This window comes from Mustela nigripes, chromosome 7 (genome assembly GCF_022355385.1).
Source record: "Mustela nigripes isolate SB6536 chromosome 7, MUSNIG.SB6536, whole genome shotgun sequence".
Lineage (NCBI taxonomy): Eukaryota > Metazoa > Chordata > Mammalia > Carnivora > Mustelidae > Mustela > Mustela nigripes.
In genome coordinates, this window is record NC_081563.1 from 119,350,124 (window position 1) to 119,407,267 (window position 57,144).

The following is a 57,144-nucleotide window of genomic DNA, read 5'->3' on the forward strand; positions in this document are numbered from 1 at the left end:
CATCCATCCATCCACCCATCCAGCCATCCACCCATTCATCCATCCAGCCATCCACCCATCCACCCATCCACCCATCCACCCATCCACCCATCCATCCATCCATCCACCCATCCAGCCATCCACCCCATTCATCCATCCATCCATCCATCCACCCATCCATCCATCCAGCCAGCCAGCCAGTCATCCACCCATTCATCCATCCATCCATTTGCCCCTCCCTCATCCCTCCCATCCATCTATTCCATCCTTACTTTTTCTTCTTTCTTTCCTTCCTTCCTTTCAATTTCCTATCCATTCATCCAGCCATCCAGCCATCTATCCATTCACCAAGCACTATTTGAACATCTGTGACATGTAAGGCACTGGGTTGGGTTATAAAGGGGTATGGATTGGTTTCAGTTTTCACATTCTCTGAGCTTCTAGTCCAGCAGGCCCGATAAGATACAAACACGAGCCAGCCAACACAAGATTGGCCATATTCAGCAGGAGGGATCAAAAGAACCTATACAAAGTAGCAGAAAGAGAACTCTCCTTTCTGCGGGGGCATCAGGAGTAACTTCCTCAAGGAGGTGGTATATGAGCTGGGTGTGGAAGGTCCCTGTCTTGATGACATCACAGGTGGGCTTCGTGTTTCAAGGGTCTGGGGAGAGCAGAACTCTCAGAGGCCTTAAACACCATTTAGTCCAAATGGATGACTGGTGCTAAGAGCTCCCCCCTTCAAATACTACTTGAAGTGTTGCTGCAAACCCCACTTGCATACCTCTAGGCCAGAAAGGCTCACTACCAGGCAATGAAGAAGGCTTCTAGAACTCCACTGTACTCCAGGAGCTAAATGGCACTTCTAGACTTGATTCTAGACTTTTTCTCATGAAGTATCTTGTAAGACATCATCTTGAGGAACATACTCTGTGAAATGATGTTTTGCACTTTGCATTCTTTAAGGATACACCCAATCTTCTTTAATTTGTCCCCCCAGATCTTAGTACATGGAGATGGGCAGGAAAGAGTGAGGGAGAAGCTGTTTTTGTCTACTCTCAACTTTTCTGAGCAGCTTCAGAAGCCGCAGGGCCTCCGTGGGTCCAAGCCCTGCAAAGAGAGCCCCTCCTTCCGTGTTTTCAGCTCCCTTCAGGTGGGCCCAGCCCAAAGAGAGGCTGCCTATCTGGGACCATCTGGGAAGTCTTCCAGGAGAAGGTGGCACTGAATCTGAAGTTGAATAGAGTAAAATGTAGAGTGGGATATGAAAAGGTGAATAGAAATTACCAAAAAAGGGGGCCCTTATAGGCATGGCCCTTATAGGCATGGCCCCAAAAACCAGCCTGGCCTGGGCCTTGACTCCTTGGGATAAGAGTCCACCTTAAGTTCAGGAAGAGGGCAGGATTAAACTGAAATGCTCTGGTCCCTACTTTTGTTAGGGAGTTGGCGTCTGCGGGTGGCACTCTGGGCTGGGAGTCAGATAATCCTGGAAGAAAGCAGGTAACCTTGAGTAACTCACAAGGTCACAAGCAGGTGACCTTGAGTAACTCACTTCCCCTCTCTGAACCTCAGTTCCCTCAGTGGTAAACTGGGGGTAACACAGCTTGCTTCATTGGACTGATGGGAAGAGCAAGGGAGGCGGATGGATGAAGAAGTGCTTTATAAACTGTTAAGTGCTTATAAACTGTAGAGTGCTGTGCATACTTTAAAGCTATAAATACATGCAGCGTGTTAGTTACACACCTTAGCTCAGGACGCAGCTCACGATAGAATCGCAGAACCAAATTATTCTGCCACCTTTTGAGCTCTGCTCCCCTGGCTCTTTAAATAGTTTGGGTCTTCCCGGGGCCTCTCATTAATATGCCATCACCCGGAGAGCTGTTAATCCTTATTGGCTAATACCTTAGTTGGTGCTAGCACTTTAATTAGCACTTAACACCTTTAGTTAGCATCTAACTCCTTAATGGGAATCGCCTGGTTTTCAGCGGAGAGAAGAACCTTCAGGAAGGGAGCCAGCAGGGACTTCTCATGGTCTTGAGGCATGAAGGGGAAAAAAGGAGGCTCTGAGAGGAGAAAGATTGTCCAGGAGAGAACTCCCTGGCCATCCGTTGCTGTCCATTGCCAGTTGGTAACTCCGTCACCTCTCCCTTGGCCCGACCCCTCCCCCGCCAAGTTAGCCATCCCTGAATCACCTCTGCCATTTTCCCTAGCAAGAAGCCTTGGGCAAACTCCTTAACCCCTGCAAGCCTTGGTCTCCTCCTCTGCTAAATGGGTTATTCTACTGGTTTTGGGGGGCACTGTGATGAATACCATGTTTTTCAAATGTGCTATGTATTTGTAGATGATACACAGACATTTTCCGTGTTGATACGGGTGCATTTGTATCAGTCAGCTTCAAGTAATGCTGCGCTAACGAATGACCCTCTCCCAAATCTCAGTGACTTTCAACAGTAAGGTTTTAGTTTCTGCTCACACTGCATATGTCACGGGTCTGCTTTGATTCTACTCCATGTCCTCATTCTGAGAACCGATCTCAAAGGCCAGTCCCAGCCTAGGATGCAGAGGGAAAAGAACCAAGGCAAAACTACCAGATGGCATTTCTCTCTCCCTTCCTTTTTTCCTTCCTTCCTTCCTTCCTTCATTCCTTCCTTCCTTCCTTCCTTTCTCTCTTTCTTTTTTTAAGATTTTGTTTAAAAAAAAAAAGATCTTATTTTTAAGTAATTTCTACAGCCCACGTGGGGCTAAAACTCATGACCCCGAGATCAAGAGTCCCACGTGCCACCAACTGAGCCATCATGGTGCCCCATGGCGATGGCTCTTAAAGCTTCCATTCAGAGAAGGCATACCACTGTTCTACCCACATTTCATTGGCCAAAACAAGTCATGTGGCCTAACCCAAAGTACAGTCCTTTGTGGGGAGGCACCTGATAAGGAGGGCAATGAGGATTTTTTTTTAAATTTTATTTATTTATTTGACAGAAAGAGAGAGCTCAAGCAGGTGGAATAGCAGGCAAAGGAAGAGGGAGAAGCAGGCTCCCCGCTGAACAAGAAGCCTGACATAAGGCTCCATCCCAGGATCCCGGGACCATGACCCTAGCCAAAGGTATTTGCTTAACCAACTGAGCCACCCAGGTGCCCTGCAATAAGTATTTTTAAGATTTCTTTAAAAATTTGACACAAAGAGAGAGCACAAGCCAGGAGAGGGGCAGGCAGAGGGAGTAGCAGGCTCCCCGCTGAGCAAGGAACCCGATGCGGGCTCCATCCCAGGACCCCAGGATCATGACCCAAGCTGAAGGCAGACGCTTAACTGACTGAGCCACCCAAGGGAACAGCAACGAATATTTTTAAATGTAATACAGTCTACTACAGTATTTACTTGAAGATTAATTGAAAAATACACAGCTGTGCATACCTAAGTTTTAATATATATTAAATATATATATATTTTTATATATATAAATATATATTTATATAAATATATATTAAATATATATATTTTTATATATATAATATATATTTATATAAATATATATATTTTATAGAGAGAGAGAGAGAGAAAGATGGAACAAATGGATCAAATTGTAAATAACTGGTAAATCTGGTAAAGGGGGTGTATGGATGTTCTTTGCAACTTTTCTGAAAACTTTGAGATCATATTAAAATCAATGGTTCAGTATACACGGCATATCTATAGTCATAAAGGCATGTATATGATAGATCAGATCTGATACATATGTATCAGATCGAATCATGATGTGATGCCTTGGTTGCTTAAGGTGAGACAAACACAGAGAGAATAAAGACTAATGGAGTCAATATAAAGAATATCAAATAGTAGTTCCCAGTGTGACCTTTGTACACGCAGGACGTGAAGGGTAGATGTTTGAGAAACCCTTGGTTAAGGTGTATGATGTTCCTCACACCTTGTCAGGGGGTCCTCTGGCCAGCGGCTCCCCTTCTCCTCCACCCATTGTGGGTACCTTTGAACACCTGCTGTGTGCCAAGCCCTTGCAGGGCACAGAGGACACAGGGGAGGGTAACATGTGATAGTCATGGACTCTCCTTGGAGCATCTCACAGCCTCACAGAGGTGTCAGATAGAAAGACACCTGGCAGCGAGTGGCCCAGGGAGCCCAGCTGCCGGCTAGAGCTGTTGTCTGAGGGACTGGCTGTTTAGTGGCTCACTGAAGGCAGTCGCCTTTGGGGGAACCACCTTGCGTCCTCTGGTTCTGGGTGTCCTTGGTTCTACATGACAGTGTGCTTGTCATTGTGGGGATGGGGAGCAGATAGGCAGAGTGACAGTGTAAATGCTGCACGCTTTCCTTTACTGCTTCTTTGATGCCAAGATCTATTGTCGTGGGGGTCGGAAAATCTATTATTTTTATATCAAAAACAACAGAAGGACTTGAAAGGGGCACAAAAGAACTTTTTTTTTTTTTAAGATTTTATTTATTTATTTGACAGAGAGAAATCACAAGTAGTTAGAGAGGCAGGCAGAGAGAGAGAGGAGGAAGCAGGCTCCCTGCCAAGCAGAGAGCCCCATGCGGGACTCGATCCCAGGACCCTGAGATCATGACCTGAGCCGAAGGCAGCGGCTTAACCCACTGAGCCACCCAGGCGCCCCACAAAAGAACTTTTTTAAAAAAGATTTTGTTTATTTTTTGACAGAGAAAGAGAGACAGAGAGAGAGGGAACACAAGCAGGGAGAGTGGGAGAGGGAGAAGCAGGAACCTGATGTGGGGCTCGATCCTAGGTCCCTGGGGATTATGACCTGAGCTGAAGGCAGACGCTTATTCTACAGAGCCACCCAGGTGCCCAAGAGAACTTTCTAAGATATAAAAAAATGTTCTTTTTCTTAATCATGGTGATGGTTACGTGGGTATATACGTTTGTCAAAACTCATCAAAATGTATGTAGAAAATGGGTACATTTTATCATTCGTAAGTTACACCTCAATAAAGTTGATTTATAAAACAAAATAAAAGGAAGCACTAGAAGCAGAGCAGTGTGAAAATTACACATTTATTTTGGAAATGTTCAGAGAAGTTAAGTAACTTGCCGAAGATCATACAGCTACAGAGGGAAAGAGCAGGAAAGAGACCCGGGCATGCGTGATTCCAGAACTGGCTCTGTGAACTACGATTAATACCTGCCCTTGAGTTACTCACACAAACCAGACTATCTTCCATTTTGAAAGGCAGCATTCACAAATAGCACAAGTTATCCCTGAAATAAAGATTTCAGGATTAGGAAGAAATTAAATGGTCCCAGAGTTCTCCTTCCTTCCTCCTCTGCCATCTGACACACACAGATGCCCTTGTCCTTGACCCAGGTTGATCTCCGGGCCCTGGAGGGTATCCTGGAAATCCTCCATCTACTCCTGGGCCAGCCAAGCCTCCCTTATCGTGAGCCTCTCTCCTGCTTTCTGCCCTTGTCATACCCCAGCTACATGTCCTCATAGTGTCCTTGTTTTTACTCTTCCACAGTCTGGGAGGCTGGGAGGGGGTCTCTTGATTTGGGTGGGAGGCAGGGACCAAATTAGAGAGTTTACCATTGACCCTTTTTATGGACGAACTGAGAAGGCTCTGAGAGGTACGGAAGCTGCCTAGGGTCACACACTTGGCATGGGTTAGAGTCTGAACCCACCAATTTCTGACTGATTCCAGATCCTGGACCCCTGCCTCGGAAGGCAGGAGGAGGCTAACTCCCATGGGGGTGGGTGTGGAGAGGAGAACGGAGGCGATGGGAGATGCCCTCCTGACCACACCCCTCCCACCTCTAGAACCAGCTCTGCTCTGTCAATGGCTGAGAAACCTCCCAGTCCCTGAAGGGACGGGGATGCTGGGGCCTTTTGCTGAGTGACTGCAGACCACATTTTTCTTAATCTAAATTGAAAACTGCTCAAGTAGAAAAATCATTTCACTGCTCCATCTCAGAAAGGAAAAGAAGAAGGGAGAAGGGAAGGGCGGGGTGGGGGAGGAAAGGCTGATGGTTGTAGAGGCTGAGTCCGCACCTGCCCTGAGCCTTGCCACTGGCTTGACCCCAGGCCTGCCCTATCTGGCCGCCCACAGCCCTAGGGCTCTGTCAACAGACACCAAGAGCCCTGCTATGCACAGGACACTTGGGCTGGGCTCCTTGGACAACAAGACATTGTCAGGGATAGCTCCTATTCTTAGGGGGGCTTCTGGTTCCTCCTCTCCCTGCCTTCTTCCTTTCATTTATTCCTTCCTTCAACGCATATGTATTGAAGACCTACCATGTGTCTGGCAAGGTTCCACATACTCGGGATATAAAAATGGTCCTTACCTTCCTGAAATATCCTGTCTAGGGGAGAAGACGAATGATCAGATAACTAGAGAGCGACGGACTGAATTCAACGTTGAAGGAACGTGAAGAGAGGAATGAGTGGGTACTCCTCAGACAGGGTTGGGAATTGTGATTTAGGCTGGGCAATCACGGAGGGTCTCCTGGAAGAAGTTGTATTTCAGCAGAGACATGAAGGGTGAGTGGAAGTTATCCAGGCAAAGGCAGGGGACTAGTCAGCGGTGGGAGTGGGGAAACACCTTCAGGATAGAGGAAGTACTATGTAGAGTAGATTTTTAAGTCAGGCTGTTTGGGTTTGAATCCCAGCTCGGCCACCTGTTTGTACCTCAGCTTTTCCTCTTGTAAACATAGAGTTATTGTGAGAATTAAGTAAAGGGACATATGTACTATTCTTAGAATGATGCCTGGCATGTGATTTTTAGCTAAAAAGCAATCCAAAAGCCTCAGTATGTGCAAAGGCCCTGAGGCAGGGAACTTCAAAGTGAGAAGTGGGAGAAAGGTCTTGAAACAAACTTTATTCCAGGACAAACACAAACTACATACATGCCATGGAAATCCACAGACTGCCCCAGAAAGGGCATAACGTCAACTCCTTCATCCTCCAGGTAATCGCAGCAAGTGTGTGCCAGCACTTGATACTCTCTTCCCTCGAAATCATTTCCACAACTTGCGGGAGTAGCCACAGTCACTCTACTCAATAGATGAGCAAACTATTGCTCAAACTATTGGTCACTCTACTCAATAGATGAGGCCCAGAGAGGCCAAGTGACTAATCCAAAGTCACACAGCACTGGGTTTGAGCCCAGTTCGACTAACTCCAGAGCTGAAGTTTCTCAGCCCTGGGCTCTACTTCCTCTTTTCTGAGACGTGGCACAATAGAGTTTGTGTCTAGGTTTGACTGTCGTGTGTGGGATCTTGGACTAGTCATGTCCCCCAGGGACCACCTGATAAGAAGCAACCAAGGTAAGGAAACTATACAACACTTTGTCTCAGTGGGGTCTCAGGGGACAGCAGAAGGGGTGCTATTCATAGCTGTACCAGGATAGCATGTATAAACTGGGACCCAGGGTCACCCCAAGCATGGAGAAGGGTGATCAAAAGCATGGGGCAGCTAGATCTGGCCGGATCAGTGTCCTTGGGCAAGTCATTTAACTTCTCTGAACCTCAAAGTTTCCCCATATGGGGGGTAGTGTTGCCTCCCTCGTGGAGCTGTGAGGATTGAACGAGATGCTAACATGAGCTCCTTTCAGTCTGTCTCTTTGCTCATCTCCCTGTTTCTCAGATTTCCCCCTCCATTCACCCTGCTTCTTTTAGGACTCAGGTCTTGTTGGATGCACTGTGTGTCCTAAGGCAAATCCTTTCCAGTCTCTGAGTCCGCTCTCCGTCTCAGACCAGAATGTGTTGACAAGGCTGCTGGGGTCCCACGCCTCTTCCCGTCCTCCCTCAGCTGGTCTTCCTGCCCTGCCATCCATCCCCAGACTCATTTTACAGGTCAGTTCCCTTTAATTAGCCAGGCTCCGAGCCTTTTCCCTGGCAAAATGGAAACTCTGCAGGTTCATCAAAATCTCATTAACCTCCATCCCCCAGCGGCCCTGAGGGGGTCAGGCCCGCCTCAGGCTGGGGGAAGCCACCTCCCAGCAAGTCAGGGGTCCCGGTCTGTCCGTCTGTCTGGGGCAGGGGGTAGTAACTGTGGTGGGCTGGTCCCCAGAAGTATTCTGGCCACAGCCCCCAGCCCTGTCAGCCCTCACTGCCTGGGGGTCAAGGGAGAGAGATGGATCCTCAGCTCTTTAATTTGAAAACTAGCCAGGGGACTGAGGGACATCAGGAGCAGAAGGAAATGACTGGCTTCAAATGAATTAATACCTGGCTTGTAGCTGGCAATTTTCTCCAATTTCATGTCACCTGGCTCTTCTTTCTTATTTTTTCACGTGGAGGGTAACGCAGCCCACTGCTGTCTTCTCTGCCACGGTCCTAATGCTTAGTTTAGGATGTGTCTCTGCCTGGCTCTGGGCAAAGAGCGCTCACTTGTGACCTTGCTCTTGGGAGTGGCCCTTCTGGGGCAGTTTGAGAGGGGGCGTGCACCTGTGGGAGCTCTGGGGACCCGCCACTGTCACCTACTCACTGTGGGGCCTCGGGCAAGTTGCTTAGCTTCTCTGAGCCTCCTTTTCCTCACCTACCTTGAAAATAAAATGAGATAATGTTACCTAGTCTCTGGAAACCTCTTTGAAAAACACCATGACGCTTTCTTACAATGTTAACCGTGTACCTTTATATCGCAGGAATCCTAATACTAAAAATATGTATTCAAGACAAATGAGAACTGATGTCCACCAAAGCTATGCATACAAATGTTTGTACCAGTTCTACTCATAATCACCCAGACCCAGAAACAACCCAAAAGTTCATCAATAGGCAAATGGTTACATAAATTGTGGAATACTACTGGAGGAAAAAAAAGGAAAGAAAGAATTATTGATATCCACAGCAGCATAGATGAATCTCGAAAGCTTTCTGTCCCATGAAAGAAGAACTATCTTCTTAATCTCAGAGATTAAACACTAAATGAGTCCTTTTAATGACAGTCGGGAAAAGATCAAGCTCTAAGCACAAAAATCAGACCAGGCGTGGCCAGAAGCCTAGTGTTGGAGAAGGGGATCCATTGCAAAGGGACCCAGGGCAAGTGTTTGGGGTGATGCAAATGTTCTCTGTCTGGATCATGGTGGCGGTTGTCCTTGTCTGTCAAAAGTCACCACCTGCACACTTTAAAAGGAGATTTAAAACAATAAAGTTTCCGGGCAATTACTGCATGGAAATGATACCTGAATAAACCTTTTAAAAATAACGTTAGCCGAAAAAAAATGCTAATTTAAATTTTTATTTTGCTTATTGAGAGGTGGCGCACAAATAATTAGCCTTAAAGTGAACCAGTCTTACCTGGGTATCTTGATGACCTTTGACATTTTTTGTACCATTCCATCCAGAGTAAGATACCGAACATCTCCAGCCCTTCAGCTCCAGGACTGCAACCCTCAAAGTTAATCACTATTTTGACTTCCATTATTCCAGGTTACTTTTGTAAGATTTTTGGACCTCATAGAAATAGAATCATCTAGATTGTCATCTTTTGTGTTTGGCTCCTAACTAGTTGCGGAAATCATCCCCCCCCTTTTTTTTTTTAAAGGATTTTACATTTTAAAGATTTTGTTTATTTATTTAACACACAGAGAGAAAGAGAGAGATCACAAGTAGGCAGAGAGGCAGGCAGAGAGAGAGAGAGAGAAGCAGGCTCCCCGCTGAGCAGAGAGCCCAAAGCAGGGCTTGATCCCAGGACCCTGAGATCATGACCTGAGCCGAAGGCAGAGGCTTAGCCCACTGAGGCACCCAGGTGCTCCAGAAAATCATCTCTTGAAAACGCAAATCACATCATGTCCTTCCTTGATTCTATGCTCTTATCGGAGTTTATAATCCAGTTATCTTTCCAATAAGCTTTAGATTAAACCCCAAACCCTTACCCCTGCCCACCAGGCTGTGCAGGCTTTGCCCCCACTGGACACCCCGCTCCCCACTTGCCCCCTCCAGCCCTGTAAGCCTCCTTTCAGTTCTGTGAGTCCACGTGGCTCTTTCCAGCTGTCTGGTCTCTGCCCTTGGGGACTCCTCTGTCAGGAATGTCTTTCTGCAGGACCGGCTCCTTCCTGTCCTTCAAGTCTCTGCTTCTATGTCATCTCCCCTGAGAGGCCATGCCACAATGCCAGCTATAGGTACCTCTTGGCGTCTCTATAACCCTCATCGTGCTTTGTAATGGTTTGTTTGGGGGTCGGTCCTTTATCCCTGCTTAGTCTGAGACTTCCAGCCAGGGAAGGTATTGGGTACTAATCTGTGTGCACACCGTAGGGGCTCAGTCCAGTGCTTGGCACCTATGGGGGTAATACATGTTGGTTGAGTCGGTTCCGGGACATCAGTTTCTAGCTTAGAAGCTGGGTTCTCACACACTCCCTCCTGTACACCTCACCGTAATGTGGCAAGGACAGTTGGCACCAGGTGCACCCCTCCAGCTGAAGAACTTGGAGAAGTGGATGGGGTTGCCTGGATCACATAGTCATTCTCAACAGAGATGAGACCTGTCACCACCCGTCTGTGCCCTTTCCCACCTCTCTGGGTCCACAGAGCCTGCTCCTGGCTCTCATCCATCTTCTTCTTGTCCTTGCTGTAATGCATAACTTACACACCATAACACCCAAGTGTTGGATGAACTCTTAGTTTTGTATGCATTCACAGAAGCCACCCCCAGACTTAGATCTAGGATACTCGCAGCATTTTAAAAGCCCCCCAGTCAACGCCCACCCCGCTCCCACCGCAAAGGTATCCTAACGGTTACCTTTTCATTCCCAGGACCATATTTGGCCTGTTTTTGAACTTCACGTACACGGACTCATCAGAATGTCCTCCCGTGTCTGACTTCTCTCACTGCAGACAATAGCAGGAGATTTCGTCCCTGTTGTTGCCCGTACCAGCAGCCTGTTCTTTTTATTGCCAGATAGCTTTTCATTGTATGAGTGTATCGTGATTCGTTTCTCCATTCTGTTGATGAGCATTTGTGCTGCTTCTAGCTTTTGGCGCTTGTGAATAACGCTCCTAGGAACATAGCTCTGATAGACATAAACACTTACTTCGTTGGGTATGTACCTGGACACGGAATAGCTAGGTTGCTGAGTAGGCATGGGAATGGTTTTCCTAGGTGTTAGCAAATAGTTTCTAGAATGGTGGTTTTTTGCACATTTTAAAAATGCAGCAGTTCCCAACCTTCCCGAGTTGGATACATCACAAAGGGACTCCTCTGCTGGGCACTGGGACCCTGAACCGCCCCACTCCATTAGCAGTCACAGCAGAGAGAGGGGGTCAAGCCAAGTGGCTGTGCAGAGCTGCGAGGCTGGCTGACTCGCTGAGCCCAGCAAAGGTTAGGCCGCCTTGCATTTTCCCCTCCAGTGATCTCAACTCTTAGGGGCAATTAGCCATCAGTGGAGCAGGGAGCTCAGAATACTAACCAGACTTGGCATATTCTGGGGAATGGTTTCTGCCACCCACCCAGGCCGAGGCCCCACGTTGCAGATGGGGTGCCTGAGTGGAGGTCCAGGGAAGGGAACCTTCATTCCTACGGACTCTGTGCTTTTTTTTTAGTGTTCTCTGTCACCAGACACCCTTTGCTGGGGAAATGGGAGCCACATCTGATACCATTCTGTTGTTGCATGCTTCCAGGGACAGAAGACTCATCACCACTCCTGGCTGCTACTTGCTTCTACAGGCAGCTCTGCCCACCACACAGTACTTCTTTGTTCATTGCAGTGCTTTTGTAACTAACAGCCTTAAGTGAATATAAGTCAAAAGTTCATTGGAAGGGACCCACTAAGTAAATTATGTTACATCCAATTAATTATATAATGGATACTCTGAGACCATTGTGTACAGGGGTAAGACAGACTGGCATCACGTACTGCGATAAGACACCCTGAGAAGGGGCACAACGCCACCTCTGCATTATTCTTGCCAAAAATTCATACCCTCGATCTAATCACGATGAGGTGTCAGACAAACCCAAATTGATGGACGCTCTACAAATTAACTGACCAGTAATTTTCAAGTGTCAAGGACATGAAAGACAAGGTAAGACTAAGAAATTATCACAGATTGAAGGAGACCAAGGAGACCTAACAAATCGATGCTATGTAGGATCCTAGAATAGGAAAAGGACATCACAGAGTGGGAAAACAGGCAAAATTTGAATCTGACCTGAAGATTATCATTGACCCTTGAACAAAATGTTTTTGAACTGTGTGGTCCACTTATATGGGCAGATTTTTTTTTCAGTAGATGCAGTACAATATTGTAAATGATTTTTATAAAAGATTTTATTTAGTTATTTGACAGAGATCACAAGTAGGCAGAGAGGCAGGCAGAGAGGGGAGGGCGGGATGCAGGCTCCCTGCTGAGCAGAGAGCCAGATGCAGGACTCATTCCAAGGACCCTGAGATCATGACCTGAGTTGAAGGCTGAGGCTTAACCCACTGAGCCACCCAGGTGCCATTGTATAAGGATTTTTGTCTGTGCTTGGGGCGGAGTTGGTGTCCTTAACCATCCCCACTGCTTACTCAAGGGCCAGCTGTACTTAATAACATTGTATCAGTGTTCATTTCTGACCTTCAATAATTATCCTATGATATTGTGACATGGTGACATTAGTGGAAACTGACTGAGGAATACATATATTATTTTTACAACTTTTCTATACCCTTATGGTTATTTCAGAATAAAAACTAGGAGAAAAAGATGATAGTGGAGATCCAAACTTTCTAACCTCTATGGTACTATGGACTTTTTGAGTGAGATTTACGGACCCTTTCTCTTGATAATGGTTTTATTTTTTAATTTCTTAAAAAGATTTTATTTATTTATTTATTTATTTGACAGACAGAGATCACAAGTGGACAGAGAGGCAGGCAGAGAGAGAGGGCGTGGGGGAAGCAGGTTCCCTGCTGAACAGAGAGCCCGATGCAGGACTCGATCCCAGGACCCTGAGATCATAACCTGAGCCGAAGGCAGAAGCTTTAACCTACTGAGCCACCCAGGTGCCCTGAATAATGGTTTTAACCATAAAATAAAATGTTTAAGCTTTCCAAGAAGATCATATTAAAATACAGTTATCAAAATATTTAAATAGTAAATATTTAATTTTTAGTAATTAAATAATTAAATATTAAATATTTCAGATACAGTCCTATACGTACCTCTTGATTAACATATTCAGTAACAAGATCTAGAGGCAGGTATGACAACCATTGTCATTGCAGAGTCATGATGAATGGAAACAGTGTTTCAAACTGTCTGCAACAATACTCATTTGATGTGAAAATATCTATCCGTGCTCACTGCTGGTGATGAAGTCAAAGATTCTGCTGGTACTACCATGACTTGTTGCTTATATTTACGTCAAAGAAAATTCAAAATTTCAGTTAGAGGTTAGGGTAAATAAGGAGAGAAGTTTTCCCTATTCAAATCCACGGACCCCCTGAATTCTATTTGCTGCCTGGCAAAATATCTATTACATCCCTAATGTAAATGTAGATTTATTGAACTGGAAAGAAGCTCATAACATATCGGTAATGAGGGAAAAGAAGGTTATAAAGCAATATGTACAGTACAATCCCATTTTTGTGAATTAAAGATATGTGCGTGCATTATGCATTCATTCAACAAGAATTCCATGGTCGGGACGCCTGGGTGGCTCAGTTGGTTAAGCAGCTGCCTTCGGCTCAGGTCATGATCCCAGCGTCCTGGGATCGAGTCCCACATCGGGCTCCTTCCAGCTGACCTGTCCCAAGTCCCCTGATGGGTCCTCACCCAAAATCTCAGACCTTTTCACCATCACAGAGAACCTTTCTTTGGACCCACTTTAGTTTTTCTACACTCCCTATATGGTGCATTGAGACCCAAGCCCCAGATTTAGGGTGCAAGGAGATTATCACCTCCCTCCTTCTAGACACCATATTTCTATTTACACAGCCTAAAACAATAACGATTTTTTAAAAATAGCTTTATTGAGCTCTAACTTGCACACCACATGTATTAGTTTTTTTATGACTGTTGCAACAAATTACCACAAATTTAGTGGCTTAAAAGAACACAAATATATCCTTATCTTACACTTCTGGAGATCAGAAGTCTGACATGGATCTCACTGGGCTAAGGTCAATATGTCAGGAGGGCTGGGTTCTTTTCTGAAGGCTCCAGGGGAGAATCTGTTTCCTCATGCTTTCCAGCTTCTGGAGCCTTCCTGCATTCCTTGGCTTATGGCTCCCTTCTTGCATTTTCAAAGTGAGCAACACTGGGACAAGTCCTTGCAATATCTTCTCCTCTGTTCTCTCCTCAGATTCTCTCTTCCAATTTTTCAGGTCCTTGGTGGTTATGTCGGGCCCAATGGGAAATCCAGGGTGACCTCCCTATTTTAAAGTCAGCTGATTGAGGGTCATAATTTTACCTGCCAACTTAACTCTTTGCAGTGTAACCTAACATATTCACAGGTTCTGGAATTAAGAAGCCACATCTTTGGGGAGCCATACACACCATACAATTCATTATTTAAAGCCTACAACTCAATGGTTTTGAATTGATTCACAGAGTTTATTCACAGAGTTGTAAAACCGCCACCACAATTTTATTTATTTTTAAAGATTTTATTTATTTATTTGAGAGAGACCACGAGAAAGACAGAGAGAGAGAGAGAGAGAGAGGATGAGCAGAGGGGAAAGGAGAGGGGGAGGGAGAAGCCGACTCCCTGATGAGCAGGGAGCCTGATGCAGAGCTGGATCCCAGGACCCCGGGATTATGACCTAAGCCAAAGACAGACGCTTGCATGACTGAGCCCCCCCCCCCGCACCCCACCACAATAAATTTTAGAACATTTTCATCACCCCCAATAAACACTGTCCCATTCCTCCCAACACCGTACAAGGCCTCTCCCTTCCCTCACCTAGGCAACTATGAGTCTACTTTCTGCAACGCTAGATTTACTGTTCTGAACACTTCATATAAACGGGATCATATACTATGCCATCCTTTGTGACTGGTTTCTTTCACTTAGCATAATACTGTAGCATATATACATATTTCTTCCTTTTTATTGCCAATTAATATTCCATTATCTACATATACCACATTTAACTTAGGCATTTACATGGGTTGTTTCCACTTTTTGACTATTAAAAATAATACTTGTATAAACATCCGTGAGCAAGTTTTTGTGTGAACATGTGTTTTCATTCCTCTTAGGTATCACACATAGGACTGGAATTGCTGCATCTTCTGGTAACTGTGCGTTTAACATTTTGAAGAACCACCAGATTGTTTTCCAAACAGCTGCACCATTTTATGTTCCCACCAGCAATGTTTGAGGTTTCCAATTTTGTCCCAACCTCCCTATCACTTGCTATTAAATTAGAGCTATCTTAGTAAGTACATAGGGGTATCTCCTGATTTTTATTTGCATGTCCCTAATGGTTAATGACGTAGATCACCTTCTCATGTGCTTTTAAGCCATTTATGTATCTTCTTTTGAGACATGTGTATTCAGATACTTTTCCCATTTTAAAAATTGAGTTATTTTGTTGTTGAATTGTAGAAGTTCTTACAGATTCTAGGTCCAACTGCTTTATCAGATAAGTGATTTGCAAGTATTTCCTCCCAGTCTATGGATTGTCTTTTTGCTTTCTTGGTGGTAACATTTACAGTAAAATGTTTTTAGTTTCGATAAAGTTAAATTTATCTATTTTTTTCTCTTGTTATTTGTGTTTTGGTATTTAGTTTATTAATATTTGGTATTTAAGGTTACGGTATTTAATTTAATTTGGTATTTAAGTTTATGGTATTTGAGTTTAAGAGACTAAACTCAAGGTGATGAAGATTTGTTCTCATAATTTGTTCTCATAATCTAGGAGTTTTATAGTTTACGATCTTATTCTTAGGGCTATGATCCATTTTGAGTCAATTTTTGTATGGTGTGAGGCAAGGGTCCAATGTCATTGCTTTGGGTGTGCATACCCAGTTGTTCTGGCACCATGTATTGAAAAGACAATCTTCTCCATTGGCATCTTTGTTGAACACCAATTTACTGTAAATGAAAGGGTTTATTCCTAGACTCTCAATTCTGCTCCATTGATCTCTGTCTATCCAGTACCACACTGTCTTGATAAATGCAACTTTCTAGCAATTTTTCTTGCTTGTTTGTTTGTCTGTTTAAAGTAGGCTCCATGCCCAGAACTCACAACTCTCAGATCAAGACTCAGATGCTTAACTGGTTGAGCCACCTGGTGCTCCTTTAGTAAGTCTTGAAATCAAGAATTGTGATTCTTCTGAATTTGTTCTTTTTCAAGATTGTTTTGGCTATCTGAGACACCTTTTTTTTTTTTTTTTTAATTTTAGAATCAGCTTGTCATTTTCTGGAAGAAAAAAAAAGTCCTAGGCAGAATTCTGATAGGAATTGCATTAAATTAGTATATCAGTTTGGGAGAATTGCTATCTTAACAAGATTAAGTCTATCTTTTTTTTAATTTTTTATTTTTCATAAACATATATTTTTATCCCCAGGGGTACAGGTCTGTGAATCGCCAGGTTTACACACTTCAAAGCACTCACCAAAGCACATACCCTCCCCAGTGTCCATAACCCCACCCCCTTCTCCCAACCCCCTCCCCCCAGCAACCCTCAGTTTGTTTTGTGAGATTAAGAGTCACTTATGGATTGTCTCCCTCCCAATCCCATCTTGTTTCATTTATTCTTCTCCTACCCACTTAAGCCCCCATGTTGCATCACCACTTCCTCATATCAGGGAGATCATATGATAGTTGTCTTTCTCCACTTGACTTATTTCGCTAAGCATGATATGCTCTAGTTCCATCCATGTTGTCGCAAATGGCAAGATTGCATTTCTTTTGATGGCTGCATAGTATTCCATTGTGTACATATACCACATCTTCTTGATCCATTCATCTGTTGATGGACATCTAGGTTCTTTCCATAGTTTGGCTATTGTGGACATTGCTGCTATAAACATTCGGGTGCACGTGCCCCTTCAGAACACTACGTTTGTATCTTTAGGGTAAATACCCAGTAGTGCAATTGCTGGGTCATAGGGCAGTTCTATTTTCAACATTTTGAGGAACCTCCATTCTGTTTTCCAGAGTGGTTGCACCAGCTTGCATTCCCACCAACAGTGTAGGAGGGTTCCCCTTTCTCCACATCCTCGCCAGCATCTGTCATTTCCTGACTTGTTGATTTTAGCCATTCTGACTGGTGTGAGGTGATATCTCATTGTGGTTTTGATTTGTATTTCCCTGATGCCGAGTGATATGGAGCACTTTTTCATGTGTCTGTTGGCCATCTGGATGTCTTCTTTGCAGAAATGTCTGTTCATGTCCTCTGCCCATTTCTTGATTGGATTATTTGTTCTTTGGGTGTTGAGTTTGCTAAGTTCTTTATAGATTTGGACACTAGTCCTTTATCTGATGCGTCGTTTGCAAATATCTTCTCCCATTCTGTCAGTTGTCTTTTGTTTTGTTAACTGTTTCCTTTGCTGTGCAAAAGCTTTTGATCTTGATGAAATCCCAATAGTTCATTTTTGCCCTTGCTTCCCTTGCCTTTGGCGATGTTCCTAGGAAGATGTTGTTGCGGCTGAGGTCAAAGAGGTTGCTGCCTGTGTTCTCCTCAAGGATTTTGATGGATTCCTTTCTCACATTGAGGTCCTTCATCCATTTTGAGTCTATTTTTGTGTGTGGTGTAAGGAAATGGTCCAATTTCATTTTTCTGCATGTGGCTGTCCAATTTTCCCAATACCATTTATTGAAGAGGCTGTCTTTTTTCCATTGGACATTCTTTCCTGCTTTGTCAAAGATGAGTTGACCATAGAGTTGAGGGTCTATTTCTGGGCTCTCTATTCTGTTCCATTGATCTATGTGTCTGGTTTTGTGCCAGTACCATGCTGTCTTGATGATGACAGCTTTGTAATAGAGCTTGAAGTCCGGAATTGTGATGCCACCAACTTTGGCTTTCTTTTTCAATATCCCTTTGGCTATTCGAGGTCTTTTCTGGTTCCATATAAATTTTAGAATTATTTGTTCCATTTCTTTGAAAAAGATGGATGGTACTTTGATAGGAATTGCATTAAATATGTAGATTGATTTAGGTAGCATAGACATTTTCACAATATTTATTCTTCCAATCCAGGAGCATGGAACATTTTTCCATTTCTTTGTGTCTTCCTCAATTTCTTTCATTAGAACTTTATAGTTTTCTGAGTATAGATTCTGTGCCTCTTTGGTTAGGTTTATTCCTAGGTATCTTATGGTTTGGGGTGCAATTGTAAATGGGATTGACTCCTTAATTTCTCTTTCTTCTGTCTTGTTGTTGGTGTAGAGAAATGCAACTGATTTCTGTGCATTGATTTTATATCCTGACACTTTGTTGAATTCCTGTACAAGTTCTAGCAGTTTTGGAGTGGAGTCTTTTGGGTTTTCCACATATAGTATCATATCAAGATTAAGTCTATCTTAACAAGACCCATAAACATGGAATGTCTTTCAATTTATGCAGATCTTTTTAAATTTTTTTTTAAGATTTTTTTATTTATTTATTTGACAGACAGAGATCACAAGTAGGCAGAGAGGCAGGCAGAGAGAGGGGAGGAAGCAGGCTCCCTGCTGAGCAGAGAGCCCGATGTGGGACTTGATCCCAGGACCCTGAGATCATGACCTGAGCCGAAGGCAGCGGCTTAACCCACTGAGCCACCCAGGCGCCCATTATGCAGATCTTTTTAAATGTCTTTCAACAATATCCTGTAGTTTTTAGACTATGAGCTTTACCTGTCTTTGTTAAAGTGATTCCTAGGATTTTATTCTTTTTGGTGCTATTGTAAATAGAATTATTTTCTTAGTGTTATTTTTGGATTGTTCATTGCTAGTATATAGAAATACAATGAGTTCTTTAAAAGATTTATTTACTTTTATTAAGATTTTATTTACTTATTTTAGAGAGACATAGAGCATGCAAGCTGGGGCAGAGGGAGAGACAGAGAGAAAATCTCAAGCAGACTCTCATGACCCTGAGTCCATGACATGAAATCAAGAGCTGTATGCTTAACTGATTGAGTTACTCAGGCACCCCAAAAATACAATGGATTTTTTTTAACTTGATCTTGGATCCTGTGACTTTGATAAATTTATTTATTAGTTCTAATAGTTTTTTTTAATATGAATTCTTTGGAATTTACTATATACAAGATCATGTCATTTTAAGTAGAGATAGTTTGACTTCTTCTTTTCCAGTCTCATTGTCTTTTGTTTCTTTTTCTTGCCTAATTTCCATGGCTAGGACCTCCAATATAATCTTAAATAGAAGTGGTAAGAAAAGGCATCCTTGTTTTGTTCCTGATCTCAGGGGGAAAATACATTTGGTTGTGTTAGTATGTTAGGTATCATTTTTCCCCCCATAGATGGCCTTTAGCAGAATTTGAGGAAATTGTTTTCTAGTCTGCGTTTGCTGAATGTTTTTATCATGAAAGGGTGTTGTATTGTATTTAATGTTTTTCTGCATAGAGCTACTGAGATGATCATGTGGTTTTGTCTTTTATTCTATTGATATGGTGTATATTGTTTTCACATATTAAATCAACCTTGTATTTCTAGGACAATCCCACTTGATCACAGTGTATAATCCTTTTTGTATGTAGCTCAACTTGTTTTTTTAAAGGTTATTTACTTATTTTTTAAGTAATCTCTATGTCCAATGTGGAGCTTGAACTCACGGCTCTGAGATCAAGAGTTCCACATTCTACAACTGAGCCAGCCAGGGTTCTCTCAATTTGCCCTGCTATTATTTTGTTGCGGACTTCTATATCTGTGTTCATAAAAGATATTGGTCTATAATTTTCTTTCCTTGTGATACTTTAACAATCCCTTTTTAAAAAGCCACATCACAGTGTTGACTGCAATTCTATTGTCAGAAATTCCCTTCTGCGCCAGCCGAGGTGTTGGAAGAACTGGACTGCTCCCCATGTTGTCACAATCACACTGCAGCCTTGAACTTAACCCTCTCTGGACTTCAATCTCCTGCTGTGTAGTTACAAGGTCGTAAACTCTTTCAGAGTCATAGTCTCATGGCTGGAATGTACTCCCAGTCCAGTGCTCTTCCCCTGGGAGCACATCTGAAAAGTTCTTCACTCTTTCCTCCTCTGATAAATAAGATAGGTCAGTGCCTTAAAAACAAAACATTTACAAACATGTATATGAATCACCAGGGAATCTCATTAAAATGCAGATGCCGATGCTTTAGGTCTCTGGAGGATCTTCTTACAAGCTCTCTGAAGACGCTGATCTATGGACTCCACTTTGAGTAATAAGAAACTAGAATATTGTTTCCCAAACTTCAGTCACATAAGTACCAGTTTCATACTTTTTTGCCATATCCTTCTTCCATCTATACAATTAAAATTTTTCTTTTAATTGACTAGCAATTAAATAGCTTCTCTGGACAAAATTTAGACTCATTCTAGGTAATAATACACATCAAATCACGGATTTTATGGACTAGTTATATTTTTTTCTAACACCCATTGAACATACCTATTCAACTAAAAAAAAGTCCATCTGTATATATCCAGAAATTATCTTATGTACCACTGATCCACACACCCCCACAAGGGGGGCCACATTAGAAATTCCAAGGGACTGAGAATGTGGTTCTTGCCCTTTAAACATCATCACACTTTAATTGGACACTTTTGACTTGCGTTTCATGATTTCACCCCATTTTTCTCTGCTGCAATTTGGCCAGTGATTCCTGTCTTTCCTTCTATTATCCACTCTGATTAACTCGGCTGCACCTGCCAGCCTTTATTCCTGCAAGCGCGTGGAGCGAGGTGTTCTGAAGATGTTGTTAAAATGCATGAGTTTGATCATATTCACTCTTTCCTATCCTAAGCATAGGGGGCTGAGTCCTCGGGCTCATCTGAGCTGCGTTTCTCAGGCCTGGGTTTCACGGTCCTGGACAAAGACACCTACGGGAACCAGCCAGACCAACCTGCAGGGTTCTCTTGGTGGACATTTTTGGGGACATGGTTTGGCTGGGTCTCTGAGAGTCTGTGAGTTTCCCCTGAAATGTCTACAGGAAGTAGGGACCAGGGTGTGTGGGACATTTGCTTGGATTCTCCAGGAGCGGCTAGACCTGGAGAGTCTATATACTAGCGGCTAGACCTAGCTTTATGAGGCTAGACCAAGGCTGGCTTAGGGAATTTTGATTCGTCTTACTTCTGCTTCTTTGTTTCTTTCCATACTTGTAGGATAAATCACTTAGCCTCATTGAGCCGCCTTGTCTTCATCTGTAGAATGGGGATAATGACTTCCGCATGACATGGGAGGTACGGTAGTTTGATGGGAGGTCCGGGTTTGATGTCTAGTAGGCTGGTTCTCTCATTTGTGATGTGTGTGATGTCTGTTTCCACCTCTGTGAAATGGCGATAACAATGTGCCCTCACAGGGACAACAGGAGGACGAAGTGGTGTTCAGCCAGAGGCTGGTATAGAGTGACACTCTAAACAGACAGCAGCAATGACTACAATCATTGTCATCATCATCATTATTGTATAACATTTTTTAGTAAATCTTGAGTATTCTGATATGTAATATTAGGTTCATCTTTCTCACTCTCTTCTCCCCTTCTTTCCTGTGCTCTTGCCTTCCTTTCTTCTCTGCTTCTCACCGTTATAGATGCGTCTGACTGCAGCTGCAAGGGGCAGTGGGAGCTGAAATTGGAAAAATGGATTGTGGTCAGATACTGGAGGGACTCAAATGTCAGGAGAAGGAGCTTGATCGGCAGTCTAAGGGCAATAGGGAGCCATTGAAGGTTGTGGAGCAGAAACAGGGGATAGTGAAAGTGGGGGAGATGAAGCTGGCAGCACAGATTGGGAAAGAAGCTGGAGCCACAGAGATGAGGCAGCCAGAGGCTGCCTCACTGCCTAAAACCTGTCTGGGAGACGCAGCCCTTTTCCCCACTCTCATCTTGCCTACAGAACCCAGGTGGAGTGCCTTACTTTGCTGTGTGACCTCACACAGTGCCTAACCTCTCTGAACCAGCAGTAAGGATGATCCTAGGCCTTGATGACACCTCCAGGCCTCCGCCATCTTCCAGGCTGCTCCCTGTGCAGAGATTAATTTGTTTACTCCCTTGCCTGGAGATGAACTGAGAGAACTAATCGTCCATCAGCCCCGGCTCCCCCAACCCTGCGCTGCCCCGCCCCAAATGTCCATTTCCTGGCAAATTATGTCCTTGCTGCCGCCAAGGCTGCTTGGAAAATGCTAATTTTATCCTCAAATTAAAATTTGTTCCCTTACCCTCGTTTTCATCAAAATGAAGCATCCAGAAACATTGCCACGGCGTGGAAGAGAAGGATCTGACATAATTTTTTAAATGCTTTCAATCACTCCGCCTTCTGAACACTGCGTCCTCTCACCCTGACCCCCTCCCCGTCTCCCCACCCCCTGAGGCAGCATTTACATTTCTTAATAACCCCTCATTAATATTCATGAGAAGGGGCGGGTAATAATGGCTGAGCACACCGCACTAATTCAATTTCCACCGCCTCGGCGTGTTTACTTAATCACCAAGGGACCTGGGTTACTCAGTACAATTATTTATTCGGAATTAGATCTGGAGGCATCTGGACTAGAAACAGGGAACCAGGAGCAAAATGGAAATCGAATTCTCTTTGTCTTTCCCTCCCAGCCACCTCCTCCTGACTGTCTGCCAAGGCTCCAGGCGGCCAGCAGGGCTTGGAGGACAAGCCAGAGCGCAAGTCAGTCTGTTCCTAAAGGCCTCGGCTTGTGCCGGGTTGGGGAGGGGGGCGGTGTTGAATGCGTTTTAGGTGCTCATCAACGGTGGTCTAGGTGGTATTGCCAGGCCCAGCGGTGGGAGGTGGCTAGCCAGAAGTGGGGTCTTCCTGGGGGTGGGGGTGGGTCTTGGGGGTTGGCCCCAGGACCCGGTAGAGGTGAAGGTCTGTGACACTAAACCATGTATGCTCTCATCTTTCGCCCTCAGCTTAACCATCACCTCGGCTAGGATGCTTTTCCTAGCCCCCAAGACTAGGTCACATCCTATTACACCCGGGATATAATTGTTCCAACAATGGTTTCCTTATTTACAGAGTGCAGATAAGAATATCCACCTTGTGAGGTTGCTGGGAGGATTCAGTGACTTCGGTGTACAGAGATTCAGAGGATTTCTGTGTAACGAATGCACAGTGTTGAGCCCAGTATGGGACACATGACAAATGCTCAGTTAGCATGCAATGCTGTTATTCATATTATTGTCATTTCCGATTGTGGTGGAGCACAGAAGGGTTAACTGTGCTTTGTGTTGCCAGGGGCTGATTCCTTCAGGCTGTGTTTTCCAGGCTTCTGGGATGACTGGTTTCCAGCTGGGGCTGGCCCATGGGAGGCATTACTGGGAGACTGGAGGCTGGGAGGAACGGAGAAACCTTGGTATTTCTCTCTCTCGGCCTTGGGTGGCAAATCTGAAAGTGGCTTATCTCATCCATGCCGTAGCTCCTTCCTGGTTCCATATCCCAAGTGACCGTCTTCCTGGGCAGGCGACACCGCCCTCTGCCTCTGTCTCTTAGGTCTCAGAGCGGGGGCAGTCTCCTGCTGTTACTAAACTTGAAGCCGCATCACTGTCCTCAGCTTCTCAGTTCTTCCACCGTCTTCCATCTCTTCAAGTTCTTATTTTGTAAATATTCCAGTATTTCCTGGATAGACACTGAGCAATACGCTTCCCTATTCGGCCGTCGTCTCCTGGTGGAAAGGGCTCCATCATGCACCCCCATGGCCTGGACACCGAGACGCTCCCAAAAGGTCAATGAATGAGTGAGTGAATGAAAACATACTGATTATGCGACCTTTCTAGCCAGGCTTTACTCTTGCTTGGTCAAAGAGAGGTTTAAAGAGAAATAATTTCTCCCAGAGACTAACAAATGTTTGGACCGAAACAACATCAATAATAATGCTAATGAATTACCTTGTGAATGGAAAGGGCTTTATAAGTACTTCGGAGCCAGTATATTTCTTTGCAAGCTGTACAGTTCTGTACCCACATAGGGCTTTCCTTACAGTTTCAGTCCAGCTCAGCATTCCTGCTACCGTGACTTGCAGGCTGGGGAGGCTGGGAGGAGGGAACATAATGGATTGGAGGCAACATCTCAGCCAAAGAACAAAAGGTGGGGAGGCACACAGGGCACACTGGATGATTTCATTGGTATAGATTCATTCAGGGAAGTCTCTTCCCTTCTTTGCTGCCTCCGAAGCCCCTGGACCCCTAAGTGCCCAGCCAAAGCCCTTCATTAGAATTTCTCAGAACTAGGGGTGGGTTGGAAAAAGGTCAAGATCTACCAGTCTGCCTGCCTGGTGAGGGGAGCAGGGGCATTCCTTTAGAAGTCACCTGGAAACAACAGGGCGGGTGACATTTGGGATTCAGATCGGAGAAGGAGTGAAAGGGGATTTCAGATACGTTAGGGAGTGACCCAGCCTGTCTTAGATTGGGTTCCCCTAAAGCAGAACCCCAGACAAGGACGTGGGTACAAGTCATTTATTTGGGAGGTGATCCTGGGAAGCAGGAATGAGGGAGGCAGGAAAGTAGCTGGTTGCTGCTATGGACAACTGAGGTTCCATCCAGCCATCCCTTTGCTTACTATGTACACTCATTCATCCAGAAGATGGGTGGCTGGGGCACTTATCCACCAACCCCCATTCCCCCAGGGGTTGAGCTTTGCCCCAGGGGGCATTCATTCCCTCACATCTCTGCACTATGCCTGTGGTGGGCTGAGCAAGAGATGGGGTGGCCTCCAAAAAAGCCTTGAGGTAGACAAATTAAGAGGCTGGCCAGGCACTTGAGGGAGGACACTGTCAGTGCGCATGGGCTCTGTGCACCACAGCTACAGCCGAGAGGAGGGAGATGGAGTGTGGCACAGGGCACCCGCAGCATCTCCCACCCTCCGCTGTCCCTGATGTTCTCCAGCCTCGGTGCCCGAACTCCATGGCCTTTCCTTTTTTTTCCTCCCTTCCTTCCTTGGGGAGAGAAAGGCTCAAATGAAGAGCCTGCCTGGCTCCTTCCAGATGGAAGATGCTGGGAGAGCCTTTAAGCCAGATTCCCTTATTCTAAGATTCTAAGAGTTGTCTGCAGTTTTGTGACAGTGGCCCTAGAATGCAGACTCTGCCCTTCCAAGGTTCTAGAACTTTCAAGATTCCACAGAATGGGGAGGGGGTTTCTGCTTTTGGACTTGTGTGGTCTCTGCCACCAGGCCTTGGGACCCCAGATAGGCTGCTGGGAGTACGCACCAGCTTAGAGGAAAGCCCCACGTGCCCCTGTCTTCAGGCCTGCTAGGACAGGTGAAGCCTCATTCATAATGGATCTCGTTGCTTGGCAAGCAGGGGGCCACAGATGTGCAGGGGTGGAGAGGGCACCCTGGAGAGACCCTTCTGTTCCCTCTGAGGAAGGAGCTGCCTCTGCCAGCCTGCAGGCCCCAACACCTGGCAACACCCACACCAGCACCGCCTCCCTCACCACACACCCCCTCCCCCGACTGGTTTCCTCTTCTTCTCCTGAACAAGGAGCCAATTTTCGCTCAGCGATCCTTTACCAACTGCCTAGGAAGTGCCAAGTGCTAGGTTAAGCATTTGAAACCTCTATCACGGATCGGGACCTCCATAAGCAAGATTATGGGGCGTGAGATATTTATTAGGGACCCACATGTGTGAAAGGGAAGGAAGGAAGCAGGATAGGATCAGTGAAATCAACCGATCGGAGCTCCACAAAACCTCCGAGCACTGCCTGGCAGGACCATTCTGCATCTGCCCAAATGGCCAAACCTTCAAACCCCTCGGCTTAGTCACCATGTTGCGGGCTGCCAGGGAAAGGGAGTGACCTCACGGGCCACAGGCTCTCTCCGTAGCAGAGGCGGACCTGGAAGAGCCAGTGGAGGCAGGCTGTCTGCCAGCCGCAGTCCCCACGCCGGGCAGCAAGCCCTTCCCTGAAGGGGTGTCTGAGCAGCCACTCATTTTGTCCACCACAACAGAGGTGATCCCATGGGGTACAACCCATCCGGGCAGGAATTAACAAACTTGTTTTACAGATGACTTCGCAGAGGTTGAATCCAGAGAGAGCAGCTTGCCCACAGCAGCTTTCAAAAAGGAAGCGAGAGTTGGAAGCCAGGTCGGTCCATGGTCCAAATCTTATGGTCTCCTCGCCATAGGATAGCTGTCCTTGGCTCGTGGGATGCATTTTACCCATTTCCTGTAGGTGCAAATGGTAGCTCAATGGGGAGCACCAAAGATGTCTTCCCCGACCTTCACCCCCACAAAGTGTCCTCAGCCCCCTTTTCCGCTCATCTTTTCCCTTTCCCCTCTTCTACCTTTAACACCCACCTCCTCCCCTACTCTCAGTCCACCTGGTCTGTGTGGATCTCCACCTCCTGTTCCAGGACGAAGCATGTGACCAGGCTTGGCCAATCAGTGCATCACATTCCCTTAGCTGGGTAATTGGTCCATAACTATCCCATGGCGGGAGGAAGACCCAATCAGAGTGAGCCCGAGGACTGTTGCAGTAACTGCCAGAAAAATCTTGCCCTTTCTAACTGCACTTGAACCTGCAATGGTGTAGAACTGTTGCTGTTAGTTTTATTCATCCCTGTGTCACAAGCCACCCCCAAACTTAGTGCTTAAAGCAACAAGGACTTATTATTTCTTATGGTTCTGCTGGTTGACAGTCATTCCATACCTGTTGGCTGGGGTCACTGATGTGGCTGCATTCGGCTGTGGCTGGACTGGGGGCGGGGGATAGGGGTTAGGGAGGTAGGAGTGGTTAGCCCCAAATGCGGGTAATAAAAAGGAGCATTTTTTGCTGAATTTAAAAATGATAACACTGACTATGAGTCAATCTGCTTTTTATCATCACTGTGTGCTGCCGATCCTAAACGATGTTAGTGCTAAATACATCCCCCCAATAAGACTACCTCCATCCCTGCCCCTCTGCCTGCCCCCCTCCGCCCCCAGCCAGTACAAAGGCCTCTCTCAGAGCCTGGAATCTTTGCTATGATTGTTAACTGGGGCACCTCAGTTCTCCTCTGTGTAGCCTTTATTCCCATGTGCCATTGTCATCTTCTCCAAACTCTTCATGAGGTCTTTCTCTTCTGCATGAGGTCTTTCTCTTCTCCAGGTTAGCCTGGACTTCCTCACAGCATGGCAGCAGGAGCCTGAGAGGGAGCACACCAGCTGTATAAGAGCTCATAAAGCCTCTCCTTGATCACATATGCTCATCTTTCATTGGCCAAAGCAAGTCAAATGGTCAAACCCTGCATTATATGTAGAAGGGGACCCCCAAGGGCATGACTCCTGGGAAGCGTGGTTCCTTATGAGCCGCCAATGTAGCAGTCTACCCCTTGGGGGTTGTCTACAATCTGGAAAAGGAGGGTCAAACAGAGCCATGAGCTGCGGGTTGGATCAGGCAGGGTCCCTAAGGAGACAGAGGCACTTACACTGTAATTTCAGGAGACTACAGTAAAGGAGCTATTTGCAAAGGTGTCAGCATTTTTTAGGGAATTCACAAAGGATGGTTCCTTTGGGCTAGTGGTAGAGGAGATCCTTGAACTCCCCTTGATCTGAAGGTCAAGAACAGGATGTGGTTCCTAGAATCCAGAGAGAGGAGCTGTGCTCTCAGGGAGAGCTACCTGATATGAGCTGGGGCCTTAGGCAGAGGGAGATGGCAATGGCCTGCCATTGCTTCCCATTGGCTAAACCCTATGGAAACCAGAGGGCAGGGGAGCTTGCTGACACACTCCAAGCAGGTCAGCCTCCCAGCCCCAGAGCTGAGAGGATCAGGGTGGAGAGCAGCTCTAAGGAAGATATAGGTCCAGTGCTAAGCACCCCTCTTGGGAAACCGGAAAATGAAGCGGCACAGGTCCGAGATGCTAGGTGGAAAGACAAGATCCTGAAGATATCATCTGGGCTCCTGAATCCAGCAGAGGTGGAAGCAGCTCTATTCCTGCGCTTTTTACCTATGTAAACTACTAAACGCTTTTTTCCCCCCCACAGGCCAGTCTACATTGGTTTCTGTCTCGTGCAAACTCAAGGTCTCTGACTGATATACTCCCACTGAGGAGCTGGCCCTTGAATGGAATTAAAGTGGAATTTACATTTCACTCTGACCAGAGTCCTAAGAAGGCCAGAGGGCAATGAACATTGGAGGTGAGCAAACTGAGGCTGGGAGAGGTTGAAGGATTGGGACCAGGCCATCTGGCTCATTAGCTGTAGAGATGGGATCCAACCCCTACCCCCATGTCAATGTTCCAGCCACATTTAGCCACTCTGTTTCCTGAATATGCCATATCTCTTGCCTCTGGATCCTTACTGGGTTGAATAGTGTCCCCCTCCCTTAAAAAGCCAAGTCTTAACCCCAAGCACCTGCACATGTAAGCTTATTTGGAAATGGGATTGTGGAAACTGGAATCAATATAGGATCTTGAGAGCATCCTTGATTTAGGGTGGGCTCTAAATTACAGTGACAGGAGCCCTTAGAAAGGAAAAGGATATTTGTGTCAGAGTTACAGAGGGGAGGACATGTGAAGACAGAGAGCAGTGGTAGAGACCAGAATGCTGCATCTCTAAGACAAAGAATGTCAAGGCTTGCCTACCACCATGAGAAGCTAGGAAAGACACATAACAGAGATTCTTTCTCAGAGCTCCAGAAATTACCAGCCCTGCTGATGCCTTGAATTTGGACTTCTGGCCTCTAGAACTGTGAGAGAAGAAGTTTTGTGATTTTGGATTACCGAGTTTGTAGTAATTTGTAATGGCAGCCCTAGGAAACTAATACAGGAACTTTGCGCATGCCATTCTATTGGCCTGTATGATAATCCTCTTCTCTTTCCCAGGCCTGCACTCCACTCCTTTGGGGTTTATAGGCAAACAAACCTGCATGGAAGAAAGGGAACCTTTCAAAGAATCACTCACACTGCCCCTTCACATGTCTTTCTTTGCCCTAGAGATCTCAGTTCAAGTGTTACCTCCTCCAGGAAGACTTCCCTGATGTTCCTACCCTTCTCTGTGGTTCCACAGTCCCCCTGACTGCCTCTGCCACAGTTGTGCTGGCATTATCTATTGACATGGCATGTTTTTCAGTCCTCCATTGGACTGGACACCTGTTCAAAGGCGGGGACTATACATGATTCCTCTTTGTGGCTGCAGCTGGGCCTAACACAGGTCCAACCACAGCAGGGATATTCACTAATGTTTGCTGCATGGATAAATGAGTGCATGTTCAGTTCCCCTCCAGTTCTGCTCTAACTATGGACCCCTGCCCGTCTGGGGAGTAACCCTTTCTGGGAGCATGTGTGAAATAGCTCATGCTCACCAGTGGTGGGTGGGGGCAGGACACCCACCCTTGGGTTCAGCCATAGCTTAGCTCAGCCCTCCTACCCGTGATGCCAAGGCCCTGTCAGAGGCATGAAAAACAGCTTGGCTGATGGCTTATAATGTCAGCGATGATGGAAACAGGGAGGCGATGGCTGAAAGAATGGGTTGGGGACGCTTGTCATAACTTTATTTGTGGGAGGTGAGTTCCTGTCGGCCTGGTGATGGATGGTGCCTGGGCAGGCACAGTGCAGACCCTGCCACGGCATCTCCCCTTTCTCTCTAAGCCAAATGACTTTGGGGATGAAAAATGACTTTCTTGGGAGGATCAGGGAAGGGGGGAACCTTTAGGAGAAGGGGACCATGTGGTCAGACTTGGGAACGACTTTTGCTTTCCTGCCTACTCCAGCCTGATAGTGTCCTTTCTCACCCCCTTCCTTCTGAGGAGTTATTGTTAATAATCCCAGACACCTTACCTGCCTTAATCTTCAAAACTGCCTAAAAAGGAATGTGTACCTTTGCAGATGAGGAAGCTGAGGCTTGAAAAGAGGAAGGGTAATACCCAAAGTTGCCTGGGAAGGAAGGGGCCGACCTGGGATTTGAACCTGGATCCAATTTCTCCAAACCTTGGCCTAAGTGCGTAATGATGTAACAGAGACCATGTATGTAGCATGTGCTAAGTTCTTTGGAAGCCCAGTGAAGAGAGTAATTAATTGGATGGGAAGAAAGTCAGGGAAGACTGCCTAGAAGAGAAGATAATTTGAGTTGATTCTTGCACAGTGAATAAAATGAGAGCTGGGAGAGAAAGAATGTATTAGGGATTGGGGAGGGAAACGAAAGGAGCAGCATACACTTTTGTTTGCCTGCCCCAGAGCAGTCACTGCCCTCTTTCTCCCTCCTAACAGAGCCACAAGCATTATTAAACCATTTGTGAAATTTCCATTTACCTTGTGAGTGACTGGTTTGGAAACAGGAATGGGAACAATTCTGGCCAATGAGATATAAAGAATGTTTCCTCAAGGACTTCTGGGAAGTCTGGGAAAGATTTTCTTATTCTCAAACGAAGAGCCTCTTTTGCCGGATGTGGTCCAGTACCAGCCTCCGGTACTGGATGCCTGGAGGTGTGGCAGCCATATTGTGACCAGGTGGGGAAACTGACAAACTAATGAAGGCTCAGTGGGAAGATGGGAGGGGCTTCACTGAGCAGCTGAATTAATGGCTCCTCCAGCCACCAAGCCTTGGAACTTAATCTTTGAGTTGATACACAGTTTCTCACTGTTAATCAGCTAAGTTGGTGGTTTTGGTTTTGCAGCCTACAGCACTCTGACAGATTCAGGCCCTAAGAAGGATACCAAGCCTAGGGCGCCTGGGTGGCTCAGTGGGTTAAGACTTTGCCTTCTGCTCAAGTCATGATTCCAGGGTCTTGGGATTGAACACCACATCGGGCTCTCTGTTCAGCAGGGAGCCTGCTTCCCCCTCTCTCTCTGCCTGCCTCTCTGCCTCCTTGTGGTCTCTGTCTGTCAAATAAATAAATAAAATCTTTAAAAAAAAAAAAGAATACTAAGCCACACTATTTCCAGAGCTCAGGCTTGGATAAGAGACAAAGCCAAGGTTAAAGGTATAGGCTTTGCAGTTACACAGAGCTGGCTTCAAGTCCCAGCTTGGCCACTTCCTAGTTGGGTGACTTTAGGCAAGTCACTTAATGTCTGTGGAATTCAATTCCTGGGAATGACAATGATACTCATATCACAGGATTCTGATCATAAAATAAGGTAAGGCAGAAAAAGGGCTGCTTAGGACAGGGCAGGGTGCATAGTAAGTACTCATTATGTCACCTTGGTAATGGCCATTACTATCATTATTGAATTTTTTGGCTTCCGTGGAAGAATATTCCCTCATATACTCAGCCTAACACACACACTCACCCTAACACTAACACTCGCCCTAGCAGTTGGCTGATGCCCAGTAGCTCAAATCCAGTTCCCATTGTACTGTGATTGTGTAGGTTTTGAGATCTTGGAGCTGCATTCCGAGCTGGAGGAGGAGAAAGGAAGTGCTGGAGTCACGTTTTGGCAGGAGTTATCATGGGAAGGGTTGAGGTTCTGCGGCCAAAGGTCAGCCCCAGACGGGCCTACATAAGAGACTTTCCCCTTGGCCAAGGCTGTTTGGACCTTTCACATCCTCAAGCAACTAAATTATTCTGCATCCTAAGGTCAATGATAGCCGTGAGAAGTAGGCGTCACCAAAGAAGAAGTATATACCAGGCAGAAGGATCAGCAAGCAGGTCTCCCCACCAACCCAGGCCTTACCAACAGATACTCTTGTTGCCAACAGACAGTAAAGTGAAACCCTAGGCCTGCCTCACACTCTTTGAGCCTCTTTGGCTTGGGTCAAGCCTCTGCTCTCCCGCAGAGAGGGAGATTCTCTCTTTGGTTCCCCACCATTGCTTGTGGTGGTGGTTTTCATTTCTGTAGAGGCACCCCTTGGACTTAATTCTGAAGTCAGTATTTCCAAGTGTTGAGGATGTCCTTGGTGGTCTGGGCCTACTTTCATCCTGCTGTACCTGCCTCTACCCACATGGCTCCCAAAGAAGCAGACATGTTTTTCCTTGGCTCTACCCCTCTGATCATAATTAATTGAGCTAGAGGTGGACACCAGACTGGAACTAAGCCAGTCCAAAAACTTCCATTGGATTTTCATTTATTTTATTTTATTTTATTTTTTTAAGATTTACTTATTTATTTGAGAGAGAGAGAGAGAAATCATGCAAAGGGAGGGGCAGAAGGAGAGAGAGAGAATCTCAAGCAGACTCCCTGCGGAGCACCAGGCCCAAGTGGGGGCTCAGTCTCTCGAGCCTGAGATCATGACCTGAGCCAAAACCAAGAGTCTCACACTTAACCAACAGTACCGCCCAGGCAGCCCTCCATGGGATTTTTAGACCTAGAGAGAGAGCCAATAGCTTTCTTTGTTTTCAAAAAAAAAAAAAAAAAAAAAAAAAAAAGATTTATTTATTTGTTTTAGAAAGAGAGAGAGAGAGAATGTTTGTCCATGAGCAGGGGGAGGGGCAGAAGGGGAGGGAGAGAGGAAGCAGACTCCTTGCTGAGCATGGAGCCCCATGAGGAGCTCGCTGTCACACCCTGAGATCCTGACCTGAGCCAAAACCAGGAGTTAGATGCTTAACTAACTGAGCCACCTGGGTGGCCCTACCCAATCTCTTTCTAAGGTAGAAGATGTGGGATTTCAATCTGGAGGCTACAGGTAGTCATGCTTCCCAGCACGTGGAAGGAGTCAGAATGCAATGTGAGAGCATTAGGAAAGCAGAGAGAGATGCTGACCGAATGGGCCTGACACCCTCTGAGCCCATAATGCCTGGTTTCCTGAGGCCCAAAGGGGACCACTGCCTGGACTCAGCCAGGAGTAGTCAATCTTTCTTCAGTAGCAGGAGCCAATACGTTCTTGTTGGACTTCTGTCCCAATGACAAGAACCTTGACTGACACCCTCCAACACCCTTGTGCTGCCCAGGGCCTCCTAGCCTCTTCCAACGTTTCAGGGTCTCCTTATGACCACCACCCTCTTTCTATTTCCAACCCGGGGCCAGCTCCTGAGGCCTTGGCATGGCTTCTGCCCTTCTTGTCCCAGTCACTCCCCCTGGGTGACCTCATTCACCTCCATGGCTCAGCCTCAACAACCTGGGCGTACTTGTAGCTTCTCAGCTTCTCAACTTCTTTGCTCCATTCTGGACCCCATCTGAGCTCCAGGCTTTTCAAACATGGTGGAGCAATGTTGATCACCTTAACAGTGGGCATCAGAATTCTTCCTGAAAACAACTATTTGGGTTGAACGGATGCCTTGATGAGCCTCCTTGGGGGCAGGTAAAACCCCTTAGGGCACTTAGGGCAAACACTAAGATGTCCGGTGAGGTGGCTGGAAGGTGATGAGGTGGGATGCTGCTCCCTAAGGGCCAGGGGGGAAGAATTTATCATTTGGGATGCTGAATGTTTAGGGGAAAGAAGTGATCAGTGGCAGGGGTGAGAAACCAGAGGGAGGGAGACCAAGGTATGAGGCTGGATGTGTTAAGGAATGGCCAAGAGAGAGAGAAACACCCACTCCCCACTCCAGGAGCCTCGGGATCCCCCAACATATTGAAAACGGGGGATTTCTTATCTGAAGGAATTTCTTATATAGTAGTTAAGAGAGCATATACAAGGTTTACACTGCTTTATCTGAAATCTGGCTAGACCTGGCTGTGTGACCCTGGGCTAGTTACCTAACTCCTCTGAGCTTTGACTCATCATCTGTATGATGGGAATAGAGTACTTTTTAGGATTAAGTAAGTGCTTGGCATGTGTTGGGCCTTGGAACAACAACATCAACAACAAATAATTGAAGTTCAGAGTGTTTAAGGACTCATCCGAGGTCACTGGGTCAACTAGTAGTGGGGAAGGCAGACTGCAGACCCAAGAATGCCTGATCTCAGAGGATCTCAGAATCCCTCCCTGAAGGTAGCTTCATGCAGACAGGACGAAGGCCAGGGCTTACAAGCTCAGTGTTGGGTTTCTGGCAGCTGAATCCTTGCCCCCAGGTGCTGGCTCAGCCCACTGTGGCTGAGAGTTGACTTTGCTCCCCCCCCAACCCCCCCCACTCCCCCCACTTTTGCTCCTCCTTGCTCTCCTGGACAGTATTTCCCTGGGGCTCCCGTTACCAATTTGCAGAGCGAAGCCACGCACAGGCAGTTCAAGGGTGGTGTGAGCTCAGTGGCTCTGGTATTGTTTTTAATTCAATATTTTGTCCCTGTGCGCCAGACTCCTTTATTGGATGAGAACACTGTTATTGAATCCTGCCCCGCAGGAGAAAACGCAGGCTTCCCTGAACGATGGCAGCTAGGTTGTTCTAGAGTCTGATGAGTCAAGGCAGGGCGAGAAGACAGCAGAGAGTTCCAGAAAATCTGGTGGTTACAAGCTGTTCTGTGACATGCACAAAAATATTAACATATGTATTCTTGACCTTTTCCCTTGCCCTCCCTTCTAGGGAGGACAGAGCCCAGGAGGCAGCCTTCACATCGCCCTCTTCCTTTTTCCTGCACATCCGCTGTATATTTGGATCCTGCAGAGTTTTTCCCGCCTCTATTCCCTGTGCCCAGTGCCACTAAGTTCAAACTCCGATCATCTCCTGTACTGTCAACTGGTCTACGCCATCCTCCCCTGCTGCCCTCAAACCTATTGCCCTTATGATGGATGATATTCATGGGGATCTCCTAAAAGATAAGGATTCAGATGTACAGTTTTATTTGGGAAGTGGTCCTGGGAAGCACTGGTGTGCAAGTGAAAGAAGAACAGGGAAGGGAAGGCAAAGCGTTACACTGTGGGCACCTGGGGTTGACCTCACTGGGCACTTCCGGGAGCCAGTGAACAACACGTGTTGTAGCTCAGGGGTATCCCGTCTGAGGAGTGAGGGATGTGGGCATTTATCTTCTAAGTTCATCAGGTGGAGCACTGTTCCGGAGACGGGGAAGGGTATTCATTCTCTGGCATCTCTAACCTGTTCTACAGGCAGGCAAAGCAGGTTCCAGTGGTCAAAGAAAGTCCTTGGGTAAAGAACACAGGTGCTGGCATTTGGAACTGAAAGTCTGCTCAATGTACACTGAAATGTAAGGAAGGGCAAGGGTGTATGGATGGGAAGCACTGACAAGACACATCCTTTGACTGAAAGCCCCCTGATGGATTCCCTTTGCTCTTTGGGTTAAAGACCCCAATACTTTGCTATGTTCTACAAGGTCTCAGTGGGCTGGGCCCCTGCCCACCTCTGCTGCTTTCCCTCACCCCTTCCTCCCTCTCTCTCTCTCTCTGGGCTTCAGCCTTCCTGGCCTTTTCTCTATTCCTCAAATGTGCTTTGTCTCACCACAGGGCATTTGCACATGCTGATCTCACTGCCTGGTCCTTCCACATCGCCTAGATAATCCTCCATATCCTTTAGGTCTCTAGGTCACACAATTCCATCTCCCATGCTGGTTATGTTTCCTCAGTTCTCCATTGAGACAACTGGATTCCTTCTCTTCTGGGTCTATATTTGTGTGATTATGCAGTAGTATCTCTCTTTCTTACCAGACTCTGAATTCCAGAGCCCAAGAGACTGCCTGGTGTATAGCAAGAATTTGATAAATATTTTGTTGACTGAATGAATGGATGAATGAAGGTTCTATGGAGGCCTTTCTTGTGCCAATTGGAATACTGGGTATAGAGATGAATTTAAAAGAAACTAAGAGGTGGTTGTCTGGGTGGCTCAGTTGGTTGAGCATCTGCCTTCAGCTCAGGTCATGATCCCAGAGTCCTGGGATTGAGTCCAGCCTGCGTCTCCCTCTCCCTTTGTCCCTTCCCCCAACTCATGCATTCTCTCTCGCTCTCTCAAAACTAAATAAATAAAATCTTAAAAAAAGAGAAAGAAACTAAGAGTCTAAGATCATAACAGGAGGGCCATCATTGCAGGGAGGAGGCAGGGGAGAGGCAGACAAGATTCCACAGGGAAGGATAAGAAAAGAGATATTGGCTGGTGGTGTGTAGATTATACAGTGGGACTAGAAATGGGTGAGGAGAATAGTTAGCACATTTTCATGTTTGCTACTCAATAATGGCCCTTTACAGTTTCACCAGGAACTTTTCAAGGTTTGTTTGGTTTCTGTGTGTGTGGTTTCTTTTTGCATGTCACCTTTTATGAAGACTGGCCCAAGGCAGCTCTCTTCCTGTGGTCCAAACCTGTGTATTCTGTGCATTCCATCAGTATCACAATTTGGTGAAAAGATCACTTTTGAGTCACACTAACTTGGGTTTGAATCCTGGCTCAACTCTTTCTTGCTGTGTGGCCTTGGGCAGATCACTTACCCTCTCTGTGTGTTGGTTTTCTCCTCTGTAAGGAAAGGGTAATCTTCTGGCTTTGTGTGGTTGTTGGGAGGCGCAGGGACCCAACAGAGGCCAGTGCCTGATACATGGTTTGGATGTTTGATAAATAATGCTATTATTGCCCAAACATAGCTCATGACTTCATAAACAGCATTAACTGAGCACCTACTCTATGCCAGGCATATTCATTCATATCGAATCCTCAGCAACATTGTGAGGTAAGTGTTTGAGGAAGACAGCTCAGAGTTCACTGAATCTTACCCCTTCTCCTTCTTGAGCCCACAGACAGACCACATTTCTTAATTTTCTTGTGCATTGTAGTATCCATGTGACTACTTTCTGGACAGTGGATGAGGGCAGGTGTGAAATGCCCCACTTCCAAGCTAGGATCCTGTATATATTACCTCTCTCCTGGGTCTCCATGCTCTCTCATTTCACCCACTAGCTGGAGACGATGTCCCTCAAGACTCCAGGGGATGAAAAGCCACAGAGTGGAAAGAAACTGGATGACTGCATTAATGTATAAGAGGCCATGTGCCAAACATCCTCTTCTGACTACTTTATGAGCAAGAAATAAACATCCATTTTCTTATTTATTACAGAAATTAGAGAGCTTTGATTATTCCACTATTTTTACCCACATTTGAAAGATGATGGAAAAGAGTCTCTAGAAGGTGAAGTGACTTGCCCAGGGTTGTACAGGCAGGAGCTGCGAAGCCAGGATTTGGACTCCAGAACTTACCAGAATGTAACTGATGTTGCTTTCCTCTTAGTTAGCTTTCAATAAATATTTGTTGAATGGATACAATTAAGAGTCTTGATTCCCTAGCCTTCATGTTGAGAACCTAGGGGGAAAGTAGCATAAAGATAAATGGCACAGTGGCGAAAAAAAAAAAAAAAAAAAAAAAAAAAAAAAAAAAAAGGAAGAAAGGAAAAGAAAAATCAAGATGTGTGGATCTCCTCTACTATATTGTAAGTTTCTGGAAGGCATAAACTTTATTGTACTCATTTTTAAAAAGATTTAAATTAATTAAAAGAGAGTGGGAGTGGAGAAGGGACAAAGGGAGAAGGAGAGAGAGAATCTGAAGGAGATTCCATGCTGAGTATGGAGCCTGATGGGGGTCTTGATCTCAAGACCCTGAGATCACGACAGGAGCAGAAATCAAGAGTCGGATGGTTATTCGATGGAGCTACCTAGGCGCCCCTTTATTGTGCTCTTTTAAAAATATTTCCTAGCCCCTGTCACAGTGCTTGATACATTGTGGGTGCTCAAATACGGCCCCTCAGCTGAACTGTCACAAATAGCACAACCTGGGTGTTCCCCCAACATTTTTAGATGGTGGAGAAATACCTCGAAATCACAGTCCTTTTTGCAGAATACCATGAAATAGTGACAAATTAATTTTAAAATGAGTGAATATATAATGTGCAAAAATCACATACCATCTTGCACTCTACCAGAAAAAGTGGAAGCAGGTACTAAAGCTGGGGGGAAATGCATTGGGGAATAATTTAAAATAAAGGCAATTCTTCCCATTAACCCTTCTCTCCATGAACTGGCCTACAACTTCCCGTCTTCCACGGTTGAATTTTAGAACAGCTGGGTCCAGTTCATAGAAGTGTTCCATGGGAGCATGATTTGAATACCACTGGATGAGTTGGTTAGAATAAGAGGGGCAAATTTATTAATGGACAAACTTCCTGTTTTCATACTTGCTAGTTAGCTGCTTAATACCCACCGGTGGCCTCCTTAGAGCAAGACAACAGGACTGTGTGACCCACTCAGGAGGTCATGGTACCTTCTGGGTCCTGCAGCTTCTGGAGTGCAAGAGAGCAATGCCCTGGACAGGGCAGCAGGGGCAGCAGTGAGGTTCCTTCCAGTGACAATGGGGAGGGGGCGTGGGGGGGCAGATGACAATGAAGAGGCTGGAGCAGAGGATCCCTTGAGAGGATCATCCAGGAGTACACCTGGGCTTATGTGCACCCAGAAAAACTCAGTCATTTATGGGAGCTCTGCTGACAGACTTATACTGGTGGACAGAGGAGCTCTGAGTCAGAGATGTTACTTAATGGCAATGGGACATCATTTATATGCCCAGGATGTCAACCTTGGGGAAATTTAGGCCTTTGGAATATATATAAATGGATGTATACAGATTTTCTTTTCGAAGCCAAAATTCGAAACTGAAGAGATGGATCAGTTGTTTTCTTGATGTATGTTTTTCATAGCACCATTTCCATAGGACACAAATAGGCGTTATGTGAAAAATGGTCTCTGTGTTCAAAGGGGATGGAAAACCTGTGGAACAGGTTTCCCCCTGCAAGACTGCTCAGAACTTTCGATATACTAAGGTGCCTTGTGATCCTCTGTGAGAAGGTATAAACTCAGCAGCTTCCCCTCTAGCCGATCTGGGGTACATGGCCATTCTCTGCCTTCATTGATATCTGCTGGCAATGGTTCAGAGTCTAATGGGTACTAATCGAATGCTCAGTTTATCAATAAATCACAGGGGCTGCCAATGATGGGAATGTCACTCTTTGGTACCTAAGCTGCTTTGATTTTGTTTATCTATTGTTGCATGGTAAAATACCTAAAAAGTTAGGTTAAAACACCAAAGCATTTATTAGCTCACTGTTTCTGTGGATGAGGAAGTTAGGAGCAGCCTAGATAGGTGATTCTGGCTCCCATGTTTCAAGGGGTGGCTGTGAAGATATCATCCCGGGTTGCAGTCATCTGAAAGCTTAACTGGAATCAGAGGCTCCACTTCCAGGATGGACCCAGTGAATCTCACTTCCTGGCATTCATTCCCTGTATAGTCCCTTCCCACGATGAAAGGTCTGGCCTGTGTCACCTATGGAATATTGCAGAAATGATGGGCTACAATTTCTGAGACTAGGTCACAAAAGACATTGCAGTTTCCACCTGGTGTTGGTCTTTCTTGGATGACTTGTTCTTGGGGAAACCAGTCACCATGTTATGAGAACACTCGGGCAGCCAGATAGAGAGATCCATGTGGCAAGGTCTCTGGCCAAGAACCAGTGTCAACCTTTGGGTAAGCCATCTTGGAAGTGACTGGCATCTTGACTACAATCTCAGGAGTGACCTTTATCCAGAAATATCCTGCTAAGCTGCTTCCAAATTCCTGATCCACAAAAACTGTGTGATATAATAAATGTCCATTGTTCTTTTAAGCCATTATATTTTGGGATAACTTGTTACACAGCAATTGATAACTAATATACATTCTTAGTGCTAAGGCTCAGTAATAAACAAATGCTTCAGCTCACTGGTTAAGGAGACTGCTTGTTTCCCAAGCCAGAAGTGATCTTGACCAATATTCTTTCACTGACCCCCAAATAGTAATTGCATAAATAGTTCTCTCCATCTCTTATCACGAAAGTATCTCTGGAAAGTCTGACTCATGAGGACCATTGGTCTGTAGCATTAATGAGTGAAGTCCCTCAAAATTAGGGGTTTATTAAAGTCATTACACTGCTTTTTTGTTTTGTTTTGTTTTTCATTTTTAGAGAAAGAGCAAGAGAGAGCAAGCAAGGTGGTGGGCAGAGGGGGAGAGAGAGAGAGAGAATCCCAAGCAATCCAAGAATCCCAAGCAATCCAAGAATCCATGCTGTGTGGAGCCTGCTGAGGGCCTCTATCCCACAACCCTAAGATCATGACCTGAACCAAAATCAATAGTTGGACACCTAACCAACTGAGCCACCCAGGTGTCCCGAAAGTGATTACATTCTTATGAGCCATTGTGAGTGCTGGTTTTCATAGCTTTTCCAGTCATACATATTTGACTGCAAAATCCTTTTTTTATGCAATGGACATAGTTGGTCCCTACCTGCATCCTTGCTTCCTTCATTCCTAATTCCTAAGAAAAAGGCTCAGAAAAGGATGATCTCTCTTATTCTTCTTGTTGTTGTGCCTGGAACTGCTGCTGCCATCCTGTTGGCAGAAGAATAATAAAATGAGCTCCAACCTATCCTTCTTCCAGCTTCTACATTATCAACTCACCAATCTCTCATCTCTACTTCTGTCTGCACCCACACCAGCCCCCACCTTGGATTTTTTTGAAGCAAATTCTAGTTTTCATATTATTTCATATATAGATTTCATATATAGATTTTAGTATGTATCTTTGAAAGTATTTTAGTATGTATCTTCCAACAGCATAATCCAATTCTATCATCACATGTCAACAAAACTCGAAATAATTCCTTTTCTTTGCATATCCATGACCGTTGAGTTCTTACTTGGCTCACAGTATATCTAAGAATATAAATTCTTGTATCTAATTAAGACCAAGGTTTTCTGGGAGAGAGAATTACTCTTTAGCATTCAACAATCATCTGTGCCTGGATCATAAGTATTGGTACCATTTGAAAGGTTAACTGAGCCTAGATTCCTGCTGTGAAATGCATGGTCAGACAGGCTTGGTTTGGGGTATTGCCAGTTACTAACTCTGACTGTAGGTAAGTAACTAAATTCTCTACATTTCAGTTTTTACAACTATTTAAAAATATTAGAGTGGAGAGGATCCAGGGATTTGGATTGGGGTGATGAACCCCAGCAATTGCATTCTGCCCCCCAGAAAACATATTCCCCTTTCCACTGCCTACCCTGTAACTCTTCCCCACTCATTCAGTGCCTAAATAGAGGAGTTACTGTTACATGTTTCCAATCAACCCACAATTGCAGGGTAGGAACTCAATATTGGTGATAAATATACTTTATGAGTGTTTTTTGAGGATATTTTCTTAAAGGCTGTTCCAATAAATAATTTACTGAGGCAATGAAAGATGGAGGAAGCTACTCTGATTACATCTTGGAGCACCTAAAGCTTGAAGTATAAGGAAGCTAGGCAACCCACAGCTATTTAAAAACTTTATGGAAGGGATAATGCTTCCAAGTTACATTTTTTAAAAAGATTACATTTCAGCAGTTGGTCTCTTGGGTGGTGCCCTTCTCCTGTCTCTGTGGATTCCACTCTGAAATCATCATCATCATCACCATGTTTCTGGACTGCTTGGTGCATAGTTCATAGCTGCCTCCCTTCCCCCCCCTCATTGTTAGTTTTTTTGAGGTATAATTGACATAACATCATATTAGTTTCAGGTATATTAGGTAAAGATTTGATATTTACATATATTGCAGAATGATCACCATGATAAGTACAGTTGACTTCCATCATTTTACATAGTTACAAAAAACGTTTTTTTTGTAATGAAAAATTTAAAGATCCACTCTCCTAGTTATTTGCAAATAGGCAGTACCATATTAACTACAATCACCAAGCTATTCTTACATCCCCGTGACATTCATTTTATAACCAAAAATTTGTAAATTTGTAAATTTTTCCCCCTTCACCCATTTCTCTGACCCCCCCATCCCCCACCTCAGGCAGTCACCAATATCAACAAGCTATTTTGTTTTTTAGATTCCACATATAAGTGAGATCATATGGTATTTATCTCCTTCTGTTTGACTTATTTCACTTAGCATACACTGTAGCTCTTCTGAGCTTCCATTTCACATCTTTAAAATTGGAATAGCATAGCAGTAGGATTTAGGGTAGGGATTTGAAGGTGTTAGTATTATTGGTTGGAATGAGTCAATCTGTAGATTGATTGGCTCATCCATTAAACCAGCCACTAGTTAATGAGTGCCAATTAAATGCTAGGTATTGTGTTAGATTCTGGGGTTATTATGGTGAACAATCCAGCAATCTCTGGCTTTTTGGAGCTGAGAATATGGAAGGGAAAACAGACTTCAAATGAAAAGCAAATAAATATAGAAACACCAATCACGAATGTTCTGAAGATAATAGTTAGAAATGCTGATAGAGAATCTTGAGGGAAGCAGAGAGACTGCTTAGATCTTGTAAGTCAGAGGAGACCCCTTTGATACAGTGACCTTAGCTGAGACCTGAAGGATGGGTCTCTCAAACCTTATCCTCTGGAGATTCCCAAGAAAGTACTAATGAACCCTCTCATCAAGATTAAATTGAAGTGCCCTAGTATGATATTCAAGATCCTCCATGATTAGGACTGCCATAACATACAGGATGCCCAGTTAAATTTGAATTTCAGATGAGCAACAAAAAAGTTTTAATACATTACTAAATATTGCATGGAACATATTCATACTAAAAAATTTCATTGTTTAACTGAAATTCAAATTTAACTGAATATCTTAAATTTTTATGCATTAAATTTGGCAACCTTATTCAAGATCTTCCCCAGACACCCTCTCCTGCCTTACTTCCCACTTTTTCCTCTGTATATCCTATGCCTCGTCTACAAGAAGTGTTCCAACTTCTATGTCTTTGCTTACGCTTCTTCCTCTGCCTGGGTCACCAGTTTACCACTATATCTTTTTGGCAAACTCTTCTCATCCTTTAAACCCCAGTCCAAATGGCACCTTCTCTGGGAGACCTTCCTTGGCAGAGTACTTTAGCCATGCTGCAGGGTGCTCACCGAATCTGATTTTCATGGGGTTTGCCTTATGATTCTGTGTTTTAACACTGGTCTTTAAAGACACACAGACAAGATTGAATGCAAAAGAAAGGGCATAGGAATGATCTAATTTTTCCAGCTTCTCTGCTCGTTCAATTCCCACTTAACTCCCCATAACATTAAGACCAAACAGTTTCGGAGTACTTTTCTGCACCTGCTAAGTGCTTTGCGTGCAGCGTCTTATATAAATTCCCTGTAATCTTATGAGGTCAGTGCAATTGAATACCCACTTGAGGGCAAGGGGATGAGGCATGTAGAGGTGAAGCTGGCTGACAATGTTTCCACAGCTGTAAAATGGGGATCATAACACTATGTTCCTCATTAGGCTTTCTCCAACTAGAATATGGGTTCCAAGAGGGCAGGAACTCGTTTACATCATACAACCTTCTGCATCTTCAGAGCCTAGAGTTGTGTTGATCATGGAGGAGGCACTGAGCAAATGCTTGTTAAACAAATGAATGAGTCTCCTTATAGATGAAGAGACCACAATTTAGAGAGAGAAAGTAACTTACCAGAGAGCAGACAAGTAGATGCAGTGGAACTTTGAGGAGAATCAGAGTCAGTGGTGTATTGGTAAATGTGTAACAACCAGCTCTCTGAAACACCAGTAACCCTGTAGCATTTGTTTGTAACACTTGTTTGGTTTTCATGGTGTAAATACTCCCACCGTGGCCAATTTCAAGCAACCAACCTGAGGTCAACTTGAAAATTTCCTGAAAATTTAATCATAGGTTCTTGCTAGCTTATTTATACAAGCTGGCTCCAGAACACCAAGTACTGGGACATAATTCTAAAGGTTACACAGTTCCCAAAGGTACATTGCCACCTTTATTCATCCTGTCTCCTTGAATTAGGCACAGTACATTCAGCTAAGGGAGGTAGGAGGGGGAGGACATTCAAATAATTCAGTTCAAAACAGATTGCGTAGGTGATTCTTTAAGAACATAAACCCAATTGCAAAACTTTCTTGCTTAAAAATTTTCGATTTATTTCTGGGGTGCCTAGGAGGCTCAGTGGGTTAAAACCTCTGCCTTTGGCTCAGGTGGATCTCAGGGTCCTGGGATCAAGCCCCAAGTTGGGATCTCTGCTCAGCAGGGAGCCTGCTTCCCCCTCTCTCTCTGCCTGCCTCCCTGCCTACTTTCGATCTCTCTCTCTGTCAAATAAAATAAAAAATTTTTTTTCAATTTATTCCCAATGCTTTTAGCATAAACCCAGTCTCCTTACCATGGCCCATAAAGGCCATCATGAAACCTCCTCCTGTGCCAAGCACAGTACTAGGCTTTTTGTACCAGGATATAATGGTGAGCATGACAGACACAGTTCCTCCTCTCATGGAGACTGTGTCCAGTAAATAAGGCTGTCAATAAACAAGTGATCAACCACTAAGTAGAAAATTACAGATGGAGATCTGTGTGCCACAGAGGAGGTACTGGGAAAGAGAATTATGAGGAATAAGAAGGAGTTGCTTACTTGGACTGAAGATGGGTTGAGAAAGGCTACTTTAAGAAAGTGACCTTTGAGACATGAAGGATGAGAAGGAGTTGGATGAAGTATGGGGCTGGTGGCCAGGAAGAAGAGGAGAAGATTTGGCTCTTTGAAAAGTTCTATAGGAATAACTTATGTATAATTGGAGATAAGCAGAGCTGAGATGGGGAGGGTACTGTGGTCAGAATGTTTGTATCCCACCAAAATCCATAAATGGAAATCCTAACCTTCAAGGTGATGGTATTAGGAAGTGGGGCTTTCAGGAGGTGATTAGGTCATAAGGGTGGAGTCCTCATGAATGGGATCAGTGCTTTTCTAAGAGGATGTAGAAATATCACTTAGCCCTTTATCTGTGAGGACATAGTGAGAAAGTCTGTGAACCACAATGCAACCTCACCAGACAACAAATCTGTTAGTGTCTTGGTCTTGGACTTTCCAGCCTCAGAACTGTGTGAAATAAATTTCTGTTGTTTGCAAGCCACCCAGTGTGTGATATTTTCTCATAACAGTCTGGATGGACTAAGACAAATGTCATGGATGTGAAGGTCAGGGGGCTAAATGGCTAAGACGACTAAGGGAGAGGTTTAACACTCTTATTTAAATCTCAGGAGCTCATAACCCTTTGAATGATTCTCTTCAAATCACGGCCAACTTCCTCCTACAGAAAACCTTTTTATATGTCTGGGGTAGAAACAAGATCACCCAGTTCCCCTCGGGACTTGCAAAGATGAGTAAGTAGAAGGCCAGAGAGGGAGATGTGATTGCCAACAGTTTCTCAGTCAGTAATAGTTGTAGGTGTTGGATAATATACTTTCTGAATCAGTATCATTAAAGAAAAAAACAACAAAACAAAACCACGAAGGGAGCCATAAAGAGAGCCACATAGGTAATTTGCACTTTCTACTAGCCACATTTAAAAAGTAAAGAGAAACGGGGGAATTAATTTTGTATTTTATTTGACTCGATATGTTCAAAGTATAATTTCAACATGTAATCAATAGAACGCGTAGAAACCCGGTGTGCATTTTATTTACATGTATGGCACTTTTCCGTTCAGACTAGCTATATTTCAAGCCCTCAGTAGCCGCATGTGGTTAGTGGTTACAGAACTGGACAGTGCAGTTCTATGCTTCAATTTTCTTATTTGTGAAATGAGGATAAAATTGACTAGGTCATGGAAAGATTAGGAGAACAAAAGTGAAACGTTCAGCGCTCCGCCCTGCACATAGGGGGCACCCAATAAATCTTGCCTCCTTTGGGTTTTTCCTCTCACCTTACCTCCCTCCTTCAAGTCTCCGCCCCCTTTCCCCACCCTCTTCAGGCTCCGGGCGGAAGCAGCACCGTCGTAAATGCAGCGCGCTTTACGGTGGCGGTCCCTTTTACCGCAGTGTGGCCGGATTTCGTGTTACTCATACTTTTACCTCATTGGCTCTGCGACCCGCTTACAGCGCTTTCCGGCAGTGTGGCTGGAGCTGCAGTGGAGGGGTCGCGGTTTGGGCGTGAGTGGAGGGAACCCGAATAGCAGGTGTTGTCTGGGCCTGGAACCATGGATGTGGGTGAACTTCTCAGCTACCAGGTATGAGAGACGAGAAGGGTCGGGCTACCGTCCCCTCACCCGGGCAAGGGTCTCCGGTCGCGGGACCAGAGTCCCTTCATCTCACTTCCTCTCACCTCTGTCCCCGGCCCGCGTCCCCTCATTTCTCATGTCCGAGCTTCTTATTTCACTTCACTCCCCTGAAACTCCCCTGGGCCCTTTCAGCTTCTCAGAGCCCAGGCCCCTTCCTCTCAACTCCAGTCTGGGCCTCCTCTTAGCCTACCTTGGACTGGGGCCTGGTTCCCTTCAACTCTTCTGAAGGCCCCGGATCATCTTCACAATCATCTCCCTTCAATTCTCTTGTCCCCCGGTCGCTGAGTTGTTGTTGTTGAGTTGTTGTTGTTGTTGGTGGTGGTGTGGTGGTGGTGGTGGTGGTGGTGGTGGTGGTGGTGGTGGTGGGAGGGCACTGGTCTTTCCTGCAGTTGAGGCCCGGCTTCCCCACTGACTGGCCATGTGGGTTTTGGATAAGTCCTTTTGCCCTCTTTGAGCTTCAGTTTTTGAACATATAAGACGGAGACAGTAATAACTACCCAAGAGGGTTGTTTGAGGACTCTATTAACTACTGGATGTGAAAGCCAATTTTAAAGTGCAAAAATCTGTTCCCATTTTAACTGCCATTGTTGGGAGATACTTGGAATTCCTATGGGATGGGACCCTAGAAATCTTGTCTTCCCTGCTCAGGCAACTTGGTGGGAATTGGTGCAGAGGGCAGAAAGGACTTATCCAGAATAACTCAACAAGTAAGAGCTGGATTAGAGCTGAGGTGTCCTGGCTCCCAGTTCAAAGTTTACCCATCTTTGACTTCCTGCCGTGGCTCCTTGTGAGAGGCAGTAGAACCCTGCTGTCCAGTATGGTAGCTGTCCATGTGTCCAATTGAAGTGGAGCTAGTATGAGTTGAAAAGTACTCTTAAGTGTAAAATCATGATGAATTTTGAAGATTCAATATGAAAAATAAAGTATTTATGCTGATTTTTTATATTGATCAATTACCTTGATTATTGATCATGTTGATTAATCATATGGGTAATGGGTGAAATAAAATTTAAAATAAATTTCACTTGTTTCTGTTGGCTTTTTAATGTAGCTACTAGCCTTTTAGTGTGGCTATTAGGAATTACATATGTCAATGGTCTTATATTTCCATTGGACAGCTTTGCAGTAGAGAATAGGTGATTAAGAGCTATGTGTCAGGGGCTGCATGTTCCTTGGAATCTCTATTTTGCTATTAACTGGCTGCTGTAATCTTGAACAAAATACTTAACCTCTCTATGCATTGGTGTCATATGTAAATTGGGGCAAAGATGGCACCTACCACAGAAGTCTATTGTGAAGCCGTCGTGAAATGTAAAATGCTTAGACCAATGCTTGTCAAAGAGTTAAAGTTCAGTGCATGTTAGCAATTATACTCATGCTACTCCCTCAGCCAACATACAAAGAATGGACCTTGGAGGCTCTAGACATTGTAGAAAAGAACTTTGAAGCAATGGTTGATATATAGTCAAGAGAGTTCTCTTTTTAAGACAGTTATTGAACATGAAAGAAGACAGGAAATAGGAGGGTTGTTGAATGAGTGGTTCTGTGTCTTTTGGGAGTTGCAGAATGGCTAGCCCATTGACTCAGAATATTAAAGCTAAAAGAGGTTCATTCATTTGCTCAAAAATTTATTGAACGACTACTGTGCAAGGCACCAAGTCCTCTGAGTATAGGATACTGAACAAAATAGGCAGAGTTCTTGCTTTTGAAGAGCTTGGTGGGAAAGTAACAAGATAATAAGTGGGTAAATAAAGAAGAAATTCAGGTTGTGATAGGTACTTTGAAGGATAAGCAGGGTATACTATAGAACTGTGCTGTTTGGTGTGGTAGCCACTGGGTACCTGTGACTCCTGAACACTTGAAATGTGGCTAGTTGGAATTGAGAGTAATAGGTGTAAAATACACATTGGATTTCCAGGACTTAGTATGAAAAAAATTAATGTAACATATATAATCTTTATATTGATTCCATGTTGAAATGACGATATGTGGCATATATTGGCTTAAAGAAAATATTTTATTAAAATTAATGTTACCGGGGCACCTGGGTGGCTCAGTGGGTTGGGCCTCTGCCTTCAGCTCAGGTCATGATCTCAGGGTCCTGGGATCGAGCCCTGCATTGGGCTCTCTGCTCAGCAGGGAGCTTGCTTCCCCTTCTCTCTCTGCCTGCTGCTCTGTCTACTTGTGATCTCTCTCTTTCTGTCAAATAAATAAATAAAATCTTAAAAAAAAATTAATGTTACCTTCTTTAAAACTTTTTAAATGTGACTGCTAGAAAATTTAAAATTACATATGTGGCTCATCTATGGCTTTCAGTATGTTTTTATTAGTGCTACAAAAGAAAATAACCCCTGACAGTAGGAGATAGGACCTATTACTTTTGGTAATACCATCTGGGAAGGACTCCAAGGAATGGATGTTAAAGGACTGAAGGTTGAGAAGGAGCCAATCATGTAAAAGGGCAGAGGATCAAGGCGAGGGAAGAGCAAGTATGTAGGCTATGAGGTAGAAGCTGGTGTGGCCTGTTAGAAGATCAGGAAGAGGGTTGATGGAACTGGAACATGGTGAGTGAGTAGGAGAATGGTAGGTGATGAATAGGAAATGTAGGCAGATGACAGACCACTTAGGCCTTTCTGTAGGCCATGATAAGGAGTTTGAATTTTATTTGGAGAGATATTATAGATGACCTCACACGGACCACTTATTTGCCAATGAAAAGTGAACCCCATTCTGGTAAAGCAGTTCCCCAAGGTTGTGGGCTAAGGTAGTAGCATAGTTGAAACCAGAATCCCCATCTCCTTATTTTCAGTCCTGTTCATTCCCCACATGCACTATTCATGCAGTTTCCTTTCTGCGGGACTGATGTCTATCCTTCTGTTCCTAAAAGATGGTACAGTCTGGAATCTAGTCCATAATCAATGAAGTAGCACCCATCCTCTCGTGGAAATGGTTGAAGGTCATTTGAATTAATGGATGCAAAAACTCTTCAAAGACAGCAACATTTTATAGGTATGAAAGATGCATTATTTACCTGCACCATCTCTCAAAATCTTTATAACAACCCTATGAAGAAGGTACTATCTTTAATCCCTGTTGTACAGATGAGGGGACTGAGGTGCAGAAAAGTACCTGCCTCATAGCTGAAGCTTCTAATAACTGTGCTGTACTGCCTGCCTACTCTGGGCCAGATGCGGAACTAAAGTGCTTTCTGATGCATTCTTACAGTTAATTCTCAACATGCCCTTTGAGGTGGGTGGCTTGCCTATTTTACAGAGAAGGAAGCTTGAGCTAGAGAAGTCCGTTACCTGCCCAAGGACAAACAGCCAGTAAGGAACAGAGCCAGAATTGGAACCAAATGAATACTCAAATCTGAGTTTCCATTTTGTTTTCAGTTTTTTAAAAGCTTAAAAAACTGAAGTATGGTACATCCATAGAAGAATGCATGTATTTTAGTGCTGTTGATTATAGTTGTGATTTACAAAGTGGACTCAGCATGACCACTGAAATTCATTTCCTCAGGGACTTGTCTGATTTAAACATCCCCACCCCCAGACTTTGATTCATTGAGTCTCCTGTGGGACCTTAGAATTTGTGTTTCTAACAAGATCCCAGGTGTTGCTGAAGCTGTGGTCCAGGGACTACATTTTGAAAGTGTATCTGGTCTAGAATGATCTAAATTCCTTTAAAAATTTTTCCCAGCTGAGATTTTCCTCCCTTTTCATAGCTGTTAGTTTTAGTTTTTTTGAGCCTAAGTCATATTTTTTTCCCTGCTATCCACGATATTGAGAGCAAATCACTTAATCTTTCTGGGCCTCAGTTTCCTCATATGCCTAATGAGGGGATTAAGTAAGTCTCTTTGAAGTCTCTTCTAACTTTAAATTCAATACTAATTATTTAGGCCAAATACTAAATACTAATTATTTAGGCCAAGAGAGCTCTAGAGCTTTCAAGGGATAAAAATGCTTGATGTAGGAGAATGAATCGGGGCTGAAAATCTGGGAGATTTGAGTTTTAATCCTCCCATTATCATTACTTATGTGGGTGACTCAGGACAAGTCACTTCCCCTCTCTATCTTTTTACCACCTTATAAAATGGGGGGATAGAGCTCTAAGAGTTATTAGTTTCCTTTCCTGGAATTCAGAGATTAAGGTATGCAAGAAAAATATGTAATGTCAAGTGTTTATTTAAAGTATTTAATATTTTTGGGTGCTTCCTAAATTTCATTTTTGGTACAGCATGGTGGGAAGATTCCAATTTTCTGCTGAGATTGGTTCTTCTAGTAATAGAGTTAGGCAGTAAGTGCCTCAGTATATGCCTTATATCCTTGACATATGTTAACTATTCATTTGAGAAGACAGGAGAATTACAATGTGGACAGGAGGTGGTGGGAAAAGTCTTAAAGAGGAAGCCAGTTATGTTCCCAATATGGAAATGTACTTTTTTGATGCCTTCGGGCTTAGACATCTCATCAAGAAGTGTGCCCAGCAGTTCCTTGGCTGAGAAGTTTCTGCTGCACAGGCACGCATATGAACTTCAGGGCATTCTCATTAATACTAATTCCACAGATGTCTGGAAAAAGTTCTTACCTTCGAAGTTTTGCAATAAAGAATTCGCATTTAGTGCACCTTGGCTCAGTGGAAATGACTTGCTTTGTGACATGAGAAGTGTTCTCTTTGAGGCAGATTGGGGTCAGGGACCCTTGGTTTTAGCAAGACTGCAGACACTCACTCCTTTTGTGACCTATCAGTAGTACCATAGCATTTCCTTGGATTGCAGGGGCCTGTAGGAATTTAATCTTGCTCCTTTCCCCTTACTTCTTTCTTTTGAAATAAAAAATTTTTAATGACAATAAACTGACAGGAATAGTGTTAAAAGAAAGTATTTGAGAAAAGGAAAAGGACCCTAGTCTAACAAGTATTTTTATAGTCCCACAGTTACTGTATATTGCATAGCAATAACCATTGTGTTATTACTGTTTTGTGTTCTACACTTTTAATTTAACACTGCCAGAAATATTTCCTGTGTTTCTGCATGGTCCTCATGTTATTTTTAATGTTTTCATACTTTTTGTTCAGATGATAGACCAACCATTTTTCCCTAAATTGTTCCTCTATTATTATTTAGAGGAATTATTTATTATTATTTAATGGTCTTCAGGAGTTTGTTTTTGGAGATACTATTGCAGTAAACTTCTTTTTGTTTGGCATTTCACCCTCCCACCTGCTGTTAGAAATTACCATCTCCCGTGCCATCTCCTGTGCTTAGTATTACATGTACAAAAATTATTAAGACATCGTCCTGGACCTTAAAGAATTTGTAACTTGAGGAATGAGACAGACATTTCCTTCAACAATGAACTGTGTGAATAAAGTATTATGGAAGCACAATGGAAGGAACGATTGGATATGCCTGGAGAAGGGATGTATTAATGGATGCGCTCATTGAAGAAAAAGGATAGGATGTTGGAATCTCAGCCATGATGAATGAATAGGAGTTCTGTGGGTAATGAAGGAGGCCGAGGAAAAGTCATTCTTGACTAGGCATTAGTGAGAGCAGAAGCATGGGAGTGAAATGTCGGAGCATTGAGTAAACGGAGGGGAGTGGCAGATGATGGGGTCACCTCAGCTACAGATATGTTAAGGAACACACTGTGCTCATATGGAATTCATCTTTTATTTGTTTATGGTGCTAACAGCAGTAGGTGTTCCAGTTTTACCATAATCTTGATACTACCAGTTGTCACAATTTAATTTTGTCTCATTAATCTAGTTGGTATGTAAAGTATTGGTTCAAGTTTGCTGTAATAGACATTTTTCCCCTGTACGTGTTATCGTTTGTATTTCTTATCATCTGCCTCTTCCTCCGGAAGGTACTGCTGTAGTTTGTAATTGAGCTTTTCTCTTGTGTGTGTTTTGTTGTTGTTGTTGTTGATGGGGTGTATGTAAGAAACGTTTTAGAAGACTGAACACACGTGCTCATTCTGTAGTGGCCGCATTCCACCTATAACCCTGAGAATATTCTTCTCACGATGTTTTTATAGCATCGTGATATAGACACTTTTTGCATGACAGTTTAGACTAGTGCTTTTCTTTTTCTTTTTCTTTTTTTTTTTTAAGATTTTTATTTACTTGTTAGAGAGAGAGAGAGAGAGATACAGGTCGCAAGCACAGGCAGACAGAGTGGCAGGCTAGAGGCAGAGGGAGAAGAAGCAGGCTCCTTGCCGAGCAAGGAGCCCAATGTGGGACTTGATCCCAGGACGCTGGGATCATGACCTGAGCCGAAGGCAGCCGCTTAACCAACTGAGCCACCCAGGCGTCCCTAGACTAGTGCTTTTCAAAGTTACTTCTTGTTAATGGTGGGACTATAACAGATAAAGAGCTATTTTCATTGATATTTCCATTTCAGGGTGTTTTCTCTTTCACCTCCTGAGTGATTTCTTAATTTCATTTCCTCTCTTTGCAGTTTTCTCATCCTCTTTCTTCCTGGCACATTCTCTTCATACTCACAAAACACATATTTATGTGTCTCCTCACACACTACATGGTTAACTCAGAGGCAGGGACTAGCACGTAGCAAAGTGTCTAACCATAACTGATGGCTCATAAATGGTTGTTTAATGATTGAATGAACCAGTATATACCTTCAAATATGCTCTGGTTGTTTTCCCCTTTGAAAAGCTTTTGTTCTGATATCTTGTTGCTTGCTGACTTGTATGTCTTTGTTTTCATGTTAGACATCAAGAATGTTTGATTCATATATGTTACTTCAGTTTCTGAATTGTCTTCCTCATCCATATCATCTCTTGCTACTCTTGCTGTAAAACCTACATTTTTTTGAACTTTTATTTTGAATTAATGTTGAATTTACAGGAATTTGCAAAAACAGTAGAGTTTCTGAGTTTCCATATACTCCTCATCCAATTTCCCCTAAAGTTAACATTTTCTGTAGCCGTAGTACAATGATCAAAACCAGGAATTCATAATTCTGGTAACTGAACCACAGACTTAATTCAGATGTCACTACTTTTTCCACTTGTATCCTTTTCCTGTTTGAGGATCCTATCCACAGTCCCATATTGCAGTTACTTTTCATTGTGATTTTCATTGTTTTTTATGGTCTTGACCTTTTTGAAGAGTACTTCTCAGTTGTTTTGTATGATGTCCAAAACCTGCATTCTTGTAGCTTGCCAATACACTCTGCAAAAGATTTTCTTGAGCCTCATCACCCTTGACTTTTCTTAGAATTTGATTTTATAATCCTGTCCCTCATCATAGATGAACTCATCCATTCTTTTTTTTTTTTTTTAAAGATTTCATTTATTAATTTGACACACAGAGATCACAAGTAGGCAGAGAAGCAGGCAGAGAGAGAGGGAGAAGCAGGCTCCCTGCTGAGCAGAGAGCCTGATGTGGGGCTCAATCCCAGGACCTGGGATCATGACCTGAGCTGAAGGCAGAGGCTTTAACCCACTGAGCCACCCAGGTGCCCCGAATTCATTCATTCTTATGTCTTTCAGCACCTTGATATAGACAACTGTTAGCTCCACAGCCATGATCTAGGTTTCATCTGTCAGTTTCATCTGTCTATTCTGGCCAGATATTTTGGGATCACATAATTCTCTGTATCTCTCCACGGGCTCCACCACCTATCCCCAGTTCTGCATTTTAGTCCGGGGTGTCTCTGTTCAGCAGACTTTAAAGAAGCATTGGAGCTATTTCTCAAAGTTGAAGGACAAGGTTCTTTTCCTCATGGATCATAAGATCCTGTGAACAAAGAGGTCTACCTCCTTTCTCAGGGATCAAGACAGTGTCAGGATATAAAAATGTTTAAGCCACAGTTTTACTCTCATGGAGCTTGCAGTCTAAGGATGGCATTCCACAAATTTGAAAACTGATACTCTAGTACACAGTGTCATTGTGGTGACAGAAGAATGAACAAAATTTGGTGGCACAATCAGGAGCAGCTCTGCCACCAGGAAAGCTTTGCAGAGAAAGTGTTGCTTCTTCAGTCTTCTCTTTATTCCTTCCATCATAGTATAGACTCTTGAGGCTTTGTCAATAAGTAGCTTTCGGGTTGGTCTTACTTTTTATTTTTGTGGATCATATATTGGCATGTTGAACATGGGTTTATTTCTTCGATAGGCCAACAGAACAGTTTTCACTGGTCATAGACTTCAGTCCTACCTTTTTAGCTTCCTTGGAGGTAAGTTTTATTGAGATGGCCTAATTTTGGAGGTGAACTTGAGGAGGACAGCCATACCTTTCTGTAGTCCCTCACTAGGTGTTGTTTAAAATGGGGGTTAGAGGGATGCCTGGCTGGCTCAGTCAGTGGAGCATGCGACTCTGAATTTCAGGGTCATGAGTTCAAGCCCTACACTGGGTGTAGATCTTACTAAATAAATAAATAAATAAATAAATAAAGGGATTGCATTTATAAAATTTACACCAATAGAGAAGTTTTCAGATGTAAAAATAAGTACATTTGAGAATGTGGATGGCTCAGAAAAGCCTATCAGCTCTATTGGAGAGAATAATTCAAGGCATGTGCCCTCTGAGTGTGTCTATTAGGTGTCTTTTCATGTTAGTGTAGTGAATGAACACTACCTTGGGGTCAGACTGCCTGTATTTGAATCCCACCTCTGCTGTTTGCTAGCTGTTTATCTTTGGGTAGTTAATTAACCTCTTTAAGCCTCAGGTCTTCATCTTTAACATGGAGATTTTATAACAGTTTATCTCGGCCCACCATTAAAAAAAAAAATCTCCATTTTGTCATCTTTTTAAAAATACAGGATTAAATAAGACAGGGTGGGTAGTGCTAAGTAGTATAGTGTCTGACACATTGTAAGTGCCCAGTAAATGTTAGCTGTTAAATTTTAATTATTGATATAATTACAATCAACACACATGCTTTAGCAAAAGAAAAAGTGTTTTTTTCAATTCTATAAGGCTGCCTCAGTATTCCCAAGGTCATTGGTCCCTCAGAGATTAAGGTTTAGAATGCTGTAAAAGGAAATGAGAACAGTTTGTCACCCACACATGCTACAGTATAGAACTGTTTTCAATAGATTAAAGTACAACCCTATTCCACCACAGTTAGCAGTCATTGATATCAAGAATTATGTCATCAACACAGTAATTCTTTTCCCCAGGTCTCTTTAATATTTCTGAGATATCTCAGTGTTCCCCTTTCCTGGAGCCAGAAATCTCATTTACAAATTACTCCTTTCTTTTTGTTTCTTTCTTTTTTTCCCCCTCAAGGTTCCTGAAGGAAGTGGTTGTTTTTGGTTTGAGTCTTGTATGGCTATAAGATACAGCAGAAATTCTCTTACTTTTTCCAGAGTCAGACATTTGATTCTGGTATTTCAGCTGAATAGCTCAAAGCCGTTTTCTTTTCTGCAGTGTTCTAGGAGTGACTGATCTGAGAGTGTGTTGGCCTAAATTTTAAAACCCCATTGTGGGTTGGTAGATAGAAACTAGATTATCTTTGTCCTGAGCTCAATGAACAATCTAGTGAGACAGACACAGTGCATTTTCATCTGTTAACTCATTTTAGATCATCAGTTGTCTGTGAGCAGATTATCTGCTTGGGCTTCTTAGACCTCCCTTCAACTACCCAGCAGTGTCCAAAGCCATTGACTGAACTGAGAAGGATTTGACCTCAAGCACAGAGTATTATGATGCTTCCCTCTGAGTGTGTCTGACTGTATTCCAAAGGCAGGTATACTTGTTTATTGAACAGATTGTTTGGTGTTCTTTTTTTTCCTTTTTTTTTTTTTAAAGTTCAAATTCAGTTAATTAGACATACAATGTATTACCTGTTTGGGGGGTACAGGTCTGTGATTCATCAGTCTTATATAATACCCGATGCTCGTTAAACATATACCCTCCCCTATGTCCAGCGCCCATATGTGATATATATATACATATACACACACACACACACACACACACACACCACATCTTTATCCATTCATTTGTTAATGGACATCTGGGCTCTTTCCATAGTTTGGCTATTTTGAACATTGCTGCTATAAACACTGGGGTGCACATGCCCCTTTGGATCATTACATTTGTATCTTTGTGGTAAATACCCAGTAGTGCAGTTGCTGGGTCATAGGGTAGCTCTGTTTTCAACAATTTGAGGAACCTCTATACTGTTTTCCAGAGTGGCTGCACCAGCTTGCATTCCCACCACCAGTGTAGGGGGGTTCCCCTTTCTCTGCATCATTGCCAACATCAGTTGTTTCCTGACCTGTTAATTTTAGTATTTGGCATTATTTATGTTTGTTTTGTTAATACATAAAATTGAGGATTAATTTTTTATTTGACCTCCCCCTAAGTTAAGAGCAGTTGAGTCTAAAATTACTTTTGGAGGGGCACTGGGGTGGCTCAGTCATTAAGGGTCTGCCTTCAGCTCAGGTCATGATCCCAGGGTCCCAGCATCAAGCCCTGCATCGGGCTCCCTGCTCAGCAGGAAGCCTGCTTCTCCCTCTCCCACTACTCCTGCTTGTATTCCCTCTCTGGCTGTCTCTCTCTGTGTCAAATAAATAAATAAAATCTTTTTTAAAAATTACTTTTGGAATTTTTAATAAATTTAAGCATTAACAGTACATCAGTCTTCTGATGTTTCATGTTAGAATGCGATTTTCTTCACAGCTTTGGATAAAATAAAAGAATTGTGGCTAGAGTTTGTTTTATCTTTTATGGGCCTCTTCAAACATTAATACTTCCATGGAAACAACTAATTACTTCTCATATTAATGATAAGGGAAATTTGAGCATTTCAGTGGTACATAATTACTGACAGAGAAGCTGAAACATGAAGTGGGGGCTCTGGCTAGGAGCAGCTGTTGGGCAGAGGAAGGTAAAGATGCCAAAGAACCATCAGAATGCAAAAATGCACAAAACTAGGAGCTGGTTCTTTGAAAGAGTTAATAAGATGGATAAACCCCCGGCTAGACTTACCAAAAAGAAAAGAGAAAGGACCCAAATAAATAAAATCATGAATAAAAGAACAGAGATCACAACCAACACCAAAGAAATACAAACAATTATAAGAACATATTATGAGCAACTATTCACCAGCAAATTTGACAATCTGGAAGAAATGGATACATTCCTAAGAATGTATAAACTACTGGAACTGAACCAGGAAGAAATAGAAAACCTGAACAGACCCATAACCAGAAAGGAGATTGAAGCAGTCATCAAAAATCTCCCAACAAACAAGAGCTTCCCAGGCTCTTGAAGGCCAGATGGCTTCCCAGGGGGAATTCTACCAAACATTTAAAGAAGAATTAATACCTATTCTCCTGAAACTGTTCCAAGA

The 57,144-nt window shown here is 44.0% G+C and overlaps 1 protein-coding gene and 2 long non-coding RNA genes across 3 annotated transcripts in view; 1 reads left to right on the forward strand and 2 right to left on the reverse strand.

Moving 5' to 3' along the window:
• Positions 1-21,476: 21,476 nt before the first annotated feature.
• Positions 21,477-22,320, reverse strand: LOC132022744 (uncharacterized). Its single transcript, XR_009405685.1, has 3 exons — positions 22,226-22,320; positions 21,955-22,030; positions 21,477-21,636 (listed from the first exon to the last, which is right to left on the reverse strand). It is a non-coding gene; the product is annotated as an uncharacterized LOC132022744 (long non-coding RNA).
• Positions 22,321-25,620: 3,300 nt separating this feature from the next.
• LOC132022745 (uncharacterized) lies at positions 25,621-43,295 on the reverse strand. The gene is made up of 5 exons (XR_009405686.1): positions 43,216-43,295; positions 40,030-40,133; positions 36,924-37,026; positions 26,992-27,132; positions 25,621-26,174 (listed from the first exon to the last, which is right to left on the reverse strand). It is a non-coding gene; the product is annotated as an uncharacterized LOC132022745 (long non-coding RNA).
• Positions 43,296-45,624: 2,329 nt separating this feature from the next.
• The window catches only part of CTNNBL1 (catenin beta like 1), a 162,332-nt gene continuing 150,812 nt past the window's right edge, over positions 45,625-57,144 (forward strand). Inside the window, exon 1 of the mRNA XM_059406983.1 lies at positions 45,625-45,764. Coding sequence (XP_059262966.1) covers positions 45,735-45,764 — 30 coding nt within the window. The 5' untranslated portion in view covers positions 45,625-45,734. The remainder of the gene's footprint in view (positions 45,765-57,144) is intronic.